A 72,089-nucleotide genomic window follows, 5' to 3' on the forward strand; every position below is an offset into this window, starting at 1 on the left:
TATCAAAAGCCATTAAAAGACTGGGAATGTGAACAGCACAGTTAGGAGGCCCCACTCACTTTTGAGAATAAGCCAGATCTATATAAAAACATGCAAAATGCACTATGCATCAGTATTAAACTTCTAATTTTGTTTTAAGATTTATTTTTTTTAATATTTGCATATAACCTGGAAGACTAAGGTTCCTGCTGAAAGAAAAAGCTAATGGCAAAGCCCTATACAAGGTAAAGACAACAGCCTTGTTGTAGGGCTTTCTTTTGATCACCCCATACAGTTATAGAAAATGGTATCTCTGCTACAGAATTCGATAGGATGGTTTAAAAACTTTATAGGAAGATTAAACTTTCGCTAAACTTTGTGGATTTCTACAGGAAAATCCTGATTACACCGCAGAACTGTTCTGTCAAATCACACAATGTCAGCACACAATGCCAGCACAATTCTTCTTCACTTTTCCTGGCTTCGTGACCCAGCACATGTACACCAGAAAGACAGTTAGGTTTGGCCTGTACTCTAGAGCTCAGAATACTTTAACTGTCAGTAAAACATCCTGCCTCTAACACTGTGTTTGACTATACAGTCAAACCAGTATCACTTTTACAAGTAGATCAGGCCTTATTTCTACAGAATCCCACTGGCTTTACGTCTATTAGAATTTGTTCCTTCACATCACTCCCTATTTACAATGATTTCCAAATATCATATATGTTTATATACAGTATCACTGTAATATCTTGAACACAATTATTACAATTTTTAAAAGGGGATCTAATTTACTTGTTTACCATAAAAATTTAAGTGTTGCCCACCAGGAAGTAACTCTTCACAAAAAAAGAAACTCCTACAAAGATAACCTTGGACAAAAAAGTAAGTGACAAGTGTTACATAAAGACACTGAGCTGTCTGAATCACAAAATGCCTACAAGGCCAATACATATTCCAACAGGAACACATAAATTATAATAATGGCAGCAGTCTCCTCCAGTCTAAAGCACCGTAAAAATGAATGTTGGTCAACACTATCTCGGATTGCTTTGACTAGCAGCCCCTGCTAAGAAATTTTCAACTGCTAAGACATGGTCTAGAATATCTACCTCTATTTTCACAGGATATCCACAAAAAGACATTCTGGAATCTGACCATCTGCCATCAAAAGCTATATCATTTCACAGGAATGTGATGTATACTGCATAGTGCATATGTAACAAAACTGGATCCTAATGATAATAAATTAACTAAGGTTGTTTGGTCACGTCCTCTGTACCAACACCGTTCTGAGTTAAGTGAGTTGCAGTTCAGATACCAAGCAAACCTTTGCAAATACCATGCACAAGAGCACGATGAGCTGGGAATGTGGAATGGTTCAAGTGGAACACCATTGCCAGCATTCCTCTGGATATGTTACAGTGCTGGAAACCACCAAAAGCATTCATGGTCGTGCACCCAAAGTCACAAATGAAAATCTCTGCATTTCTTCAGGTCGTCAACGCTGCAGTGAGTCACTACACACAAATGAACATGGTACACTGAGAATCACAAAGCCATTATGTTTCTTCATTATCAAACTTTTAGGATTTTTTGTTTTGTTTTGTTTTAAAGACTTAGGCTTGTTGAATGTCATGAATATTCCTTACTTTCTTTTTGTTTTTATGGTAATTACTGCAAGCACTTTCAAAAAATTGCTAATGATATAATATCAAGTTTCTGATCCATCCTATGAACATATATGTTATTGCAAGCTGATAATTTTAACAGTGTGGAATTTCTCAAATGTCAGCATCATCCTGTGGAACTACTAATGTGACAAGGCTTGTCTCTTACAAACTTGTAACCACTCATGCCTGTTGGCTGCTTATTAGTAGCTCAGAATGACCTTGCCAAAGCTTACTACAAAGTTCTCCCAGCATAAGGAGTTTATTGTGTTAGAAGGCAACAAGATAAACAGAAGGATGATGCCCTAACTTATTAAAATACACAAAGAAACATCTGGCCAGAACAGTGAACATCTGATGAAAAGTGTTGCGTGTACTCATCACTCATCGAAGTGAGTGAGTTCTGAAGACAATCAGAACTTTCTAGGAGATAGTAAGTACTTAAGAAAATCTGTTTCTAGATCTACGGTATCCTCAACCACATCTTTAAAATTACTCATTTGATCAATTTCCATATGGGATTGCTTTTCAATATCCTTTCTGTTTCCCCCTGAATAATAAATCTGTTTGCAGCAGATTGAAAACAGACAATTCAGCAGTCCATATGAATTGAAAATCAAAATTTAAAAGTATACTGATACTATGGCATTAAAAATAAAATGTTCCATTTATAACAAGGAAAGAAACAAAGGAAAAAAGTACAGATCAGGTTTACAGTAAGAAACACTGTGTTAAGAGACCAGCTTGGAGAAAATGTGAGAAGACTAAAAGTTCATTTTGCATTTCTTAGTCATACTGGACCTTCAGTTATTCCCTCTAGAGGCAATCCAGTAGCATTATCTGCTGTAGGTCTTTCTTCTTTCTTCAGCGAGTTCTGATCTTGCAGGCTGACATAAGATTTATGACAAGCTGTATTACCCAAAGGAGGGTAGTGCTGTCTGTAGCAAATATAAGCAAAAATGAGGCCAATGATACCTCCAACAAAAGCATCTAGGTAAGAAAAGCAACAAAATTGTGTTACCACAGAATGGACGGAGAAGAGGGAAAACTGTAAATACAAGACATTTGATTGACTTGTGTTTAACCCAGATTTACTTTCCACTTTTTTTCCTTTGCCCATAAAGGCAAAAAGAATATTCTTTCAGTTTCAGAAGTTATCTTTACTTTTTTTTTCCATACAAGAATCTCTAAATGGAGATCAAGAAACTTAAAAAAACATTCAGGATTCATAATGAAATATTCTGATATTCACCTCTTTCAACAATAAATCCTGAACACTACATTTTCTAGCCAAACTGAAGGGACTTCCTAAAGTCTCATAATATTAATGTCCTCAGTCTACTGTGTGGCTTTGTAATGTACATATACTCTACTCCACCTTTCACCTACGGTATGATGTCTTGGACATTATATTAACAGTCCTTCTTCACAAACCACAGCACAGTTAAGCCAGTTACAAAGCCATCACAAAGTAACAGAATTGTATGACTCTACTGGGCACGAAAAACGAGGCTTGAGCTCTGGTGTAGCAAGTAACAGGGTGAACACGACTCTCCCTTGAGAACATAGTTTTTCCAGCTAAGGGCACAGATTATCTGCAGGATATTGTACGCCAGCATGTTTCTAGCTTGGGAAGAGCTACCCAAGTTTCCAGCTTGAATTTCAGAAACAACAAAAAAATGAGCAACTGTAATTGGATACAGTCACAACCCCTTGGGTGTAGTTTCCATCCATCATATATAAAATACAGCATAATAATCTGCCTCAGAGCACATGTCAGTACATAAATAATCCTTACTCTTGGCAAGATGTAGCACACAATGCAAACACACATCCAGAACTAGAGAGCAAACCTGTACAGTGCTGTTCATTTGCGTTAAACAAAATCAAACCAGCCAGGTCTCATACAGAGTACAAGAACCCTAACAGCTTTGTGTTCTCTGATCCGAGTGCACCAAGCCCTGCAACACGGCAAGAACTCTGCAGGAGACCAAGAGACTCCTTCAAGAGCATGTCAAGGTTAATGGATTGTGATTAAGCTGCTATGGTAGAACAAGATGCTGCACAGACACAAAAACAGAAAAAAACAACAACAACAAAAAAAAAGCACGTAACAGGATGTCTTGCTCTGTTATAAGGACTTCTGTATGAGATGGAAAAGAGCTCAGTGGGACTTAGTAATGCTGCACTTAACTGAAACCAAAACGTAGAAATCAGGAGGGACAGTCAAGGAGCAAGGGAAATCTGCAATAGCGTGCATCATGACTCACATAATTTCAATGAAACAAACAAACAAACAAAAAAACAGAAATGGAAAGCTAATTATGTAGATACATGACAAGGTATCTTCAAGGCTCACCTTGCCAGTGGTGCTTGTAATCACACATACGTGACAGAGCAATCATCATGGCACAGTAGAGAGGCAGAATTGCTGCACAGAGCCGCCAGCTCTTCCCCCGGCCATTTTCCGTGAAGCAATGCAACTTTCCAGCTAGGTAGAAGGTGGTAAAGCCAAGGCCTGAAAATGCAACTGAAAGAAAAATGCAGAATTATAGTAATTTGCCAAGAACACACTGTATTACACTATCCTTTCAAATCTGACAGTAGGATCCTTCTACTGCAGAAAAGCTTTGGTCTCTACAGGGGGATATCGGGAGCTAAGATGAGAAGGTGATAAGCCCCACCTGCAAAAAGACAGGGAGATTCAGAACATGAACCATGATTCCACGTAATCATATCAACTATTCTAAAACAACATGGCCTATGCATTGAAGAAGAGATACTTTTACTTATTTATTTATTTAAAAAAATCCAGCATTGTACAAATTAAAAAAAAAATACCCAAACAAAACCACACGACGGTGTTTTGTGAACTGAATGGGAAAAGATTATGTGCAGATCCATGACGTACATCTGTTCTCCACAGCAGTGGCATTTCTCTGCAGCAATACAAGCAATCAGGCAAGTAAACACTGCAGTGTAAAGCCACTGCCATCTCATATGTACTGAGCTCTCATATAATCCAACACATCTGCAAATACTGTGCCACCTCTAGCAGTTCACCTTTCCAATAGCAATTGATTCTTTTCTCCTTTAGCAATTCACCTTTTTCCTCTGGGGGAGAAAGTGGCTGCGTAAAGAATCCCTGATTTTCTTTGTACATTAAGTTAGACATTTAGATGGATTTATAACTTGAGTCACAAAAGCCTTTTCATGTTTAACCTTCAATACGCCTTTCATGATTTGAGACCTATTCTTAAAAGTTCAGGTTCAAAGCTGAAAACGATTCATAAAAGGATGCAATTGTCTTACATTTAAATGATATTTTAGGTTCCATTAACCTGTTCCCACAGAACATGCTGAACTGGCAGCAATTACAGAAAACAGCAAGTTTCTGAGCTCAATGTCTCTTCTGTTTACCCTCCAGAGTGTGAGTGAGGTGTTGTGGGCTTTTTTTTGTTCATTGGGTTTTTTTTGGTCATTTGTTATTAGACACTTTAAGGTATTTTACAGCTGTAGGACAATCAGTGCTGCTGAACAGGTAGCTCTGTGAAATGAAATAGCAATCATACATCAAAATAGAGCATAAGCACATAAAGCACAGATAGCAAAATTAATACTTATCCAAGTATTTGAAATTCTTTTTCTACCTACTTTTATATGTTTTGCCTTTCTAACACCTACCCACCTCTGTAAGAAGTGATAAGTTGCATCCACGGTAGAAAATTCTGAGTTTCTGCCCTCAGTGCTGGGTCAGACTTGTCTTTTTTCTGATCTGCTAAGGCTTTTTAAATGCCCTTGTCCTCATGTTCCCAAATGCTAAGTGTGATAAAGTAATTACTCTGTTATGCTGATGAATCTATGGGACGGACTATTTTAGCTGACAGCAGAACTGTTTTATAAGTTTATACTACACAGCTGTTTAAATGCAATTACTGAAGATTTGCATTTCATCTTCAAATGAGCAAATAAATCATTTCTTTAGACTGGATATAGAGAACCAGACAGAATGCTAATTAATCAGCAAAACAATGCACCAAATGTTTTGTTTCCTAGCAGCTTTTACAACCACTGCTGATTCATTATTTGTCAGAAGATGGTGGGAGGCAAACCTTAAAAGAGAAGTGGATGGAGCAACTGAATAAATTTAAGACTTCTTGCAGACTGTGTTACTCTCTTACATTCCAACCCCTGGAAGTGATATACATTTGCTTTGCCCTTCACACCATCTATCTGACAGGAAGAAATCATTCCTTCTGACATTTCTATATCGTGGTACTCTTGAAAATGAACATATTTTCCTGAGGTTCTACAACACGTCCTCAGAGCAGCAGATTTTTTAAACAAACCAAAAGCAAAACAGAATCCACGTTTCATTCAGGTCTTTTATCAGAACAAAATCTTACAAGATTTATGAGCTTCTCATGGAATTAGAATAGAAAAACACTGGAGTACCCTTGGACATATATGTCTGATATAAAGAAAAGCCAAATTTCATCAACATTTGTAGGTAATGTGGAATGCAGAGAAATCTTTTATTTTTGCACCTAAATTCAGAAGTGCTCATTCCTTAAATTCTTCAACCTAAACCTCAGTTTCTAAACTGAGGTTTCAAATTCATGATTCAAGTAAGGCAGAGCTAGCCTGCAAAAGCACTAAAATGAGTATGATAACACAGCAATCCACTGAAATCAAAATGCAGTGACCTAACTTAGCCCCCAGTTAAAGGAAGACATAAAACAGAACTTTTTTTCTTTAAAGGTAAATCCTTAATTCGTTTTTGAAGTGGAGATGTAAGCCGAGCTCTTCCTTGATAGTTAATCACTGGTGAAAGATTAATCACCGTGGGATTCTCAGAAAACTAACTGGGCAGATCAGCACCTTAAGAATTTGTTCTACTGCAAGGTTCCTTTTTGATATGAGACAATTTCAATTTTTTTTTTTTTAATACAAACATGCCTACAAATCAGACTGAAATACTAATTCTGAAACTGAGCAGGAAAACTGTATGCATCATAAAAAAACATCTGCTGCAGATGGAACTGCTGAATGGAAACTGCTTTTTCTCCATAGTAATCCACATTGTAAGCACAGAGTTTGGTGCAACAAATGTTTTGAAGAGGAGAAGCAGCACACAGGAACACTCTCAGCCAATGTGGCTACACGCATGCTCACGATTTCTGGACTTGGAGTCTCTATGGATGTTATTTATTCATTTATTAAATTATAAATAACTACTTTGTAATCTTGGAAGACATATGTGCATGGCAATACATAACCAAACTGTAATACAGTTAGTATATGAGCCCTAACTAGGCATAACTATGCATTTTCCATAAAATGGGTGTTGAACATAATGGCTCTGACATAGTAAAAGTAATACAGCAGAGAAAGGTACTGGGTAAAACCAATTTATATGATTGGACAAAGCTCAAGAAGCATTCGACTTAAAATAAAAAAGTCAATATTTCAGTTCAGGAACTTTGCCTCCTTTCTTTAGGTCTGTTCTACCCCATCCACTCAAAAATGCAACCTCCAGAACTGCAACTGTATTGTCCTGAAGGCAGAGGACTATGAGACACAAGACTGTTCATTCAAATGATTTCAGATGGCAGTGGCAGGTTTACTGAAGCAGGCTTTAAAGTAAACCTCATGATACTTAAAAAAATGTTTCCAGAAAGAAATGCACGAATGAAAAGTCCACAGCATATATACTTGAACTGGACACAAAGCCTGATTTTGCCACACATGGATTTGTTCCTCCAAACTGAAAGTCAATAAGAAGAGTCTCACATACACACCTGCAAGGGAACTTAACCCTAATGTAAAATGGAAAAATAACAAAACAATACTCAAGCTCGTAGCTATGAAAATAAATTGCAAAGCAGCTTTGCACTACAATATTATGATTGATTTTCCTTACCCTGAAGCGTGCACATCCAGAAAGAGCTGCTTGACTCTATATTCACAGTGCTAATGCAACGTCAGCAGCAGAGAAGAACATGGAATTAACAGCTAAATACTTGGGGATGTGGGACTATTTATCATAACCATAATGATATATTCTGAAGCCATGGTCTCTCATTCCACTTTTATCTACTGGTTTTCAAAACATTTGGGAGGATTTCTCCTGTTTCCACACTGCAGAGTGCGTGGAACTAATTTAATGGTAATTACCATTTAAGAAAGGCAATTCTTTTTTCTGCTTCCTTAGGAAAGAAAAAGGGAAATGTATTAATGTTGAAGATATCCATGTCAGTGAACATCATTTAAAGGAAACGTAACTTAATTTGGCAGGTTTCAATCTAAGATCCAAACATTTCTGGGTCACCAGATGGGAAAAATATCTAGAAAAGCCAAATACTTTGTGTGTGTGTGTGTGTGTGTGTGTGTGCGTGAGAGAGATGCAGTTCAGCTGCAGAACCTGATATGCTGATTTCAGCACTGTTTGAGATTAATGAACTACATGGGCGTCCCTACCCATGGCAGTGAGGTTGGAACACGACGATCTTTAATGTCCCTTTCAACCTAAACCATTTTATGACTCTTAAACAACTCAACTGCTGTGTAGTCCATGCAGGCCACTTCTTTGCTTGACAGCTACATTTTGAAGATGTAATCAGTCGAAAAGCATTAAACAATTTACCCTTCAAGAAATCTAGGACTGTTAGTGATATTTGCACTCAAGAACTGGTCAATCAGCAGAAAGTACTTGAGAAGCTTTCTTTTTTCTTCTTAATCCTCACAGACTGGACTCAATAGCTCACTACATCACAGGGAAAATGCAAACACACACATCAGTTGTCCTACTGTATTACATACGTATTTTCAAAATTGTCTAATGTTATAACAAAAGATATCATTCTGCATAAGAAAGATTCCAAAGAGGCAAAACAATGTTCCTAAACTGCACCAACACTCCTACTATGTTTATTTCTTATGATCTGGAAGAAACCAATACTTTGCTTACATAAATAAAGCAAGGTGCTGCATAAAATATCAGCCAGCCCTCTTTGAAGACATTGGCAAAGAGGAAAATGAGAAAATCAGTCTGATTCAATTTAAAACAGCATTAACTTAAGATAAACTTAATGAAAATTCCAGATGGAAATATTTAATTAAGTGCTCAATGAGGAGAAAAGAACAAAGGCATATTTTTTAAACTACATAATGATGGTGCTTGAAGCATATCAGAAAGAGCTCCATCTCAGCATTATCATTATTGGAATACACAGAGCTTTGTTAGACTCAACCTTTCAGATTGCTTCTGCCACCCTCTTTTAGAAAAAAAGGTTCAGAGAAGAAATAAAAGGAATGACAGCATCTAGGAGCACAGCAGACCCCATTTTGATATCTTATTCTCTCAAGGGATGTAGGTGGGTTTAAGAAGCCATTTGTAAGGGCCAAACCAATTACCAAGTTAAAAGGCATAAAGGGACAATCTGTGAACAAGAATCTGATCTAAAGCCTCCCAAATAAATTATTTATGAGAAATGAATAGCTTTTGTAGGTGTTTTCTGGAAATTAAAGTACCTAATGAGGACCATCAGCATCTCAGGTTTCAGTGGATGGTTTGCTAAACACACAGTACATGTCTTCTTGACACGATGCAGTTTAAAAACTGGAAAAAAAAATCCCCAACTCATCTTAGTGTCAACAAATTATGAAACTGCAAAACAACCATCACAAATGGCCTGTCAGAGAAAATGATCCTTCTCTTTGTCTGTAATGCCTTATACTTGCAATGATTACTGCCTATTTTTCATATTCAAACATGTACTATTCTTCACTGGAATTGCACAGCAGCCTACTGCAATTCTAGCTGGGGCAACTGGTGAATGTTTTCGCTTCCACGCTATTCAAAGACTGCAATGTTTATCTTTCCTGAAGGAAAATGTATGATACCAAATGGCTGCATAAATTTTAATGCTGAAATTCAATTCAAAAAGGATTTTATAGGAGTACAATTCCCAGAGTACATTTTGAGCTTATTATCACAGGCAAAATATATATCTGTTTATCCAAGTGGGATAGTCAATCACCTTCCCTGTGGCTTAGCTTTATTAATTTCTTTCCACAACAACAAAGAAATACAGTTCAGCAGAAGCAACATGAAAAGCACATCACAAAATACAAAAGTTTACAAGGATTTGGAAAACCAAAAAGAAATACTGGAGACAGAGACATGTTAGAACAAAGACATGTATTATCTGAAGGGTAAGTAACCAGGGTATTTTCTGTTAGATTGCTTTGGCAGGACTGTTGCAAGGAATTACCATGAAACTCTGTGTGTTTTGTTCTTTTTTTCTGCTATTTTATTTATATGAACCTTTCAAGACATCTCACAGCACCTGAAATATCTAAAGCGGTCTCAAAGCTTGTGTCACATCTGCAACAAAAAAAAAAAAAGTTAAGTCCTTCTTAATTATTCAGTTAATTATGCTATTTACAGAAAGCGCTAAAGGTGAACTGACTCCTTTGCTAATTCTGATGACTGAAACCTTGAACAAATCCCCTTTCTCTAAGAACACAATAAAGACAAAGCTTAAAATGCCTCAGATTCCAGAATTACTTTGAAGATAAGAGGGATATCACTCAGGCACTAAGCATAGCAGCCTTAGCATTCATATATGCTACAACAGATCACGTTGTCTCAGCCTTGATCATACATCTCTGCAAGGTATGGTTTTCACTCTTTACTCATCACTGAGATCTCCATGTTTTTCAATCACACTTTGTGAAATTAATGAACTGATAATGGATTTAAATCTAGGACAGAATGGCAGTTGGGGTGTGGCACTGTTCTAGTGTGGTTCTCCTTCTTCCACTTGTTGACATAAATATATATGCATAATATATATAAATACAGCATCTAAACACAAGCTCTAGATCATCAACTATCGAATTCTAGTACAAATTATTGTCACTCTGGGATTTATGAGGCAATTATGTATAAATAAGTCCTGTCAAGGACAAGTTCTTCTTTACAGCTCAACATTCCCTCAAAAGGAGTATATCAAGTCTTATGTTGAATGGAATAACTTCTTACCTCCTACCTTGCCATACATCAGTCTTCAGTGCTGTCCTTGTAAATGGATCACATACTGCTCAACTACTTGCTCTCTCATTTATCATGCCATGTAGTTGCATCAATCTCTCTTGAATGCGTGGATCAGCAAGTGAAGTATAGTCAAAATACAATTTGAAGAGTGTTTTGGTGGACAGAAAAGTTTTATAGCAGAGGTTTGGAGTGTTTCCACCAAACACAACACAGTATGGTAGGGAGCATCACGGAGTTTGCTGAAAAGTTGTTGCTTGTTGTACTTTTAGTTCAAGAAAAATAAGTCTTTTCGAGATCTGTTTGAGATGTACATAATCTGAATCTCAAATAGACTAGCAGGAGTTGATTTATTAGTAGTGCTGGAGAACTAAGCTTTACAGAGTTTGTCTCATAAGCCCCTCGTGAATTCAAACAGACTTTGAGTGCTGAGAGGTAAATATGTCAAAGAGGTAAAAACCTGAAACACAAACATTCCCGAGTATACTTACAGTTTGAATTAAGAAGCCAATAGACCCCACAGGGGATCTTTTTTTTTCTTGCCTAAGACATTTATTCCTTACTTCTCTAGATACTTCTATAAAAGGATGAAATATTGCAAAGAGGCACTGCTATACAGTTGTTAATTAAAAGATTTATCTTGAAAATAGGGAGTAGCAGCAATTACTGCCAAAAACCTGTGGCTTGTAGCTCATCTGTTACTTAAAATGTTCACTCTCAACTGAAGGAAATATGATTATCCTCCATGAAATTGCTAGCTAAAGATAATTAACAGTTCAAATTTAAATACCCAACAATAATTACATGTACTGCAGTAATATTCGATATAAATTACCACAGTATAGCAAACAATTCAATTGAAATTCAATAATTTCTTCACTCAGAGTCGAGCAAACCATTTTATTTTTTTCAAACGAATGTCTTAAAATGAAAAAATTTTACTTTCTAAAACTGTCTAATTTCAGTTACTTATTGAGAAATGAGAAAATGGCTGTCTACTCTTTGCTTCAAAGACATAATATTTTCTAGCCTCTGCCTCCTCCTGTTTTTGGGTTGTTAGTTAGGAGCTTTTTTTGGTGACACAGAAAGACACACCACAGATACTACACAAACATACATTAACACTTCCAGTGAAACAGCTAATTTATAAGAAAAAGGAGAAATGAAATATTAAGCAATCTGCCAGTCAACGTCAAAAGTGCTTTTTGAACAACTATGATTTTCCACACCTAAGATGACAGGTTAACACCAAGAAGTCCCCTAATCTAAGAGATAGTTATAACATAAATTCGTTTGAACTACTTTTAGACTTCTTTCTTATTTACAGCATGTGATAGTTCCACTACTCAAGACAGGATCTTGCTGCGTTCATTCACACAAACTAATTCATTTCAAGGTATTAACAAAGGAAGACAGCCAGAGCAGGCAAGACAGAGAAGACAGGTTAATAAAATGCCAAATAAAATAACCAATAATATGACAGAGGACTTATTATCACTGAGCACCTTTCACCAATTTAAATTACACAGAGATTCTGTAGAATTTGCTTTGCTATCAAAAACATCTGAACCATTCTGATTTCCTTATTTAACTCTCTCAGTACAACCACCCATGGATTGTTCCCTCTCCCAGCATAAGAGAGAATTTAAAAAGACTTTCTTGCTACTATCCCATAGCAACTTCATTTATGTTACAACTCGCATGGTTTTCCAACATGATATAGAACCTCCAACACGATCATTTTCCAAAAGTTTCTGCTAGATCAAACAGAATGCAGAAAATTCTAAAATTACACTTAGTTTAGACTGAAACAAGCAAGAACTAAAAATCTCAAGAGAAAAATCACTAGAAAAATACAGGAAATCAGTTGACAGCTACGAAGCAGTATTCACTTTAAAAATGTTTTGCATGAATATTTTAAGCATAGGGTCTGTGAGATAAAGCAGTGGCTTCATTATTTGCTCAGTTCTCTGCACAAGGGAAGAAAAAAAATATTACCTATCTACTCGCTTATCTGTAATAGCTGGTTTCTTTCTATCTAGAACTGACAGTAATAGCAAAACCCCAAATGGGATTTCTGTACATGCTCTGCACTTCTACAGTTCTGGCATAAATTACATTCTTGATTTCATGCCATTTATCGCACAGCATTTATCTCAAGAGATTTTTAATATTTCCTTTTTTGCAACAGACCTAAATTTACATGTTCAGATATCTTTATTACTGAGTTTTCTATAACCTGATAAATCAGACACTTCTATATAAGGGTGCCTAACATTTTAGCCTTTAATTCAATTTTGAGGGTTTTATTGATATTTTTTGCTTTAGTCTTAGTGTGGTCTCCAACATCATGCAATGTAAACCACTGCACTGCAAGTGGGGACTGTCCTAACAGCTTCAACAGCATACCCCTGATCAGAGTGAAAACACTGCCACTGAAAGTCTTACCCACAGCCTCTAAAGATTTAGAAATTTACCCTATCAAAAATGAAGAGCTTCATACAGTCATTCCTGGACAAAATAAATCACAGAATCCAATGTACCAGATTCCTCAGTCTTCAGGTCAGAGTTGATACTTTTATTTCTGAATTCCTCTTGAGCTTTCTGACCAATTTTGCCCCAGAGAAGAGCTGTCATCATAGTTCACAGAAACAATTTGATATTCAGATCGTCAGTGTAACTCAAAGTCTTTTTTACTGTACAGGTCAGTCAGAACAATGGTCTTAGCTTTGCACACAGCAGAAGTCTACAATATCGTAACCTTTTCTTCAGGCTATGAAATCAAGCATATACCTCAACCTTACTGAAAGCTTAGGGTTAGTCAAAACAATGAAGAGAATTAGTCTGAAAGCTTTTCCCCTGCACTGACAGAAGAAAATTCAGCTGTAACGACCAAGAAAAAAATAGCTATAATAACCAAGAAGCAGCAACAGCTGCCATAAAACTTGTTTATCCAAGTCAGATTCACAGATTCTTACTTCCAGTTCATTTCTTTAATTTTGTTTCTCCGTCTCTTGAAGAGTCATTAATTCTATTTGTCATTAATGACCTAGGATACAAGGCAATATCTCTTTTTTTGCTCACTCTCCTTTGAAGCCTCAATCTAGTCTTAAATTCCCTGTATTATACAACTAGAAATTAGGAAGAACAAAACAAAACAAAACAAAAAAGCCTCCTAAAACCCTTTGGTTTCCTATGTGAATCATAAATTAGACAAGACCACAAATCAGCAAATCACAGTCTTGAGACCAAGAAAGGAACTGGTTTATCTGGTACAATTTAGTTTAAATTTCCTGATTTTTCATGTAGGCCTTGATAATGCTAAATAACACACTACTGTGAAGAATTATACAACCTTCACATCTTCTTCCAGAAGATTTGGTGCATGTTGCTAGATAGCAGAGAGTTCTTTCAGTCATTTTAACAAAAAAGGCTGCATGCTGCTGAGAAGCAAAGACTCCTCATACAGCTTGAAAGCAAGCCTACTTTTTTCAGAAAAAAATGATGGAAAGATAAGGACATACCCTTTCACCTTCAGATTTGGTATATCCTCAGGCAGATAAATGGTTTTGACAAAGAACAGCATGTCTACATGGCTATATCTTTTCACAAAGAAAACACTCATCTAAATAGCCACCCTGTTTAATGCAGTAATAATGAATTAGAGCTGCTGATAAATCAGCATCCAAGTAATTCCACGCATAGTCTTGATAGCTTGTGGAAATGCATCAGAGTTGGAAGGAAAGACATACATACTCCTAACAGGAGGTTGGGGGTGATCTTGCTTGCGAAGGAAAACGTGGAAATGTCTGAGAAAAGGCAGCTGGGATTTCTCTCTCTCCCTGGTCACTCCATAGAGCTGGAGAATCTCTGCAGAACAATTTTCCTTACTTATTTAAGCTTGTTACAACAGGCTGAGCAATAACTGCAGTCGTTCATAATGGAATCTGGCAACTTAAAGTAGAAAATTACTATTCAGAACTGGTCCAAGGATATAATCTCATTTATTAGGCCAGCAGAAAGTAAGAAGCTTTTTTTTTCCCCATAATATCGTTTGTACTTTCTTTCTTAGCGACACTGTTCTTTGTCCCACCAAACAAGCACAGATGACCTCATATTCAATGTGTGCATTCTATTTTTAACATAAATAGAATCTAAATATTGTTACATGCTCCACTTGCAAAGTTTTCTTAAAGGCAATAGCTATACTGAAGTGCACAGTGAGTATTAAGATTCTAAATCATAGAATCATAGGGGTTGGAAGGGAGCTCAAGAGATCGAGTCCAACCCCCCTGCCCAAGCAGGTAGGGTTTGGTTACTGTTCTCCCATCAACTTTGTTTGCTAATCATTTACTTGATGCAGTAATGACAAATATTAATAGAACAGAATTCTCCAGCTAATTCAGTTCTGGCATTAATTTTGATCAGTAAAGTTACCTTCTACAATGTAAAAGGACGTTCACATTAATCTGTGATGAGTTTATACCTGAAAAGGCTCACCCTGAAAATGGAAACTCAAACATCAATTCCCTGAAATATTACAATTTGAAATGTGAAACCCTTGCAACACTGCGCTGGTGCTTTCAACCTTCTACCATCCCAGATCACAGCATTCATAGCCATAGGCACACAAGACTCATCTGTGGCTGGATGCCACATGACACAAACAAAATGCATGATATACTTGTAGCACATTTGTGCTTGGTAGTGGTGGTCCATCTTTATTTAAACGATGAATTCAGGGTCAAAGACACCATTAAAATACCACGTGGCAGGTCCTTCTCCCTCTGATTCAGAAACTTGGTACCACCAACTTGAGATGATCTGGATTCATAATTTTAAATCAAAATCTTCACAGATGGCAGCTTAGGGGAGTTAATTTTAGACAGAAGTTGGGAAAAGATGTGGATTTCTATGAATTTGTGCTTCTAAAAAAAGCTTTCTGTGATAACTGTTTTTCAAATCTTTTACACTATCCCTCAACTTGCAAATCCTCACTCCCTGAGCTAACTACTGTCCACTTTCACCATACGCACAATGTTCAACTTCTCCACCTGAAGAAATCTAGTTGCAGTCCTAAAAAAAATAAAGAGCTTTAAAAGCAATTACCTGCCAGCATACAAATAGTCCAAATATATCCAGTAAACTCGATAAGAATGTGTTCTGATACCTGGAGAGTTTCATGGTGCAATAGCCAAAAGTACTTTTTGGACCTCTTATTAGTATGCTTGATGAGAAAAGGAAGTTACAGTGACAAAAAATAAACCCCATACTACAGCAGAAAATTACTGGAGTATGTAGTAAACCACAATATTCAGCATAATATTGAACTGGAGCTTAACAGAGGAAAGTCATACTGGCAGGATGAATTCAGAGCAATTAGAAATGAGACGCCAAGATCAGAAAAGAAATATCTAATTAGATGGCTCAAGATTAGATCAGAGGGAGATATTTATCCTAGAGGGAACCCACAAACCGCGTGCCAATCAAGCTAATTTTCAGCTACTGGAAAATGTTACAATATAAGATGTTTAAAATTAATATAACAAAAAGTTTTTATGTTTTTAAGTATGTTATGAAACATATGCATATGGCAATGAATTGACATAGTATAATGATACAAGAAGGTTTCACTATTTTTACTGTCTGTGAATCTATGCATATACCTAGAAGACAGAAGTATGTTCCCAGGTCTAATTCTGTAAGATCTAAGGGTACCTGACTCCCTGGTTGTACCTTCAAAAAAGGAACAGAGATGGCCTTTCCAAATGACTGCTGCCACCTGGGCACAAACTTTGAATGTTTTTTGTTTTGTTTTGCTTCTGTTTGTTGTATAGTAAGGTACCAACGGCTTAAATGAGTTCTATCATTAAAAGCAGGAAAAATAAAAATAAAAATAAAAAAATACACACAACCCACAATATTTGAAAGGACCAGTTTATATCTGTGAGATTATCAGAAGCATAAAGTGAGAAGAAAATTTGCCTCTTCAGTTCTCCCCCATCTTACTGACAGCCAACGGGGATGAGAGGGCAACATCACAGCTACTTCAGTTATCACAGACTTTTCATCTGCCTGTATGTTATGACCATAACTTCTTTTATCATAACCACAATGTATCAGTTACAGATCGACAACCTATTTCAAAAACTGCTGTAAAAACTTGTAAAATCTTCAGATTTGTGCTTGCATTTTTCTGCTTTTTCACTTAATATATGAACAGAAAGGGCTTCAAATCTCTTTCACCCACTCTCTTTCATCACTCTTCCACACATTTTCTTATTTGTTTTACACATGTTGCTTCGCAGAGGGAGATGAAAGACAAGGGAATTTAAGACTCCAAAACAAATAACATAAAAAAATCAGTGCTCTAATGAGGAGACTGAACTCTCCTTCAGGGCACAAGTGGAACATACGTAGTTCACAACATTTTTCTACTGAGTACACAAGGTGAGGTCAGTGCCAGCACTGCCACTGCTGTCATACATCCCTATAACTACATTTCTGTCACCGAATCTGTGATAGAAATTGTAGGGGTTGGAAGGGACCTCTAGAGATCACTGAGTCCAACCCCCCTGCCAAAGCAGCTCCCTAGACCAGGTTGCACAGGTAGGTGCCCAGGCCTATTTCTATCATACAACAGTCACAGCAACACAGACTTTCCTGTTAAAGGCCACATTTTGCATGGCTGACACTTTAGATTCTGATATAACAAAGCTTTGATTGACAGCCTGTCCAAGGAATGCTGTAAGAAAAATGAGTTTCAAGATTAAAATGGCTCTCAACTAAAGCTTCTAATCTTCCTATACAGGCTCTCTGAAAGCTTTCACTTGTGATTTACTTCCTTCACATGTTCCAGTTAAGTAGAAATACCAAACTAAAGCTAACTACTTTTAAATGTAATTCCTGAAGAGGTGCTGGAGTTCATGTCAGCTCTCATTCTCATTTAAATTTCTGGAGCCTTGAAAATAGGAAGAAAACAAACACCAACAACAAAAACAGTAACCAAAAGCATTTTTACTTTCACTGCACAAATTCCACACCAAACAGAGGATGATAGAAATCTAAAGAATGTAACTCCTTTGCTTTATCTTGTAGTGATCTCACGCTATAGGAAGGGTAAAAGTAGCAAAGGAAAAATAAGAACCTTAAACTGAATATATGGAAGGGAAGCTTGCAATTAACACCACATTAAGAAGGCAGGAAGGGTTAACTTTTTAAAATTGACATGAGTAATTTTTATTTTATTTTACTTTCTACAAAGGCAAAGGAAATGTAGTTTATATATTATTATATTTATTATAATATAATATTATATATTTTTATACTAATATAATATATATATTTATTTTGATATAATTATAATAAATAATAATATATTATATTAGAAACAAATTCTGAACAGAGGTTACAATATCCTGAACATCCTCATTGCTTCACACATCCAGGAAGGCTGTGTAATGTACTTCCCATAACAATGTTTTCCACACTTCAATCAAGCAAGAAAATAAATACTACCACAAGTATAAATTCTTCTTGATAAAATACTAATGAAAAAACTTCTATCTAAACAACTTTGCTTCACAGAAGGTGAAGGGGATGCTGTTCTATGAATATCAACTTGCAGTTATTTCCTTCTCCATTAGGAGAATAAAATACGTACAGATTCAATACACACAATCTTGCCAGATTTAAATATTACAACACCAGCCTTCAAATAGTTAAGTACCTCAAGCAACTTCAGGACTGCCTTAATCTCACATACACTTAACAACAGATAAAAGCTACTGCATATGTAGTGTCTCTTCATTCTCATCACATGATAATAAAAGGCTTTGCAGCAGGAAATAAAGTCAACTCAGCCACATGCTAATATTGTACTAGTCAGGGAAGGGGAAAGTCACTCAATTTTTATATAAATCCACTGGGCCATCATTCTGCTCCTACTGAATTTTCTTGAGCTGCAGCAACATAACTCAGAGGTGATAAAACCAATGGCAGTTATGAATAAAACCTCAGTGTGTTCTGTGAGCTGCCCCACTGGTATAGGGACAACACACTATGCTGGATGACAGGCAGTTCCAGTAGGAGAACTCTGACATGGATCAGAGCTAACCAGAGCATGGTACACACACACACACACACACACACACACACACACACACACACACACAGTGTCTGTTTCCTAACTGACCTAACCCAAAAGTACCTCCCCAACCTAAACTCTGCAGCCCTAATGAGTAAACTGATACACTGCATTAACATGAGCAATTATAACATTTGCTGCTTGTTGTGGGGTAACCTGTACATTCTAGGTACACCATTGTGCACTTCTACTTATTTAAAACCTTTGTTGTTACACAGTGAACCAAGAGAACTGCAATTAAGCGTCACAGTCTGCATATGAAAATAGAAAATAGAAGATAGCAATAGGTAACCATTTGTTCTAAGTGGCATAGGATATAATCTGTTACTGTCACTCTAATGTGAATCAAAGCTAATAAAATTTGATGCAGCTGAGTTGGTTCACCACTTAGGACTAAAAAGCTACAAAGTTTGCCACAAACATTTACTAGTTTCTTAACTGCTCTGGGTCTCAAACAAGAAAAAGATCAGCCTAGAATTTCATTAAGCAACTTGTTACGTAACTGTTCAGTCTAACAACTTGAAGTTATTAGTTTGAAAGAAGATCAGGAACATAAGTTCCAGAGGTTTTCCTCAGTGGTACTAAATTGGCAGTTCTCAGAAACAGAACAGTGCAAGAAACAAACCATATCAGCAGAAAAAGGAAGAAAAAGTCCAAACACAAACCCCCAACCTTGCAGTAGTCAATTTATTTTACACATCATAAGAAGTCGCATTAGACCTCCTGGCATAATACACTCTAGAAGTCAGTTCCCTAAGACAAAGGAAGGAACCTCTGTAGCATCTGATTTAATATAACTAATTTGATCAGATGTGAGTTTTAACAAGGTCACCTATATGTCTGCCAGCTTACAGCACTAGCTAAGAGCAGCTGATCTATATCATGGATATATCACATGGATAATGTGGATATTATCAAAAGTGTAAGAAAACAGGTAATGAAAGATTTATTCTTCTAGCAGCAAACTATCATAAGTTCTAAAGCTGTGAGGACTTCTTGAATCTGTCTTGTACCCAGCAGTTTAATATAACAGTGTTACTATATAAGAATAATACAACGTCCTGATATTATCCCAATATCCATCTTCTCATCCAGTGTTATATAACAATATTTCCTACATATGCACTGGATGCACAGGGCTCTGCATTAGGAAATGGGTATCCCATCGGAACAGCACTGTTTCCTTTAACCTTGAAGAACATTTCACCCTACTGATAGTCCTCAGGTGCTTCTCAAGATAAGTGGAGGGAAATCTGTGGCAGCAGTGACTGAAGACAGAAGTACCCCTCTAACAAAAACCAGGCTCACCATCTAACAAATAAAGAGTAATTCCAAAACACAGATAGTACAGTTTTTCACAAAAGAAGCACTGCATTTGAAAGAACTTACAGGAAGAGTGGATACTTGGAAAGCTTTTCCTGCCTTCAGACACCAGATCTGGATCACCTGTGCAGTGCATTTCAGAGTTCATTACTCCATCTGGAAAGCAGCGGTAAAAGAAATCGGGACGCGGTCTACAAAAAACACCATGGATATTAAAAATATAAACGCTGTAGTAACAAATAAACCTCAAAGTGATGATTACATTTACATGTGTATTTTGTATACAGCACGTTTCTTCCTGCTTTTAACACAGAAGCATTTCATGTTTTCTGGAATAATCAATTTAAGGCAAAATTTTTGCAGGCAGGGCGTCTTCTGCTGCAGCATACGAGTTGTAGTCTGTCTCTCCTCACAGCATGTTTCATTTCAAAGAGCACAGAGAATCTCAGTTCTGAAAATGAGTATGTAAGGCTACACCTCCCTAGAAAAATCAGTCCTGCATAATACTTCCGGTGACAGAGAAAAGTAGTGTGGCTACCCCGCAGAGTTGCACAGGTCTTGCTGACACACTTGGTTGAGAACAGGTCAATTTAGGTTATGGAAATGTCACCAAAACAACAAACAATTTCTACTGCTAGCCCCTGTACTGCCTCTGTATGTCCACTGAACCAACCAAGCTTCTTTTAACCCTGCTCTGAGCTGAGTAGTAGCATGTAGGTCTGGCTGGTGTCCTACTGACTGAGCTAATAAACCTTGCAGAGAAGCAAGGTGAATGACCACATTCACAGATAAGCTGACAGAGCAGCTAGCTGTCTTGGAGTGCAGGAAAAATGAGTTCATGTCTGCCTGAAGAAAATGGTGCAAACATTCTTGATTTCTGTTTCAGCAGACTAGTGGCACTGGCATCTAAATTCCCACATACTGTGACTCTTCTGCGTTACCAATATAATGCACTGGTACGTGTTCACAAACTGTCCTTTCAAACTCTGCATTTGTCTGGATCCACCAAATGGTCAAACAAATAACACAGCACAAGGGTACACATTCCTATCACAGTTGGATGTCATGTAATGAAGTTATACAACACCTGTACCAGGGCAAGGACAGTTTTCTAGGGGCTCCTGCTAATTCAATATGCTTTGGAGCATCAGTTATCTTTTTATTAAGATGTATTGTACCTGCCAACTCTGACTTAGTTTCTTTAACAGTTAAAGCCATCATTTATAATACGACAAGACTTACCTTCCCACTATCAATTTAATAGTATTTGTGCAGACTCCATTCAGAGCTAGAGCCAAGGAAACAGCTACAAAACAGAATGGAAAAAAAAACAACAACAGAACAATAGCAACATAAATACCAAGCTATATACCATAGCATTACATGTTTTGATTTATAGACTGAAACCATCAGTGGACTGAAAATGGAATGAGCTCTGAAGCCAACTGTATTTTTTTTCTGCATTACCCAGACTTAGGGTAGACCCCAAAGCATCTCACAACTTACTTTGTTCTGCTTTTACTCTTCAAAACCTGATTTTCCTATCATGTCATTCACACAGACATAAACCATAAATAAGCAACAATAATTAGAGAATCAAGTTCCATGTATCAGTTTTGTAATTGATTAAATGAAAATTGTATTCTCTTTTGGTCAAGAATTCCTGCATATATCTCTTCTAAAGTTACATATACATTAATACAAACACACAAGTGAATATGCATGACCCAATTGAAGAATCTACATTAAAGCTAAAGAACAACCTTTTGGCTAAAATTAGAACTGAATGATTTTTTACTTTTCTTTCAAAAGGATGCAGACATTTTCACTAAAAATCTCAACACTTTCTAATCACGTTCCTAATAAAACAGGAGTAATAAACAGGAACTCTCATGCTAGGTACGACTGGATGATACTCTTTATTTGTACTAATACACCAAGTCCCTAGACTTTTGAAATAACCTCATCTAAAGCCTGTAGATATCTCTGCCTTGATTTTGGTGGCACTTAGATCCACCCTCTTTCAGTATAAAACGAACCCAATGTTGCAGCCTGCAGTGTAGCTCCCTGTTACAGGACATGCATCACTGAATTTTATTCCTAATCAGAAAAAAAGTAGTAAATAAATCAGGCAAATCTTAGATGTCCAGAGCAGTTGCAGTAATAGAGCTTTTGACCATGATAGCTGCATGAGCTATTTTCCCATTGGATTGCAGCCCCAGATACTGCACTTCAGTGGCATCCATCCTACCTCCATAAAATCGTTGCCTAAGGATATTACAGATCATAAAGATGTGTGTTATAGGATCTTTTTTAGGTTAAAAAAAAAAAAGAAAAAAAGGAAAGAAAAAAAAAGAGGACCTCCATCAAAACAAAATAAGGGTTCTCAGACTTACAGATTTTAACAACAGCTGCCAGCAAAAACAAAGGAACAAGTAAATCCTAGAGATAGTGATATTGTTTAGAACAGTCTTCCACTTTCAGTACCTATGTTATTGGAGCCAACTCATGCCCATGCTCTTTTTCCTATCACTTGTTTCCTCTTGGTTATTTACAGTGATCACGTCATGAGCAACATGCAAAATTCCAAAACATCAAATACATATGAACAGCTTTGTCACAGCAGTACACCCTCCGTTTAAAAAATGGTAAATGCAGAGATATTTGCTTTCCAAGACATGTGCTAAAGTTTACCCTTTTCATTAAGCCATAGTTTGATTTTTTGTGACATGGCTGAATGAACCACTTCTTCCACTGTTGCACATTGCTTACAATGGCAATCTGCCCACCACAAGGTGCATAACTGCATCAAAGAGACAGGCACGTCCAGAGGAAGGATTAAGGGCACCCATAACAGGAAGCTAACTGCTGCTTAACCTTCATGCATTGGATCACCATTTTTTTAATATGAACACCTATGTAATAACAGAACATTTTCACATCCCTTTAACCATTCATTCCTAAAGAAATTCATCTTTTAGGCATTTCTTGTTTGTTTATTATGAACATGATCTCAGCACAAACAGCAAGGCTATCAATTAATGAATGAATCTTCCTATCAGCTTCACATCACCAGACACATTAACATACTGAATCAAATTAATGTACAGTATGCTTAAGCATAATTAAGCCACAAGGAGTTCTACATTTATGGCACTCATTGAACAGGGATACCTTGCAGAACAGAACATCAAGGTTGGGGTTTCCTTAAAGTTTGGGTAGCAGGGAGAAGAGGAGGGAACATGGACCTCAGAACAGATTCCTTACAGGCACTATAGAGGAAATCATCACAGAAGACAACAGCAGAAAAAAAACCAAAAGCCTCTTTTAAAAAGGTGAGAAAAATTGATGAAATTAATCCAAAGCTCCTTTCCATTTCACACCACAAAAAGTGAAACTCGGCACTGTTACCGTACACATTTTATTAATCAAGGTTACCTCGACTGAATAGACTTGACAGTAAAATATCACTGTAAGTCATTTCAGAATTTACTAGAAATGACTGTTGGAATGCACATCGAAACTAGGATCTTCTGACACTTGTGCTAAGAGTACCTGGAGAAAGAACAAGCTGTATGAACACAGCCTGGTCTAAAAAAGGCAGACATACAGTGCCATTTATATCTAGCCTAGCTAAGGCAAGGTTGATATCAGTTTGAACTTATGATCTAAAATCCAAGAAATTCAAGGACAAAACACAGAATTACGGAGTTAAGAATATTTAAAATACACTGCCATAAATGCATTTGCAGTTTCCAGTGTTGGAGGCTGCTGCCTACAACTGGAATTAGACCTCACCCGTAACACAGCCATAGCAGTTCACAGTCCAGGATTAAGTGCCCAAATAGCCCTGCTAACAGTTTGAGATAAAACTTCATCCTGTGATTAGAAAAGCTGAGCCGTGAACACTGATCTTGCGATAAGAAACAGTAAACTCCAGGGGAAGGTCAGAGAAAACAATGAGAGAAATAATTTTCCTAAACTGAGCAACTGAGCCTCACAGGACTCTACTCTCAAACCCTGAATTTAGAACAGCTGCACTGTAAGCAAGAGCTAAGTAACAAACTGCAATATAAAAATATATACCTGGATAACCTCTCTCAGCTGATCTAAACTTCAGTGATCAAGTTCTGGCCTTTGCTAGCTAGACTGTGGAACTAAGGCATAAAATTTGTACACTGAGAAGCATACATGAAATCAAAGACTGGAACGTGGCTTACAGCTATAGCTGCACTGAAACCTGTAATATTGTAATCGAATGCAATGGAGAAAGGTTTTCTTTGAGGTTCAAACTACAGCTGGAATTGATCACTGAGAACTATCACGCATTTTCCATCTTGAAATATGACATACGTTACCTAAGAAAGCCTCTTTAATCTCAGTCTTGTCTGTCCGCCGGATTATTTTCACCACAAAAATGACTGCCAGTGGTGTAAGGAATGAAATTGCCTGTAAGAGATAACAAATATTGTGTGAGCATCGATTACTTTTCAGTCCAAGTGACTAATAATTAGTTCCAGTTAGCTCCATTTAAGCTGGAAGGCTGAATGATCTTTATCGAACTCTTGACCTCAAGCAAAGAAGGATGATTCCTCTTTGCAGCTACAGGGCAATGAATACATTAAAACTGTAATAAAATTTTGAGCTATAATTGATTTGTAATTGCCTGGAGCTACATTTAAAGAGTCAGCTTCATAAATGAAAAAAAAACAACTCTCAGTTCTCTGAATTCCTCTAAATACACGCTGATCCATAGAGATCTTGTACATTTTTCCACACTAAGCATTGCTCCAGGAGGCAGTCCAACCAATCTGTGCTCCCAGCAAGATCCTGTCCAGTGTAACAGACTCCAGCACAAACTTCTTGTCAATTCACATTGCTGTTTATATTAGTTGGTTTTTTTCCTTCTTTCCCTCTTTAACCGTCATTCTTAAATGCATTCAGCTGGCTTTAGATGGAGCTTTAAGAGAGCAGGTCTTTATGATTCTTTCATTTACAGACAAGATTTTGGAAGTGGAACCACCTGCCTGATTTTATTTAAAATCAGAAAAACACACAAATGTGAACTTATTGGTTAAGCATAAGAATAATCTCACACTGTTGGTGTTGTACAACACTATTTCTTTTGCAAGCAACTTGAAATGGCATATCTGCACTCCATATTTGACTTTCTGAAGAGCATCTGCATAGGCATACAACAATGAGGACTAAAGTTGCTGACTGGTATTTAATGTGCCTGTTAACTCTGAAGCATCCTGCTTCGGGGGGAAGGGGGGGACAGGACCAAAGCCCCACTAAAATTATACTGTCTTTACTGAGACTGAACCACAAATTACCTCCCCACTGAAATAAAAAGAGACAGTGATTTGGAACATGAATTACGATCAAAGATCTTTGATTCCTTTCTCCTTTTTATGACACAGATTAATTCTTATCCTTATTTTATACTCTTCATGCTGATTCAAACTCAGCATGAAAATGCACTGCGTTTATTATTTTGGTAGTGAATCTTGGATGAGATTCTCCTCACCTACATCTGCAGTAGATTATCTAACTCCATGAACCTTGTAGATTTAAGAGGTCTAGCATCTGCTTTCCATTTTTTAATTTTTTTTTTTACGTTTAGAAAGAAAGCCACAGATTTTTGCAGACAAAACAATTTTCTCTTGAAACACACAGCCTGGAGACAGAAGGGAGCTTTAAGCTAGGTTTTGCTACTTCTTCAGAAACATTCATTTCTCTCTACACTCAGCAATAGTTCAATATCTGGTCTCAAAAGCAAAGAGTAAAATAGAAATTGTTAAAGTAGATCCTAGAACTGTTAGTTTTATTCTAAAAAGTAAGGACTGCCACTGGGAAAGAAAAGAAGAAAAATATCTCCATTTCTTTGTTGAAGAAAGTGCTGAAATATAGGCAGGCTGATGGGCCTGTAGATGTGACTTAATGGAGTTAGAAATCTTCGGAACAAGCAGGACCAGAAAAAAATGTCAGCGAAGAATAGAATTTAAGTAGCAACTTGTTTCAAGCCACTTCACAATCAATCTTTGGAAATCTAGTAAAACTACAGACTTCCGCATATTTTACAAGCATATGGATCTTTTGGAGAGATTAAGAACTAGTTCCTGTTTCTTACACAAAAGCATTAGCTGAAGGGTTTTCTTATTATTATTCTGCAACAAAACGTGCACAGAAAGTTTGGATTCTTTCTCCTTCATTTTGCAAAACGATTCTGTATGGCTCATATCCATATCAGGTTTAGTAGCAGTCTAATGAGCAACACTAACCTCAGATACATCTCTGTAATGTTTTATTTTCTAGCAGTGAAATATTCTAACACATTTCCTTGCTTTCCTGAAACACAGACAAAAAAGCCTATCTATCTCATATGTTATTCATCGTGGCAAGCCGAAGATACAATAGTTACATCCTACAGAGAAGTACTCCATTTACTCTGATAAAACCCACTTCCACATGGAGCTTGATTTGCACATGGAACAGCAGTGATATACAATACAGTTTTGTTTCAGGATCACATAGGATTTTTAGTGGCTTTTTGCTAGACTGTGCATTTGGTCAGAGCCCTCCTGAGAATGGTGTGACAGAAGAAATCCCACTTTCCAAGGGAATCTCACGCACCACACTTGGCAAACTGTGCACAGAAAGCTGTGACTGTATAGTACTAAATGTGACTGCTGTGACTGACAGTCACACTTAGTACTACTCCAGTTATATCTCCCATGATATGCAGAGCTGTGGTGTGAGCCATGCTGTATGAGGTTCCTTTGTTTTAGGACTACTGCAATGGAGCAAGAAGAGAGAAGTGCACTGATATAGCACAGTAGGTTGGAGATAGACAATGGAAACTATAATGCTCTGACATTTGTCACACTGGTCAAAGCATTAGCCTCAGACCTATTTTGCCATTCAGTCCCACTGTGCATTTTCTTCTGTTCTTTCCTTCCTCTTGCCAGCACTTCGCAAGCTATCTGTAAAGCCTGTGTCATCAAAGGACAGGAAGGAAGAGGAAGAACAATCGGCAGGCCATCCATTTTTTTTCTCATTTTGCTGGTGACACATTTTCCCAACAGGGTCCTGGAACAAACCAGAACTGATGCAAGGTCAGATGAAGGTGGATATGACAGTGGCTCCAAGCCTTGTGTCGCAGGGGAGTAATGGAAACAGAAAGCTGCCTCACTATACCAACACAACTTTTCACTACAGCATTCACTAGGAGGTAAAATTCTGCAGCAGAAGTTCTCATTCTCTGAGATCAGATTGTCTGGAAGTAGGGGGAACCATGAAGAAACAGATAGACCATAAACTCTTGCAATACCATAATATCATGAAATCTGGTGTAAACTTGTGATTGTATAAATGACACTGAGGGCCAGACAGTACTGATATATCAGCAGCAACAAGTCTGACCCTTTCCATATGCTGAGTTAAGCTGTCCCAAATGACTGTGTTTGGTCCTGTTGCCACCTTGTTTTTTAATGGAAGCCCTTTAGCATACAGCACCTGCCATGTTCTTGCTTAAGTTAAAGAATGGCAAACACATTTGTTATATAAATATAAGCACTACATTATCTTCTGGCTAAAGACACTCAGAGGCAGAGGCTCTCACATATTCACATGCATTCAAGAGCAGTTATCAATACTTTGCAATTTCCAGAGACAGGAATATCCAATGCTACAGAGACAGAACAAGGCTAAGGTCTTCAAGTCCTCATGACTTGCTTGCTATCAATGCAGATTGTCAGCTTCATCTAATTTGTATCTAGATTTGGAGTATTCACAACATTTATCTTAAATTCAAAGCTCTGAGCATACAAAATATCCAGAAGTTCATAAATAAGATGTAAGAGATTGCCTCCTGGTAAGCCACAGCAACCTATTTTAACACTGGAATATAACAGTAGTAGCAGCAATTATTTACATAACAGGAGCAGTGTTAGAATTGTACTTTTCTTCTTTCTTTTTAATTAATGAAAGAAGAATAAACCATACAGAAGCATTCTGTTTCACGTATTAAGAAGCTGTTCAGTGAGATACTGTTGTGATTGGAGCCAGAAAGAAAGAACACAGATTTCACAAAAGTTACTGACAGGTTCATGTAAGTTCCAGCTGCCATAAAGTATACCAAGAGCTGGCTCTTTATGAAGTTGGTAACAAGGAAATGTACTACACTTACAACCCAGAATTATTCTTCCCAGTGGATACTGCTAGAGTACAGAGAAAGGAATAATGATCACTCCAACCAGTTTCAAAAATAGTTTCATCACCAAAGAAAACTCCTGTACAGTGATTCACTATAAAATAATACCAATTCATCCCTTTAGGCTGAAAAAGTACTTAATATAGCTGATCCTTAGTGCAATATAAATAAGTAAGTTGGTGAACTTAAAACCAGGACTTCAGCCACTGTTGTAGAAGGCTGGAATATGTTGTTGCCTCATAAACAGGAAATATGTTTAAGCCATTCCATGTTTAATTAATACAATATATCTGAATCATATTTATTCTAAATTCAGGTATTTCATCTGAACAGTAAAACCCTGGCTTCACTGAAATCATTTAAACACAAGAAGAAGGATTTGACCACATCTGCCATGCCCCTTCCTGAAAAAAGTCTACTAGGACTGACAGAGCTTCTCTAGACAGGTATCTGTTTTAACAGCCAAAACTATAAGCCCCAACTGGTCTATCTTACTGATCTCATATACACGTAGAGTATTTGATATTGTATCATTATTGCAACTGAAGCTTACCAAACCCATGAATTTTGATAACAGACCAACAGCCAGAATGAGACAGTCAGTCTACGTGTCAGTATAAGCCATGCCATGGGGAACCAGAACAGGGGCAGCAAAGGAGCTCTACTGTGCATTTAATACACTCCTGATACCTCAGGACTGTTGGCAGAGGCTAAAACAAAGGTTTTGTCTACATGGAAAAAAAAATTATTTGGAGAGACAAGAATCTTAGTGCCTACTGTGCCTAAAGCAAATCGGATTTCAAAATTAAAGCATTTAACCTAATAAGAGCACTTAGCCTAATAACAAGGTTTAGTGAGGTCACACAACCAGCTTATTCTAAAAGCTATCACTAATCGTTTCTCTAGCACCTCTCTACTTAACACTACTTTAATCCTTAAGCTTAAAAACCAACATTCCTAAATTATGTCTGTCATGTATTACTGGTTTTTAGAAACTCTCCACAATTCACTACATGTTTGGACATTCCTGGTTTGGAAAATAATGGTCACGAGAAATAAAGGAACAAGCTGTTCTTATGAAAGGTTTCTAACTGCTTATCAAACGGTAGTGGATTTAGTTTATAGATATCAAATGGTCATCAAATTTAGTACTTACAAACATAAGACGAGTAGGTATGTTGTCTGATTGCACCAAAGGATTTTTATACAGCCAGATCTCTTCTGGCTGGATAACCCGCTGGAATGGATCCAAAAATTCTGTAAAACTGAAAATAACAAATGAAGATATTAAATATATATATATATATTGGAACTGATGATTAAAAAAACCCAGAAAACTCAGGATTATTTAAAACTTCCCCTCAGACTAATTATGGTATAGTGGTTATTAATTACCTTTATAATACACTCCTATCCTACAACAATGCTTTTTAAAACCTTCATTAATATAGGAAAATGCTTTTTAAAAGTCTACATTCTACAACTTCAAATAAATTCCATTATCCTGTTATACATTTGTGGGAAAAGTGTGCAAAATATTGTGGGATTAGAAAAATCACACATTGCAGATGTTTTACATTGAAGAAATTATGTACTAGTTATCCAATACAAAGTGTGTGTTTGAAACCACAACAGTGGCAGCACTGGCTGACTGGGAAACCTTCAGTGCAGTCCCACACAACAACCTTGCCTCTAAATTGTATGATGAAAAGAAATTGGCTGGATGCCATATTCAAAGAAGTATGGTCAACAGTTTGATGTCTAGGTAGAGACCGCTGATGCGTGCTTCACTGGTGACATACACAGCAGGATCGAGTATACTTTCAGCAAGTACTAAGTTTGTGGTGCTGTTAATACCTGAGTGGGAAGAGAGGTCATTCAGAATGCTTCCAGAGATGTCAATGCCCCATCCCTGGAGGCACTTGAGTCAGGTTGTAAGGGCTTTTAGCAATCTGATCTAGCGGAAAATGTCCCTGCCCATGGCAAAGACATTAGAACCAGACAACTTTTAAAGTCCCTTCCAACCCAATCTGTAATTCTACAATCTTATGACTACACCTTTCAGATTGTTACATCTTTTCTGAACTACTCTCCAAGGTCTGATGACTGTTTTGAAGCAAATCTCAAAGCACTGGAGCTGATGGACATGCTACAGAGGAAGCCTTGAAGCAGAAACATGTCCTTTGACGTATCTAGGCCTCAAGGCGTTTCTTCAAAACATTAAGAATAAACAATACACAAATATTTTCTTCCATACATTTCAAGGTGACCTCGGTATATCCAAGAACCAACGTACTTTTAGAAAATGTGCCACATTAGACCAGAGATTTAATTATTTTGACATGATGACATTTGACATTATGAGCAGATGCTAAGAAAGTTAAAGATGCGGGTTGTTTTTTTCTCCTCTTTGTTCTTTCTTCTTTTCTCATAATTATGTAAGATAATTAAAAATAAAATTGAAGAAACAAAAAAAAATCGATTTACTTTAAGAAATTTCATCATTCTCTCAGGAATCATGGTTAGATCCTGAAAATACACACGATCATAAGACTGAATTTCTTTAAAAGCAAAAGAATACCTGCGCTAAAAAGATGAAATTGTAAAAAAAAAAAACAAAAAAAAAACAATTCCAGTTGACTACTAATTTTCCAATTATAATATATTGTTTGTAATCTTGTAAAGAAAGCTTAACATCAATGAATCTACCAATGTCAGTAATACTCATAATAATTATTACCTTGTTTAGTAAGAGCAGTTTTTTATCCATTGCCTACTAAATTTCATTATGTATCCATTTTTTCCCCTCTTACTTGTGTTCTTAATTTCTTCCAAGGAAAGCATTCAAATGTTATGCAGAAACACAGTGCAAACAAACAAAAAATGCTGAAACTATGTAAAGAAATAGTTCAAAATCACCACTGAAAGTGAAAACTATAGATATAGAAGGCATTATATTATGTCTGTGTGAGCAATACAGAAATTTAAAGTAAACAGTCAAAGGAAAGTGTCTACATCAAAAGAAATCACTTCTTCCATCCTCAGAAGTAGCTCAGCTGCTAATTAAATTTTTATAACCAAAATTCATATGAGAACAATTCTCTTCTTTATTTGAGCATCACGGATGGGCGTTTGGGTACAAGATTTCACTAGCTTGAAGGCAATTCCCTTTGTAGTCTATTAAACAATCATGAGGACATACTAGCTTCTAAGCAGCCTGACACTTAGTGATTTATGCTCCTTCATTCTAACCAAAAGTTCAGTCTATTACTATTCATAAGCTAACACAAGCTTGTTTAAACAATTAGATGTTATTAGAAATGGATGTGGCCTTTGGATAAAGAAAGCTAGTTTCCAGACATTTTCTGTTATGGCTGACAATAGAAATTCAATGATATAATACTGGTAGCAGGTAGGCAACTTGCAAAGCTTCCTTGGCATAAGTAGATAAAAATACACTATTAGCTTCATGTCCTCACGTTTTCTGCACATTTACATATTTACTCAGCATTTTTAATGGTTTAATAAGCACAGTTTTAATCAGGTCAGCCTGACAGCACATACTGAAAGCATAAAGAACTTCCATTAACATCAAAAGCCTTTTACTGTCACTTTTAAAGGAAAGTAAGAGAAACCAGAGTAGTAAAAATGAAAAACCTTAGAGAAGAACACATGCCCAAGCACCTGAAGTTCCTTTGGGTATCCCAACTTACTGCCTAAAAGGCTACACTAAATAAAACTTTCCTTCTTCTCTAAGGACATAAGCACTTCCAGGTTACATTAGCCAAATTTTCATTTAACATTTAACCCTGTAAGATAACTCCTTCGCAAGCACCACCTACAAACCAGTCAAGGTAAAATTCATTGGTAGTAAATGAATCAAACACTGCATAAATACTCTAATACTTGTGCTTCCACCATGCTCTTCATTTCCCATACTACCATCCTGCAGCATTCTGCAGCAAGAAACCAAGAAGTAATGACATTTGGAAGTCACTAAGAACAGGGGCAGAGCAATAAGTGGCAAAGCAGGTAAGACAGAAACCTTTAAATGCTGGAATATGAACATTCCAAATCTACCAACAAGAATAAGAGAGCATAGGATAGATGAGCCCACAATTACGATCATACTGCTGGCATGAGAAAGCATCAGAAGAGCACAAACGTGATTGTGGCACTCGGTCTTTTATATCAGGTCACCAAGCTCTTTGACAAGCTGATCTGATCCTAAAATGTTTGGTTTTTTTAATCCCATTCCTCATTTGAGCAGAGGAGCAAAGCTGCAGGTGTCCATTAGCTCCCCCCTAAAAATCACTGCCAAGGATTTCTGAAAATAAATTTGAGTCTGACCATCATTCCCATTCTAAGCAAACTTATCAACTCCCCTGCCACCAAAACAAACTAGCTGTGTTTGTGCTGCTTGAGCCACATCACACACTTCCTTTCATGGATGCTTCTCTATTTGAATATTCCCCAAAACAGGTCTCAGATCCAGTAATAAAAGCTTTTGTCATGTACCTGTCAAGTTAAATAGTGCAATCAGTTATCCTGACATTAAAGCTGCACAGTTGCGAAAGGCACCAGCAGGACAGAAGCTGGGAGGGCTCTGTTCAGCTTCTCCTAATTACAGCAGGATATGCACAATACATAACTCAGTGAAACATTCTCACACAACTGATACACAGCCTCAAAGCTGTTAAAGAAGTGCCATGAAGTACAGTGCAGCATAGAGCACAACAGCTGTGAAGGAATTTCCTTTAGGTATTTCAAGCCAATGACCTAGGTACAACCGAAAGCAGCATCTGTTGGGTGCATCACTCTGAACACTCCCTTTGCACATTGTCTGCTCACATCTGAACCTCAGATTTTAACTGATCTGCTCTTACCTGACACATACTAGTAGCTGGAAAAGCATTTATATCTTGTCAGTTGACAAAAAAAAACAACCTGAGAATAACTTATGACAAAAAACAATCTACTCTTGCTTCTTCACAGTAATATTAAAGAGAAATTAAAACTTTTTAGTGGATAATTCCAGAGAAAGTATTAGAAGCTTGACAGGGTCTGTAGCTGGAATACAAAATCAAATACTGTTGCTTACATGTATGAGTGTAAGCACTTGGGAAAATAAATTAATGTTTTTATTGATTCTTCATAAACTTTGATGGAAACTTGTTATTTTATCCATCACACTGTAACTGCACTAAGCCAATTTAAGCAATTTACGCTTGCACTGAGTGGAGATGTAGAAGCAGCTCTAACAATGAAAGGGAAGTTTTATATCTACCTTCACTAAAAAGCTAAGTTATGTACTTCCCAATACAATGTAGCGTATACACCTGTCGCTTTTGATTAACGGTTCAAAACCCTAACATGAAGCTTTATTGGGTTTGAATGACCTGCAGGACACAGGGTAGATAATATGCACCACAAATGCCATACGAAGGCAATTCAGTGGCAGTTTTTGTTACTACAGAAATGGGAGAATCTGTTGCCTGTCTATACTTGCAGAAATCCTCTTCACTAAGACTGAGCAGAGTACTGCCAGAAAGTGAATATAACTAGTTTAACATAGAAACAGAATCCTTCGAGCTGGAAGGGACTTTCAAAGGTCATCTGGTCCAACTCCCCTACAATGAACAGGGATGCCTACAGCTCCATCAGGTACTCAGAGCCCTGGCCAGCCTGATCTTGAACATCTCCAAACATTGCATACCTTTTATACCTTATTTTAGCAGCTTAATTTGTAGATTAGAATAGATGCTATTAAGATTAGCAAAAGTCTCCTTCTGTGACACTTGTCTAGTCAATGGCTGATCTTTTCTTACACCTGAGAAACTGTCTTTATTACTTCTACTCCTAGCAAAACAATGATTTGCAGTCCTAATATTCATATGGATATCCCAAATGAAGAACAATGTCAGTCTAATAGCATTCCTAAAACAGCATGTCTCAGCTGAGGCATATGAAGCTTTGTTTCATTTAAAACACAACTAAAATTAGCAAGACTTCCACATAACTAATGGAAATCAGCAGAAGCATTAAATTAGAAAGCACAGAAGAACAGAACTGCAGCAATAAAGATGAAAATGGGCAGACATTAATCTAGTAAAATTATGTATAAAGAAATATAAGGAAAAAAATAAAATAATAATTTTAAAAGTATTCACATCTTGTTTTTATTTAACAACAATGGAAAGTAGAGGTTATTTTCTCAAGGGTAAGTTTGGTTTTGGATGAATCACTATCACCTGATGGAAAAGTTTTCTAAATATTTTAAATTAGCAATTGCAATATTACATTTAATCAGCACATATGGCCACACTAGCCCTCTAGATATGAGAAACCATTTTGAGTAAGAGATTTAAAATAAATCCTGATGCAGTTTAATATAACAGGTATATAAAATGATGGCTGTCATATTTTCCAGATGCACTGATGGAAGAGTTTCCAAATTTTTTTTTTTTTACCTTCTTCCAGCACCGAATGGTCATCCTGCTTTCTGTTCTCCTTGCAGCTAGCATGGCATCCCAGTCAAAGCAAACTTTACTATAGCTTGGCCAACAAAATCAACCACAAGGTGAGACAAGCTCTTCAACAATGTGCCTAAAAAGGTAACAAGTTTCTAAATATTTTTGAGCCACTGGACCCTTCCCTGATGAACTATTTGAGACTGTATTTACTCAGGCTTCACCAGCCGTGCCAGGGATCAGGCCCAAGTCTGCTGAAGCATATGACCTGAGCTACATGTACCCAAACCAAATATAAGGAAGAAACAGATTAAAACCAGACCCAACACTTCTGCTCAAGTTTTCCCTTCCAAGTTTAGCCCAATTTCAAGAAATAATATGAATTAAATGACAGGATTCTTGCTGTTTATGAGACAATATATAAATGATATGTAAATACTCTTAGAAAATACAAAATAGCGAGGCAGCAATTCTTTCACAACACTGAAAAGAGACTAGCTTAGAGTATAATAATCTAACATCAATCTCCTTAAGTCTATAAATTATATCACTACTGTTTTCTCTACCACGGCATTTGAACTATCTCTGGACATTTCCCTCCTGTGACATCATCTCAGGCACACTAAACCTACAAGAAAAGAGAAAAGGATAGTCTAGATTATCTCTAGAGGCCCCTTCCAACCCCTACGATTCTGATTCCATGCAAATAACATTAGCCATCAACAGAACAAAACGGCTGCTCTTCCACCCCTAAAGAATTCAAGAGCTTTCAGTTTCTACAATCTCCTTGTTTGTGTGCTACCTGCATGTTTACCTGCATGCCCTAAACAGGGCTGAGCTTCATTATTGCCAGAATGAAGAAATTAAATCCGGAAAACTTCCACGCACAGGGAAAAAAGTAAGGCATCTGCGAGTTAAAATACATAACCAGCTTAGATACAACCTTTCAGCCATCACTTCTTCCTTAAAGAAGTGGAATATGTGGAATTAAGCACAGTGAAAGGAACTGGGAATAGTTGGTCATGCTGCATTGCAGCTTTGAACAGAGGAGCAGGAGACAAGCCGTTATACTGAAACAGAAAAAAAGCACTGTAAAATGAGTCACGTTGTCATATTTAGGCTGTTTTTATGTTTTACATTTTCTTTCACATAACATGGAAATTGATCTTCGCCTCTTTATCTTCCTGTTCAGCAGAATATTAAATAAATAAATAAATAAGGTCTGAAAAAAAAAATTAGCATTTAGAAGCTTCTGATGCAAAAAAGCTGTTCAGTTCTTGTGATCCCTGCTCACACAGCAACAGTGATGCAGGTCATGCACAAGGCAAGCGAGTTACAGCTGCTCTTTACTGTCAAGATAGTGTACTTAAGTCAATGCAGTAGAGCTGCAGTGTTCCAACTTGCAGTGGGAACAATCAACACTGATACAGTCTTACAGTGGTATAGATGCCAATAAAATGAAAAGCATTGCACAACCTTTTCTTTGCTTATCTATCATTTTAGTTAATAAAAGCACAATTTATAGTATTAATTGTTCCCTCTGTACTATATTTTTAAGTATATCCTACTATAAAATCTATTTCACAAAAGTTGTGTGTGCTTATGTGTGTTTCTGGGGAGATGGGAAGAAATCCTTTAGTAGCTCAAACATTGACTCAGCCAGCAGAAGTTTCAGAGCCTGTAGTGTTACACTGTTGTAAATAATGGAAGAGTAGAATTCATATTACAGGTTAAAATCACCCAAGCAAGTATTCAAATAATGAATCAAAATACACTGCAGACAGTCAAAATATTGCTTTCCGTGCATTTTAATGATTGATTTTTATCATTTCACATGCATTTTAGCCTAACAGCTCTCTGCAGTTCCTTGGACAATTACCTGAATGTTATAGCAAATTGATAGCACTGAGTAGCCTGATAAAGTTTCTTCTGTTTTCATACCTGTGCACCACTCTCTCCTATTGACTCTAGGCTTATTTTTAGTCTAGAACACATTTATCATATGCAACCTTATCATTTGTGTCATAGCTAGCAAGCACTGCTGTTCCCCTTAAGCAGAGGAGGGAATTGGCTGGCACAGCCACCAATCCGCTCCCGATTATATTTGAAACATCATGGCATTCAGGTGAAGACCCTGGTGACTGGAAAAAAGGTAACAACACACTCATTTTTAAGAAGGGTAGAAAGGAAAAGCTAGGGAACTACCAACCTGTCAGGTTAGCCTCACCTCTGCACCAGGGAAGATCATGGAACAGGTCCTCCTGGAAGATATGCTAAGGCGCATGGAAGAGAGGGAGTTGATATGACACAACCAGCATGCCTCCACCAAGGGGGTGTCCAGAGGAGAGCCACAAAGATTATATAATGGATGGAAGAATTCCCTAAGAGGACAGGCTGAGAGAGCTGGGACTGTGCAGCATGGGGAAGGGAAGGCTCAAGGGAGAGCAGAGAGCGGCCTGTCAGTATCTAAAGGAGTTCTAAGAAAGAAGGGGACAGACTCTTTAGCAGCTTTGTTATGATAGGACAAGTGGAAATGGTTTCAAACCAAGAGAAAAAAAATATTTTTTTTCTTAAAAAAAAAAAAAACCCAAAGAAAACAGTAAGGGTAGTAAAGCACTAGAACTTGTTGCCCAGCAAGGTGGTGGATGCCCTGTTTCTGGAGACATTCAAGGTCAAAACTGACCTTGTTCTCAGCACCTGATGGAGCTGGAGGTGTCTCTGCTCACTGTGGTACATTGGACCAGATGGCCTTTAAAGATCCAACTCAAAACATATGATGACTCTATAACAGGTGGCTGTGGCATACATACTTCATACATGAATGTGCAGTGAAGCCAATCCACGTATTTCTCAAAAAGCATAAGCCACAAGTGATAGAGGTTGAAGAAAAGTGAGGATGAAGTCAGCATGAAATAAATAGTCCAATGCTAGAGCTGAGTGCCATCCTCTTTTGGACCAAAAGCACAGGAGATGCTTAGAAATTGAGAAAGGGAAAAAATACTATGAATAAATCTAGAAGGCTCAATCAAGAATTTCTTTACATGAAATGCAATCATTAATCCTTGATCAAGCACAACCATCTTATTTTAACCACAACAGGTTTTTGTTGTTGTTGTTGTTGTTGTTGTTTGCTTGGAAATCTATAAAACTCAGTTTAATCTTAATAAAAAAAAAGCTTTTAAAATGCAAATTATAAAATGAAACACTTCAGTATAATTTAAGAGACAGTTTCTGGGCCAAGATATTCACAAAATTTAATATGAATTTATGACTCATTTTGTTTCAGTTTTTCCTTTCAAGTTGCTTTATGCAATGACTTCATTATTGTCCAAGGGGAAAAAAAAATAAAAAAAAATAAAACATGCCTAACTATATTCAAAATCAAATCCAGCTATAGTAAAATCACATGCTCCAAAAACACTTGTGTGAGTAATTACATGTTCTAGAGGATAGCTTTAATAATGACCAAAAAAAGATGTAGTAACAGGGAACACGAACATCACTTTTATCATTTTGTGATAATTACTGAAGTCAAATAGCAAGAGCTACACTCCTATAAAGTACCTTGGACACTAGAGAAATAAAACTATTAATGGCTTCGGTGTTGGTTACTCAGGCTTTTAGACATGTTCTCCCATTAAGGAAAATTAGCAGCTAATGAAAATATAACACTTCATATCAAATGATGTTCTCCATGCTGTTTTCAATTTGTAAGGTTTCACTATATTTGGCAGAGTGCCACAAATCCTTCAAAGCTGAAACATATCTGAGCTGACAGTTATACCTCCATCATCAATTCTGAGGACAGCAGTATAACACTTTACTCAAAATACAGTAAAATGCGGAAGTGCATGACTGCATGGTGAAACATTTCATGTGATCTAAGATTTCATCTTCCTCACACTCATCAATGCAGAATCTATACAATACGGTATCTCACATTGCAATGCCTTCCAGCCACGTGGGATGATCAGCTTCTGCTCCATCTTTGGTGAAGTATTCTCCAAGTAACTTGTTACCTGTGCAACCTGGTCTAGAGAGCCTGCTTTGGCAGAGGGCTTTGGACGAGATGGATCTCTTGAGGTCTCTTCCAACCCCTCCACTTCTGTGATTCTGTGATTAGTAATGCCATTCCCTTCTCTGCCTATCAGCATGAGCCAAACATGAAACGTTGCTTTGATGTCTCAACTCCTCCCACATGCTGGGACAGATGCTCAGGCAGTACAAGTTACAGTCCACTAAGTCACTTCATGTCAGCCTACAAGGCCACCAAGTCTATCTCCTCTAGTAATGCAGCTTCAACTTCAGATAAAAAGAACCTCCTCATTTTAGAATAACTTGCTTTTAAAAATTTCCAGTGGTAGAGATTCCACATATGCCACAGGCAATCCATCCCAGCACTCAGATGTCCTTAAAATTGGGTCGTACTTCCCTACGCTCTGCCAAAGTTTCCCTTGCTTCATTCCTTCCTCTACAGTTCCCAAAGGACACAAAAAACAGTTTGTTCTCTTTATATGTCACTACAGCAGCCACTTAGAGGAGGAAATTACAGTTATTTCTAGACTCAACAGCTCAATTATTTCCACCTTTTCCCCACACACCTCCATTCAAGAACAAAAGTTTTCTATACCCTCCTATTATCTCATTCCCCCAATTCTTTCAAATTTACTTGCTTGAGTTATCTTAATCAGCCACTTCTTACAAAGTCACCAGTTGCAAATCCTGTTATGCTAACCTACACTTAAAAACAAACAAACACCCACAAAAAAGCCCTATCACCACCAAAAAATAAACCCAGCCAACATTACACTTATGCCATTTTAGCTATGGGTAATTTTAATTAAAAGTCAGTGGTATTTGAACTAGGAAGATACTCAGTAGTAGTAAAAGACAAAAACACTTTGTGATGCAGAAGAATAAACTAATACAGTACACAGGGACTGCAGCAATCTTTTTTACAAATGTGCAATGTTCCTGATTTGGTTTTCTTCAGAATAATGGAGATCAGACACAGTTTCTTGCATGGTAATACAGTGATTTCAAATATGCAAGGAGAAGGAAAAACATGAATTAAAATACCTTAAAAAGATGATAAACTATGGAAAGTTTATTTCAAGTGCCACACTTAATGACAATTTTGTTTATTCTCTAAGGACAATCCAATTGGATCATATGTAAAGCTATTATTCTGAAAAATAAACAAAAAAAACCACGACAAGAAATACACTAACTCTAGACTTTAATCCACTTTCAGCATAAATGATTCTGCCAACTACTTCTGAGCACTAAGTTTTCAAAGTCATCACTAGATTAGGAGACCAAAGATTTAGAGTCACCATGCCAGGAGCTAGGCAGAAGCATGGTCTCAGCAACAAGACTGCGGCACAACTCTATTTCTTATGGCAAAGGCTTTCATAGACAGTACTGCCTGACTGTGCTTAGATCAAACTATAGAATTCAATTTTTTAAAGACTTTCCCTTACAGAAACCATATTAGTCTTAGTAAAATTCTAGCTATAAAATGTCCTCAACTAAGGCTGAGAGAGAAGTGCCAAAGCCAACATGCACGTAGGATTCAAGGGGAAGAGACACAGTCACCATTTACTCCTCAAAAATCTGGAGCAGACGCTTTGGCATTTAAGAAAATATCATTTTTCAGCATGGGTTCATGCACAAGTTTAGCTACGGACAAATCTGTGAACCCTGTCCCACTCACAGAAAAATTAGAATTCTTGACATTAGATCCCATTTTGTTCCCTGGAACTCAGGTAAGGCAAACAGAATGAACTCACTGGCACAATCAATCTAAAAGTATTGAGATTGTTTCGTAGTTTTCTGTTTATCTTTTGAACAGACAGAAGTCTGCACACACACACAGAAAAAAGCAAAAAAAAAAAAACCCAAAACCCAATACCGTACAGGTGCAGCTTTTTCCTGAATAAATTTCGTTTTGTTTTTAAACAAAATACTACCTTAGCTTCAATAAATAAAATAAGAAAATAATGCAAACAGAAGCTTCAGCTCTGTGAGCACCGAACTGCAATTGTGTCTGTTCGCTTGGTGATATTTCATCTATATTAGGACAGGCACACAGCCATTGCGTTGTGTGCTTTGTATTACACTGGGCACAAAGGGTACTTAGGAACTTCTGTTTTACAGTAACCTCTCAAGGAGACACAGCTGAGAGAAGCTTAAAAAAAAAATAGTAATTCAGGTTACTTTGTGGTGTATCAGTGAGTTAGGGAAGCTCCATGGCATTCTAATTCTTCCATTGCTTCAAAGGTATCCTGGACTCTGCCGAGCACAGAACAAGCCTGTTGCAGCCCCACACACAGCCTCTGAAGCTCCACGTGCAACCTTTGATATATACCTTCAGATCGTAGGCATCATAAAGGATAAGGTCTTTTTTTTAAAGCCAGTCTATCCCTTGACTGTGCATTAACCCTGCTCAGTGGAGGAGAGCTCAGCCTGGGTTACCGATTCCCTCATTTTAGCATAATCTCAATTACGGTTTACAATAGAGTGCCTATTTTTAAACAGGCAGTAATCAAGAGCGTGGATACTCTCACTTCCTATTATCATTACTATTTGTGAAACTAACACTGAAAAAGCTCCTAGAAAATCCACTGTTCAGTGGGTCTGGCTACTGTCCACATGCATTTTAATAAAGAATTTATCATCTAAATGAATCAAGGGTCATAAAAAGTATTATTCTCCCTTCACAGATGAGATATTAGGGTACAGAGAAGTAAAGTCCATGACTTGATATCAAAAAACAGATTCTAAACCAAGTCAAAGTTTAAGGTCAAGAAAAAAGGACACAGACTAACAAGCCTCATGTGGCCAAATACCAACTTGTCTCTGCACCTACAGATCCTAGCCTTGAAGCATCCTTTGCAGTCCTGGTCCAACTGATTTGTGCAGTTTGTGTCAACATGAGGAAACATCTTGATGTCACAGCCTGGTGTTTTGCTTCTTGGTACCATTCTGCTTACATTACCTACAGCTCTTCAAGTGCTCAGCTGTCCCAGCTCAGTCTATCCTTCAAAACCCAGTGGATATTAAAGAGAAAAGATGAAGTGCAGGAAAGAGGAAGGCAGAACTGCAGCACTGTGGAACTGCCTCATCTAATTGATTTTCTGTCTGTGTTAACAAGACAATACACAGCATCATTTCTGAAGGCAACTTATCCAGACCCCCACCCATGACAAAGAAGCCTACCTGAAAGTGCCTCCCAGCCTAAAGCATTTCACGCATATTCATAACTCAATTAAGACTATAACATAGTACATTTTGAAGAGATCCAAAATACACTGAATCAGTTTGCATTTACTTAAGCCAGAGTCTGAACAAAGCACACACGCAAAAGATGTCACTTCTAGTTAACAATGTCCCCTCACATGTGTGTAAAGTATAAGCGTATCAGCCTGCAGATAAACACTTTGCCCCAAGGGAGACTATTAATGAAACTGTGCTGTAGGGAAGATATCCAATTACTCTGAATGATATTTATATTTTAATCACATCACACTCACTGAAAAGCTTGAGGTTTGATGAAGCAGTCCTTGGAAGACTGTCGTTTTCATCAAGACACCTCATGAAACACAAGCAATATGCTGTTGACACTAAAAGTCACTGCACTAAATATACCACAAGACACAAATTCTTTTCCCTTCCTATTAAGACAACACTATGGTCTCGAAATGGCTGAAGAAGTTTTCCTTGTAGAAGATAACCAAAAGTGAACAACTGCAACAGATGCAGCCTTGCTGGCAATTTCAGGCTCACTCAGAGATACCACTCATTGTATTTCTTGTTTTTAGAACAGATGAATATCATTTTAAGGACATCACTCCTGCATAAAACACAGGCTAGGTTACAAATATTTTCTTCAGTCGGCTTAATAACAACAAGACAGTCAAAACAATTTGCTTTCATCAGACATTCAATAAGCAACAATGCCACTATCTGCATGCAACAGAAAAATTGATCACTTTTAATGAGTTTTAGCATCAGTTAGGCATCACAAAGCATTCCAAGTCATCAGAATAAGTACAACACAGAGAAAACTGGGATCCAAGATCATATATCATTCTTCAGTCTGGTGTGTGATCTTTTTCCATAATCACAGTATTTGTTCCAGTTGCTATAGTAAATTAAATAAGGTAAATAGACCATTTCTATTTCTGATACCTTACATGAAAAGAAAAAAGTCTTTCAGAAATCCAGTTACATACTCACAGATACTTCTGAACAAATAATCTTAAATATAAAATGATAATTGATTGAAGCTTAATGGAAAAACATGTGAAACTACATAATGTAATAACTGGTCAAATTACACTGCGAGGATATTCTTTGTCCAGTATGTACCAGAGCATCATCTATGCTCATTAGGAACAGTTCAGTCAAAAGGTGAAAGGCTCAGTATCTTGGGAACTAAATATGAATCTGTTCATCTTGAAGAACCAGGAAAAGCTGTAAGGAAGAACAGAAATATAGCTGATCTCTCTGCATTTCGTAACTTATGGCTGGAGAGCTGCTCTGCTGAAGGGTACTCAGAGAGCATCTAGTTACTCTCCCAGCCAAGTGAGCATCAAATAGGTTTCTGACTGCAACCAGTTGCTTTTAAATTCTGCTTCTGAATTTTAGGCTGCTGTCAGTCCTCAAATAAATCTCTCCTAACTAATCTCTTCTTCAACAGTAGTAAATCCTGAAAGATAAAATGTCCTTCGGTACAGATCTCTTAATGCACAGAAGCTTGAGCTACTTAATTTCAATACCTAAGCTAGTCATTAATTGCTAAGTGAACACTTCACAACTGCTAAGATCACAATGCCTAGAATGAGACAGTTGTTATCATTAGCTTTATTGAAAACCTGCTGAACTCACCCAAAAACACAACCACCAAGATGTGCATAACTTGTTATGATTCTGTATGTTCTTATCATGGTAAAGAACATACATAAAAGTATTGGGCTTTTTTTGCCTTTAAGTGGAATGAGTACAGTTGGCAATTTTAGCAATTGGGGGAAGAAAAAAAAGTTGCCACTCTCAAGTATAGAAAATATGATTGTTGTTGCTGTGTACAGTTAAATTGGCAAAACATTCAATTTCAACAATCAACATAAGTTTTGACTCCTCTACTTTTAAAAAATTACATTTATCACCAAGTAAAGCTATAACGTGTAGCACATACCTTTTCCTTTTTATGGCACAAAATATGCCAGTGTATCATTCTGAGTTATATTAGTCAGTCAGTTGAATCTAGAGACATCTGGGAAGCACAGATGGTTTACATGACTGCCCCATATCTATGGAACCATTCTCCTCAAGCTCGGACTTGCAGGTCTGGTTTGCAGTGACCAAAGTGATCAACATCTTCTCAGGATGAACTAATTCCCTTTGGCCCAATTCGTGGTCAGCAATCATCAGTGCCACTGTTAGCATCTCAGACCTGGCCTCAACTAACAGCACCCATTTCTGAGGGAGGACAGAACCACGCAGGCTTTTCATTCCTAGAAATAGTTTTGGCAGTAGAGCTTACACTGCTGTTGCCTGGGTTCCAGTCCCAGGGCTTCCAACTTCATCTGTAATTGTTCATTCTTGAAGAGATATTTATTTCAATGAGCTCAGAACTTCATAAAAATACACACTCTTGTTGTCTACAAAGCCACAGAAAATAACAAACAGAAAGGGGTTTCCAAGGATTAGTGCCTCTTTGAAAAGATGAGGAAAATAACAAACAGTGGTAGCAATTTCAGCAGCAAAAATGAAGTACTTGAGGTTAGTATTATTTCACTATAAAAGCCACTGATTTTGTCTAGTTAAGAGTTTATATTCTTGCAATTATTACCAACAAATAAATCACAGTTATTCACAAAAACAAATGCCAACCCTGATGTGAATGTTTAGATACCAATTAATGCTCCAAATGACCTATCCTAATGATCCAATCCTCCTATACAACATGTAAATTAATCCAGAGAGTTCCGAAGGCAGGAGATGAGCCATGAGACATGTCAATTGCACCCATGGGGTGACTCCACCAAAAGCATTTCCTTCAGCCACCAGTTCAGTTAATTTTAAAACAACTGCATAAAGAACAGTAAAAATTACAAAGTCTTTTAGAGAGGAAACAAGAACTGAAGGAAAACATAGGAAATTATTACTACAGTGGGGCATGATTTAATAAGCTGTATTAATAAAGTGTCATGATGGATGGTGCAGGTACTGAATTACAGATGCAAAAGGTTTGATCTTGATGTAGCATTGGATCCTGAGGTCTGCTCTCACCCTGTAATCTCATGCATTCCAGATTACAGCCCTGTTGAAAGGAGCAGAACTACTTTTATGGTAATGGTGCAACTGAATCAAAAGATATCAAAGGTAACTCTTGGGTTTTTGAAAGAAAGTCTTTCCTAAAAGGAAGAGGATGACACTGATTAGACACACTGCAAATATACTGATGCAAATGAGCATCAGAGAGAAATGAGCACCGAGGAAAAATTCAACTACCAGAGAACTGGGCAAGTTATTCATTAAGCATGAGACTCAGAAAGGAGTCTGATCAAAGCACACCAGCATCGCAGCTGTTAAGTCAGATGCCCCACTATTGCTACATGCAACTGTGTCAAACCGACTCCTCTGCTAAGCAGGCAAACAGGCAGCAGCAGGACCTGATCCCGCTTCTGTGCCACTTTAGAGTAACTGCAAAGGTTTAGGATATTCATCTTTCAGCGTCAAGCCAACTTCAATGAAGAACAGAACTTCTCACTGCGCCAATGCATGGAGAACCGTCAGAAAAAAAAAAAATAATAATTAAAAAAATAAAGAAAAACTAACAAACACGTCGCTGCTTTCTGCTTTCAACAAGCAGATTGTCATGAATTCCCTTCCCACGTACCAGTATCGGGAGCCTGCCTGCCCCGGGGCAACCAGAGCACTCCGGCTGCCGAGACTCGGTTGCCACCGTAATCGTCGAAACGACGGTAGCAGTAGGTCTGAGGGGTTGTTGTTTTGGGGTGTTTATTGTTGGGTTTTGGCTTTTTTTTTTTCGGTTGGTTGGTTGATTTTTGCACACTTCTCCCACAAAGCATTAGGAACATCATTCTCCAAAAATCTCCTGCATTCCCCCCCCCCCCCTTCACCCGGGGCTCCCGAGGGCGGCTGACGGCTGTCACCCGGCGCTGAGGGGCTGCCGACCCCTCGCCCCCTCCCTCCCCTCCGCCTCCCGGCTGCGAGGAAGGAAAAGTTGAGGCCGTAGCGGAGGTGCCCGCCGATGCCGTTACCCCCTCCCTCTGCCCGGCCGCTACTCACACGAAGACCCCGAAGAGCAGCACCCGTATGCCGATCTCGATCGCCAGTTCCCGCATGGTGGGTCCCGGCGGACTCCGGCAGCCCCGCGCTGCCGCCGCCTCTCATTCCCCACCCGGGGCGTGGGGAGCACCTCGAGCCGCCTCACGCTGCCCTCCAGCAGCACTCTCCCGCGGTCCGAGGGAGCGTGGCCGCCCCTCGGAGCCCCTCGAGGTGCGGTCCGCGTCCCTCCATCCTCACGGCCGGGCTGCGGGCGGCGAGGAGCGGTGCTGCCGCCAGCTGACAGCGCCGACGCCGCGATAGAGCAGCGCGGGGGGAGGGTCTCGGTGACTCACGCGGTGTCTCCCCACGCTGGGGTAGGGGGGGGTTCCTGGGGATTTCCCCGCCCTGACCCCGCGGTGCCGCCGAGCTGAGTCCTCCCCCCCAGCCCCAGGTTCGCTGCCCCGTCTCAAGGAGAGCGCTCCGGTGAGCTGGAAGGGACGTGGGGAGCGCTCAGCTGGAAAGAAATGAACTCTTTGCCCGCTGCGAATTTCAGCCCTCCCCCCCCCCCCCCCCCCCCCCCCCCCCCCCCCCGGGTTACAGCACGTGAGGCGTTGCGGTGTGACTTCGGGTGGAACCACTCCCGCAATGATGGGCGCGGGTTGCAGCTGCTGCTCGCAGTAACTGCTGCTAGTTTGTGCAGCGGGCGCTTCCATCCCAGACCTCCCATGTCGGCACCGAGCTCGGCGTGTTTACATAATCTTTCTGTAAAGGATTTGCAGTGTTTGAACACTTCCCGCAGGGTGTATGTAACAGGCGTTCGGATCATCAGTGCTGTTTTAAATCCTACTGCCGGCTGTTAATGCAAATAACGCAGGAGGGCACTCTGTTTCACCTGGTCAGGTTATACGCAGTACCTGAGCTCACCTCCTTGGTCCCTGGAGCCAGTCCGGCCCGGTGAGCAGGCAGAACAGCAGCTATGTGGGGCGGCAGGTTGTTGGCATGGACCACAGGTGCAAAACCACTATGTTTTGCTGCTGTGACTCCTCCACCCCATCCCCATGGCAAGCTCTGAGCCACCTGGTCCTTGTGTTGCCTTAGCCTACATTTGCACGTGGTTCGTTTAACTTCCTTAGGAACGAGTCCTAAATGGCTTTATGGTACATAAGAGAAGTGCAGCCTTACCACGCTTGAACCTGTCTGCTATATGCATTATATAGCAGATGGAGGCGTTGAACTCCAAATCAACTACCACACAAAAAAAAAACTTACTGGCCACGATCATGGAACATTGTGTGGAATATAATCTAAGTACAGCCTGGAGAGTGGCAGAAGCTCAGAAAACACAGGTGTGTGACTGGCACTGGAGACAGCACTTAAAATGTTAGTGCTGCCTCCCATGGATGTCTCAATTCACCAAAAAATAAAAGCAATCTGTTTCAAGAAACAAATGTGAAATCTGCAAGTGGTTGCTAAAGGACACGTCCCCTTCCTTTGAGAACACTCAATTGCTTTGTATGCTATTATTGAATAACTGTACATTCTCCGGTTTCTGCCCCAAATGTCTGGTGAGTTCTAGCATATGTTGTTGCTAGTTATGCATAAGAAACATCATTGTTTATAGGGTCAGCTCTTATTTATGGGAATAAGCTCATGCTTGATGTTAATCATGCCAGCCATGTAACCTGGGAGCTGCAGAGACTGTCAGGCAAGTGTGGCAGATCCACACCAGCTATGGGAGGCACAGGTGACAGAGTGGGTCAGCTGTACTTTCCCCATTTGAGTACCTAGACACCACCTATATGGTGTTTAAATGGAAAACAGTCACATCTTTTTCCCTCTGCATTTTTTTCCTGCAGTTATATACAATTTTTTCACTAGCCTTTGGCTTTGCTACAGTACTTTCAATACTACAGAAGAGCAGATTTTCCTGATAGATTGGTATAACAGTTTGGAATCATTCAAGTCATATCAGCAGAGCTAATAAATAATAGTAGTTCTAAATTAGAAATGAAACAAAAATTGTTCTGCTGCAGCTATCCTCTTGCAGTGTTCTGATTCTCTAATATGCATTAGCTGATGGTGATTTATGAAGCTTTAATACTTCTGATTTATTTTCTGAAGTTAGATTAAGCTTACAGCTGGCTGCTGAATTCTGAGTTTGCTGAAAACAGGAGATAGAGGGATAACTGGCCGGGAATAGAGTTCAGGCTACATTGTGGCATTAAGCTACAGCCTGCAGCAGGAGCAGCGTGGAGTCACTGTGCTGCAGCAGCCAATTCTCAGAGCAAATCACAGTGGGAACATCTCAGTTTGCTATTTGTCCCATCCCTACCATAGGCATAGCAGGTGGGCTTAATGCAATTGTCTTAGTTGTTAGTGCAAAGAAGAGATAACTGATCCTTGCTACTACAGAAGTCTTTCAGGTGCCTGGCTGGAGTTGCCAGCAGTTTTCTCACCAGGGTTAGACTCCCCGTTTGTACTTGACTCCAGTTTTTGAGCAGAAAGGAGAAAGTAGCTTGCATCCTTTCCTCAGCTGTACACTTGCAGGAAAGGCTGAGCCACCTGCAGTCCACTGAGAGGTGTTCATCATAAGCAGCTGCACGGCTCATCCTGAGTTTCTGGAGGACACAGCTGTCAGTGCAGCATGATGTGCGACTGCTTCTTACCTGCCTTGGTGCAGCACCTTGCAGCCTGCACTAAATTCAGTTTCCAAGAAAGACTGACTTTGCACCGAAGTAGGTAAAATTTCCCAAACAGCTGTGGAAAATAATACACTTGCAGCAAGAGTCATGACAAAAAAAAAAAAAAAAAGTGCAAGTTACAGCTGAAACTGCAGATTTATCTTTTTTTTTCCTGACTGTTTCTTGAGAGCTTGTAACTCCTCTGGGATCTTAAGCACAAAAGAAAATCAAGCTTGAAATCATGCTGTCTGGCTTGTCCTTTCTAGTTTTTGATGGGTTGGTTTTGTTTGTTGTTTTTTTGGTGGGTTTTTTTTTTCAGTTGTAGATGCTTTCAAGTCCATAAAGTCTTGGCTGATGGCTTTGCTTTTGTATAAAGGAATCTGAAAAAGGTTACGTGAAACTAACTTTTTTAATCTCATGTGCCTACAGGCCCTGCTTTAGTCAGAGAAAAATCACAGGCCCGGCCTAAATGTGGTCAGGTGCCTCTGCCAAATCCATTTATAAATCTGTTTTTGGTTTTGTGTCAGAGACAAATATTACTTAGAAGGACTGTGAAAACAAGCATTCCCAGGCTGCTCAGGTGAAGATAAGCTTATCTATGAATAAGCAATTGTAGCATTTCAAAAGTTGAAGAAAGGCATTTGAATCTTAGAGAATGCAGTTAGTTGGAGAATTCGTAGGTTTGAGGAGGGAAAGGGACGGCAGCATTATTTATTTGCTTTATTTTTAAAAAGGGAAGAGGAAGAGTCACATTATTTAAGAATCCATGTTACTACTTTTAAGCTACCTCAATTTTTTGTATCACTGCCAGAATATAGAAGAATGAAAGTCATAGTGAAAATCATAGAATTATATCCACGAAAGTCATGTTTAAAGCCCCCATTTCCTCTGGATGGGGATGTTAAGATGTCATTATTAAACGACAAGTTGCACATCTGACATTATTACCCATGTGAGACTGATTAATGTAAATAGGTACAGCCAATCAAAAAGAGTCACCTTTCTTTTTTCCCCTGAACTTCCTCCAAAAGTTAGTTGTTCCATAGGCCTCTTTTCTCTATCAGTTGCTATTTTCTGTTGCTTAAACACAAACGATGAGGAATGAAAAGAATAAGAAATTTGGAGCTTGTATAAGCACATCATTTATTTCTGAGAAAATCTCTATGTATATGTATGAGTACCTCATGGGAAACTCTTAATCTGCATAAGTCATTTCTTAATTACAAGAGCTTATTCTGGAAACAACTGGCCTGTTTGTTCATTTTTCCTTTATTTACATTTGTTTCTGTGGTAAAAAGCACACGTACAGAGTGCCTTAGCTGGCGGCAAGGTTGTGTGCCCAGTTGGTACTGTGTTTATGGATCAGGCCTACACAAACACTTCAGAACCATGTAACTCAACAGGGGAAAGCAATCGTTCCTTTATGTACACTTACAGTTACTGCTAATGAGATTGTGGTTTAGATCTTAAAGATCACCCAGAACCTAGAATTTTAAGATATGACATAAATTTTTCTAGAATTCCTGAACCAGTTGTACTGTCTGTGGACCAAACACTCTCTTACTATTTATATTTTTACAGAGGTTTTTTTTACAGAGTAAATACCTTGCTGCTGAAGTCAGTAAATCACTGGTTATTATTACCTTATATATAAAATGAGTATCTGAAATCAGATAACTTTCTTTTATATTTCCTCATGATGGCCCCATCAGGGAAATAGGCAACAAGTGTACTTTCCTCTCAGAAAGTAAGAATTATGCCTCCAGCATGTAATAATATCTTACAAAGATATTAGATAGTACATACTATATAGCTTTAATTTAGTGCTACCTCTAAGTGATATGGATTCTTCACATTACTGAGAAGCCAGGGCATTGACTCTTTATGGTGGTTGGACTAGATGAACTCCAGAGGTCCCTTCCAACCCCTGTAATTCTGTGATACAAAGCCATGCAAGGTGTTTAGAGTGAGCCCTGAAGCTCGGCATGGCTTTTGTGCGAGATTTACGCATTTAATTTTCATAAACAAAACCTGTTTCTGGGCTTAGCAACAATCTTTGCTTCATACAGGACAAACGCCTTAAGGTTCAAAGGTTCAGAAATCAGTACGTGTCACTGTAGAGACAGGCTTTATTCTAGTTCTGAACAACAACCTCTCAAGGAGAGATCAGAACCCTCATTACTACTGCTGGTCTTTGGAGAGTCTGATGTAAGGTACACACACAGGTTGTAAATTTTGTATTCATATAGGTCCAGAATCATGGAGGAGTTAAAACAACAAGAAACAAGAATCTTTTGAAATTTTTATTTGTTAAGTACATGCTTGCACAGATGCATATGGCAGCTGGAAGTTCCCCAAATCAGTGGGCTTGTCTTCTCTTCCAAATATACTGCCAATTATTTCTTTCCTAAGTTGGTATTCTAATGGTCAAAATACACTTCAGAGAACAAAGCTCAGAGGAATCATAAATTTCAGGCAGCATGATGTAGTCATGCCCATTTTAATAGCACTGAATATCATATTTAAAGATTTATAAAAGCAAATCGGTAACGTTTCTGTTAGTTGGGAGCCTGAAATTGCTTCATGATTGTGCCTAATTAAACAGTTTTTCTAAACATTAAAGTATGCACGCATTTCAGTAGCTGCCATTTAACGAAATTGTGTCAAGCACGTCATCTGAGAATTTATCAGGCTTGAATGTATGAGCCTGGAGCCATCTCGTGGTCCAGAACTACACTGCAATGAATGAGCTGCTCCTGCCTGGTCAGGGGCATGAGGGAAATCTGCAACCCGTGCAACCTATCCCAGCAAGGCAACAAACCCTACACACCCCACTTCTGCTGCTTTCACTGGGCTTTGTCCCCTGAACCCTGGCTTAGTTGCCTCAAAATGAGTTCTTTGGAGCAGTGTTTGCCTGTGGCAGACAGACATGCAGTCTGCACACTAAGGCACTGATCAAGCAGCCCGTATGTGAAATTAGGTAAGAACAAATAATTACATTTATGTATATATGAAATGTGTATTTATTATTTATGAGACAGTCGACCTTTTAATTACTGAAACTTTAGTACTCAATATACTATATATATTGTTGAGGGGTTACAGTGGTAAAAGTATTAATATTCCCATAATAAACCTGTGGTAAATTGAAGTTTATAACATCTACAATAAACAGTATTTTTGTGCTGTATTTTATAGGAGACTGACTTAAAGCTAACATCTGCTGTCTTTAATCATAAGTAATACTTCATGCCAAGAATGGCCTTACTGACTTCAATCAAACAGTAATGTAATTTTTTTAGCTTGAAAATGTTGTAAAAACTTGTCAACAGATGCCACAGTCATGTTCAAATACCTCTTGATCCAAAAGTGAACACAACAAAACAGAACAATAAAATCCAAGAGGAAAATAGAAGAAGAATCATAGAATCTTTTCAGTTGGAAAGGAATACTTAAAGGTCATCCAGTTCAACTTCCCTGCAGTGAACAGGGACACTTACAGCTAGATCAAATTGCTCAGAGCCTGGTCCAGCCTGACCTTGAGTGGATCCAGGGACGGGGCATCCACCACATCTCTGGGCAACGTGTTCCAGTGCTTTAACAACCTTACTGTAAAAAACTTCTTCCTTATATCCAATCTAAATCTCCCCTCGTTCAGTTTGGAACCATTTCTTCTCTTCTTATCACAGCAGACCCTGCTGAATAGTCTGTCCCTTTCCTCCTTATAACCTCCCCTTAGATACTGAAAGGCTGCTCTCAGGTCTCTCCAGAGCTTTCTCTTTTCCAGGCTGCAAAGTGCATGCTCTCTAAGCCTAAGGAGGCGTTCCATCTCTTGGGTCATTTTTGTGCCCCTCCTCTGGATGCAGTCCAACAGGTCCATGTCTCTCCTGCACTGAGGACTGCACAGCTGGATATAGTACTTCAGATGAGGCTTCACCAGCACAGAGCAAAGGGGCAGGATCACCTCCCTTGCCCTGCTGGCCATACTGATTTGGTGCAGCCCAAGATATAGTTGGCTTTCTGGGCTGTGAGGGCATATTGCTGACTCATGTCCAGTTTATCATCCACCAGTATCCCCAAGTCCTTTTTGGCAGGTCTGTGGACCATCCTTACAGCCCCCAGCTTGTACTGATAGCACAGGTTGCTGTGACCCAGGTGCAAGACCTCGCACTTGGATTTAATGAACCTCATGAGATTCCTCTGGGCCCACTGCTCAGTTTGTCTGGGTCTCTCTGAATGACATCGCATCACTCAGGCCTGTCAGCTGCACCACAGATCTTGGTGTTATCCACAAACTTGCTGAGGGTGCACTCAATCCAACTGTCAGTGCCATTGATGAAGATGTTAAAGAGCACCAGTCCCTGTACTGTCCCTGAAGGTCACCACTCATCACTGATTACCATCCAGACATTGAGCCATTGGCAACCACTCTCTGGGTACGATCTTGTAACTGGAAGAACAAATAACACAAGTTGCACAAAACAAGTTAAAATGGCCACTTCTTGGATTGGAAAGAAGTTGCAAAACAAACCCTCCACACTTTGAATGTAGTCTTGTGGTTTAGTCCTCAGAAACAATAAAGGACCATGTGCTCATGTGTCCCTGGGATTTTTTTTAATTATTGGCCATTTCGCCTGGGTTTTCTGCAGTACAGAAGCCAGAATATCGAAGCTCCTTGGAGTAGAATTTTAAACTATCCCAGTTCTATTGGAAATAGCCCCAGGAACTGCAAAATGGGTTGAGAGAATATTAGTAGAGCTTCAAGCTTCAGGCTACGTTTCCCTTTAACTATGCTATTTGTTGCACAGCCTTAGGAATCAGAGGTGATATCAGCACATTCTGATGCACAGAGACCTGCCTTCCTAGCACAGAGAGAACACTGCATGCTCAGGACTTGTGCTTGCTGCAGTGATGCTAGAGGGCTCCAAAAACAACACATCAGGGTATTCCAGTGGGAATCGTGCCTTAGTGCCATTCTGGGGCCTTCCTCAGCCACTTGTCACGTCAGTGATATGTAGGAAGAGAAAACCAGGATTTTCTGCTAGATGGTAACGATACCAGTTTCTAAATTGTGGCTGTGAGCTAGTGCAAAAGCAATTTCTAAACCAGAGAGGAGGAAGAATCAGCAGGGACTTCATTCGTCTTTAAATTCTGTGATCATTTGACATCGGATACATTCGCTCACATTGCAACAAAAGGAGCAGTTTCCTTTTTCCTCACATCCATGTCTTACCTCATTGAGTGCTGAACTGTGCCATAAATAGCTGTAGAAGTAGTAGGGACCTTCTTATTTCCATACCTAATCCTAATGTTGAGGTCAAAGGAAGGCAGAAATACCCCAATTTTGTATCAATTTCCACAAGAACTGCTGAAGATAAACTGCAATTACACCTGAACACATTGTGATTGAGGGGGGAAAGCTTGTTCTAGATTTCCCTATCCTGAACCCTAAATTTCATCCCTTATAACGTTTGCTTAATCACAGTTCTTCTGCTCATTTAAATTTGGCCCATCTTACATGAGTTATATTTCTGTCACATGAAGGTGCAGGGTTTAACTTGTATCAAATCTGGGATACAGCAGAGGATGTATTTTACCAGAACACAAGAAGAGGAAGGAGAGGGCAGGTGTCAGAGAGTGTTACTGTTTAGATGCCTAAAAAATATATCAACAATTTCATGATATTCTGCAAAGTAGTCTGAGACCTCAGGGCTTGTTTTTACCTGAGAAGCACTTTGACAGCTTCAGTACTTTATTTCTTTTGCTTTCTCTTCTCTATTATCTACACTTTAAAAAACCAGCAGCTCTGCAGCTCAAGTAGGCTAAGGATCTGATTGTGTGCAAAACTAAGACTACTTATTAATTAAACACAGTGGTTGAATCCCAGCTCACAACACAAAACATACTTTGTTCCAAGCCAGTCTGATCAATGTTCCATAGCAGGGCAAGTAAGCACTGTCTGTGGAATAAACCTACAGTCCTGGACACCAACAACTGCATGATGTGGCAAATCTAAGTGCATTGGTCAAGGTGAGCTGGAGAGTGACTGTCACACATAAATTGCAAATGGTAACAGTGGTTGATAAAGATGATAGAAAATAATGTAAATCGGCTCCACTGAGCTTGGTGCCATCTCAGGTTGCAGGACGGTGGATGCTGGCCACTCACTAACTAGGTTCACAAACGTTTAGGTTTCATTTTCTTATTCAAGTGTGTTTCCTCTCAGAATCAGAAATCAGCAATTCTGCTGCTGCACATTTTTTCCTAGGAAAGCTGAAGGCAAATATGAAATATTTATTTGCCTTTTAAAACATACTATGAAATTTTGCATATTGATTTGTAAATTACGATAATTGAGCAAACTGGAGCTAAATTAGTTCATACATATTTTATTTACTACAGATTCTAATCAACTAGTTTTTAAGAATTAGCTTTCTTACTGTTTGAGCCTACTGTGGATTCAAGCGTGAATTACAGGTCATATCAATTCAAACTAAATGAAATTATGGGATTCTTTGTTGCAATTAGTTCTGTGTATGTATCACAATTAGTGTTGTACAACATGAGTGACAATGATCAGATACTTGTTACGGAGTTTTAGGAAAGGACCTAATACTGCTCTGAACATTTCGTCTCTGAAACCAAAAAGCACAGAGCATCTTTGTTAGCAATTCAGCCCACAGATATAACAGGCTTTCTGTTTAAGTTTCCAAGGCTTTTAGAGGAAGGCTTGACATGTTTTGTGCTCTAATTTGTTCTAAAGGGAATATTTAGTTCAAATGCACTGGAAGTGGGGTACCAGAATGCAGTAGGTACTTAGCATTGTTAGCTGAGAGGCTCTGTCACTGGGCTGCCACCGTAACATCGCTAAGATATACTTTTTCTGAAATGCTTTAAAAACAGCAGTGCACTTAACTCAGCACACTGGGAAATTCCTTTGTAAGCAGTAAAGCTTTTTCTTCTCTTCCATTAGATTGACTTCACCAATTACTGTAAAATAGACTTTTTCCCTTTTTTCCTTCCTAATTTTTTATTTAAAGGAATTATATATATATATATAAAAGAACAGAGAGAAAATTTCTACTTTTAGGGGAAGATACGAAACAAATTATGTCCTCAAGTGTCTATTTGTACTGGTTTTACATGAATAATTCATCCCTCTTTGGTCCCCAGTGTTGTTAATGATAATGTGAACTAATCAGTTATGCTACATTTGCGTTGTGTTGAATATAGCAAAAAAAAAAAAAAAAGTAACAATTAAAAAAAAAAAAAAAGAACACATAAAAACATCAAGTTTCTTTCTAATGACTAAAATTCTTAAAAGAATGTCCCTTTCTCAGCCTCCTCGATCTTCTCATTTTGTCTGATTAATCATTTCGGATTATCTTCTTCCATGTCCCTTCCAATTCTTCCCATTTTTAATACTTACCCATTATTTTTGTTTCTTTTTCTACTTGAAAGAGTCATGCCTTTTTCCTGCCTGACTTAATTCCTCCAGAGAATAAAAAAAACTTATATTGGACTGCAGTATGGGCCTTGATGGAGAAAGGGGATCCGTTAGCTGCTGGTGTTATAATGCTGGTGTTAACAGAGTATAAAAACAGATCTTTTTAATGCTGTAGAACTGGAATTGAGAGCTGTTTATATTTATAGTGTTAGAAAAAATCAAAGCATTCTTACATCACTATAATGCAGAAATAACCTTGACTTCTCATTATTTCGAGTGTCTACGATTTGTCCTTCTTATTAATTCTCTGCAACAATAAAGAGCCATTGAAAGGCAATACCTCTAATTCCTGCTAGAGACAGTGAAAAAAGGAATTTTTTACAACACCAAATAAGGAGCTTAGCAGTGTAGAGCAGGAGGTCACTTTTAAGCAATGGAATCAACACATGACTTGTTCAGTGCTATTTTCAGTCCACATATGAGGCTGAAAATTCACATAATTTCTCTCAGGACTAGGTGCTCTACATCCTGGATCCAAAAACATTGCCCTGATTTACTGTTTAATTGCTTTTAAACAAATCATGTGGATGTCATATGAAGTGAATATTTCATGGTATATTTGCTATGGTGCAAAGGTATAAATATTTATTTTTAATAAGAGGACGTTAGCTGCAGTTTGCCAAGCCTCTCATGAGCATGCCAGTGAATCTTCAGTGGTGTCTGGAGTACTGGCAGTGTTCCCACTAATTTACTGTTGTGTTTTTATGAAACAACAAATGTGTAATTTAATCGTTATGATAATTTGATTCATTTCTCTTTGAGAAGGACATTAGGATTATTAAGGTTCTTTGTTTAATAAATTTAATTTTCCAAGGCTAGACTGATACAGAAATACAAAGCATTATCTCAGTTTACCGTAAACTAGGAAGAGATAGTAATGGAAAGTTGTTGTAAATATCGTAGAATAATCATTTTATAGTTAAGAGGTGCATTTTTTCATCTACAAGTACTTGTAGCATGAACACAGGATATTAGCTCACAGTTTTTCTTTCAGTGGATGAGAGCACATCACTTTTCTGAAACTGTGAGCTCCATAGACTTGGCAGAAAGACAAACATATAGCTTTGCTCTACAGAGATGATTTCAAAGGAAAGCACTGAGGTGGAGCACTTAATCTTTGAATAGCAGAGATTGTGTTGCCTGCTGTATAAGTAGACACTGTGTAACAGTAATCCAAATTATCTCAGTTTCAGTTTGTATCCAAAACACCTTTAGAAGTCACACAGAGCGTGCTTTTTGAAAGACAGGAAGACTTCATCAGTCTCAAGCACTAAAGCTATCAATGGGGGATCTCAGTCCTCCCTTTATCCTCCAGCAGTAGCTCACAAGGCAGGCATACGTTTTTGTATCTGACACATGATGGAGAAGAGTCGACAGCTCAAGTTTCTGTGAGGAAGAAATCCAGGTTTCCTAATTGCAGCACAGAGTCATGGGTCCTTTTAAATCTTCCATGCCTTTCAAACCCTCCAAAGAGTGAGACGCTAAACTGCAGTCAAGAGAGTAGAAGAATGAAGCTAAAGCTTTTTTTGAGTCTTCTTCTTGCTAATAAATCTATTACAGGAATTTACTTTGTATCTAGAGACAAAAAATATGTCTCAGAAAAGGTATAAGCAGCCTGTCTGGGTGTTTAAAGTGTCTGACTCTCTCTCTGAAATGTAAAATGTCTTGAATAAAGACATCAAATAACTGAGGCATCAAAAATCAGGCATTTCTTCAAAATTTTATTGCTCTGCACAGATAATAATGGTACATGTAGATAAAAATGAGGGGAGAGAAAGAACAAAGACTTAAGTTCAGCTCCTGAGGTGCAATTATCTATTGCCATTATACTTTGTAGTTTTGAGTTGTCCAGCTCTCACTTATAAAAACTTTTCCAGAATAGTCTGAAGCTTCTGATGTTCAAGAGATCTGACAAACAAAAGCACAGTCCTGTGTACAGTGGGCACCTGTTTTATGCAGATATCATGCAGTATTTATCATAACATTTTAAAATTTTGAACACTCTCTTTATTCAATCTTGAGTTCATTCCAAAACATAACTCCTGGCTGAAAGTGAAGAAGAACACTTAAAGCACTTCCTTTCTCTTTGAAGAGTGTAGGAATTTCAAAGGCACACAAAGCCATTACAGTTTGAGATAAAAGTACTAGTTCCTAACCGTAACCTTTGGAGTTCTTAGCCTTTTAAGATGTGTTTTTAATCCTTAAAATAATTGTATAAATATTTCATAATGTACTTGATACTGTAGACTGCACCATACACAATGTTTATATGCATATTTATCATGAAAATAATAGCTTAAATTGTTGAATGAATTAAATCTTGTCAAGCCACTTGGGAAAGCTATCTATTATTTCATCTACTTTTATTTACTGCACAATTTTATGTATATTTCCTGCAATATACGTGTGGTAAAAGCTTGGATTTTTTATTGCCATTGTTAGGATAAAGGCAGGACATTTAGTGTTATCAGTATTTATGATTAAAAAACACAGTTACAGTTTCTTTGTTCTCTTCCATTATTCACAAAGATCTGGGTTCTCTGCCCAGTAACCCAAATGTCTTCAGGCAACTCCATTACTTTTAGTGGAAGCCAAGAAACTCCAGGGTAATGCTAAGTTCTGGTTGACTTTCTCCAGCTAGGAGTAAGAAATGTGCAGCATAAACAAAAATACATCCATATTTCCAGGGAATTAATATGTGCTAAGCCATCTCAGTGCTTGTGTCACAAGTTGACATTATTTTGAATAAAATATAGGAATATAGGGTACATTTAACTGATATGTAAATATTAAATACACCTCCTATATAAAAGGGAGATAAGTTGTCATTTCTAGATCTTAAAAATATCATTGCAGTAATCAGTGTTGTTTTTTTTTTTAATTTCTCTTTGATTCAAAAAGTAGCTGAAGCAATATGAGGTTGAAAAGTCTCAATCAAAGCTGGAAAATTCAGCCTTAGTTTAAATTTATTTCTTCATTGGATGTGTGTGATTTCTGGCAAATCTATTTTTATATCTCTGGCAAGGCCCACCAGTGTAAACATTTTGCTTTCCAGCAGAACAAAGAAATGACTTCTCTAAGTACTACCTGCTTCTTCCCCAGTTGGCCCATGTTGGCATCCATGCAGAGAACAGGGACAGTTTTGCTGCTTGTTCAGTAAATGACCTCACGTCTAACAAAAAGGACAAAACATTTAACCATTATGCTTTCCTTTCCTGCTTCACCCCCCCACCTTTGCTTCTGTAATAAGCTGACTTCAGCTGCCAAGATCAAAGCAGATGGGAGCCTGACCCTGCAGCAAATGCACTTTAAGTCATGGGGTAGTGATAGAAACTCTGAAGGCTATCATCAAAGCAATAGAATAAGGTCCCACAGAGAGATGGAGTTGCACAGCCCACATTTTATCTCAGCAAGACTGCACAGCTAAGTGTAGGGATCACTTTGAAAATGAAAAGGGGCTGGGAATTTGATTAGATGCTGATATGATTTTGTATTTCATTTCCTATAACATTTCTTGAGCAGAAAGAAAGGAGAAGCTCAGAAACTCTCCAACTATTCATTTCAGAATTGGGCAGGATTGGAGAATGTTAAGGATGAGGTGCTGTGCTTTCAGATGTGATAATATCAGTGGAGCCTCTGGAAAAGAAAAACAAGTTATGTGGTAAGTAAAAGGGATCCCAGCAGAGCAAAATCTTGCTGCAACATCTGTGTTTATCTTTTAGCTGTTCAACTGGAGGTTTTTTTCATGAGTAATCCCCATGGGAATGTCTGGAAAACAGGGCAGTATTCTAGTCCTTGATAGTATGGGTGGCATGTGCATATAGGTTGAGAGGTACCACAGCCTCCTAGGAGTGGACTGAAACAGCTGGTGCTGAGCACTTGTTGCCTCTTATGTGTGCTTAGAGGATTGCTCCAGAACGTATCTTGGCTAGTCCTGAGCTGATTTCCTATGAGGGACTAGAGAACATTTGCTGCTGAGTTTTAAGTTCAGTTTCGGATTAGATGGATCTTCCAGTTCAGTTTCATCCAAAGAAAACTCAGTCTCTATGCTCTGAGACGCACCATGATGATACTAAATGGTAATGCTCAGGAAATTCACTCAAAAAGCACACTTCTGTGTGTGATACAGTAATGAAGATGCATCTTCAGATACCAATTGCAATACTGACACCAATAAAAGCTTTTGTATAGATTCAGACCTTTCAGGCTCCCATACCTCAGAAACGACTCATCACTCCATCACTTCAGATCCTTTTACTTCAGCACAATCCTCTGATGACTCTCAACTCTTTCACAAAAGCACGCAATCACAGTCTAACAGAGCTGAGGCTAACAGTCACCAGGCTGACAGCTGTCATTCATTCACATTGTACTTCCCCTCCCAGAATCCCTTTTCCTGTATTTACTGATTAAATGAGAGTATGAATTCTAAAGTAGAAGTCTGAGACAGCTGGAATGACTATTTGAGGATTATAAAATGTTCTGTTATTATAGTGAAGAATATCTTTACTAGTGAAGAAGAGCCAGTGGAAATGCTCCAGTGCTATCCGTTGATTAATTCCTATTTTCCATCTAATCTTATGCAAATATCTTGGTTGCTATCTACCTTTTTAAAGGCATCAAAAACTGAGAAGATCAACAAAAGAGGAGAATGTTCATAAGGATTTATATAGAGCTTCTATTGACCATTACATATCTATCCTACTTAGAATTCAGTAACACAAGATGAGCAGGACATATATAATAGAAGACTCCCAGGCATACAAAACAAAATGCCTCTGGCTGAGATGAACTTGCACACGCTATGGGAATTTGCAGCACACACACTAGAAACAATCCATTGAGTTAAAGGGAAACTGACATGGAAGATCCTGCAGCAAGTAACTGTCCACCCAGCGCTGCAACTGCAAAGAGTCAGGTCTGGAGTCCAGAAGAAAAGTACATGTGCTATATGCAAGTGATTACAAAAACTAAAATTAATCTAAGGACTTTTAAAACAATAACCTCTACCATGAAAAACTATACAAATAAGCAAGGACAAACTTCACCATCCCGTTTCTTGCCCACTTTCATGAACAGTTATTGGCACTATCCTCAACTAAATTGATCACAAGCCTTCTGAAGGCTGTGAGATCACCAAGAGACTGAGATTTGTTTTTACCTAGCAAACAAAAAAAGTCCCACACGGCTTTGTTCTATGATACACAGAAACCTGTGATACAGGGTGCAAATTCCTGAGAGAAGGAAACAAATTGTTGCTCTGAAGAGTTTTAATGCCAATTCATGGAATCACAGAAACATTTATGTTGGAAAAGACTTTCAAGATCAGTTCTAACCATCAACCTGAACGAGTGAGTTCTGTCACTAAACCATGTCTCTTAGTGCCACATCTACACATCAGAGATGGGGACTCCACCATTTCCTTGAGCAGCTTAATCCAGTGTTTGAAGTAGAATTAGATTACGTAGAATTCAGAAATTAAAAATACTGTCTCGAAAGTATATATAAGGAAGGTGCAGGCAACAGCTGGGGTTGTTCAATTACAGGCATTTGAACCATGGATGACAAATATATCCTTATTACATCTTTTTATGAGATCCACCTCTGGTACCTTATGCTTAATGAACAGTGCAGTATTAAATGTCAGTCACTGCTATAAAATGCAGCACAGACAAGCCATGTTACTCTGCTCCTTTGTACCCAGCTTGGCTGCAAGTCTAGGAAATGCTTTTCCCTTGCCATATCAGAAGTACAGATTTTAGTAAGCACAGTTTTGATATGTATCACATGCTTCTTGGCTCAGGGCTGTTAGTGTTTTTAAAGTAAAACTTCTTGCATATATTCATAATTTACTTAATTTCTGAGGCCCCTCAGATCTGTGTCTATAAGTGGGTTCTTAATCACAGAACTGCTCATGTTGGAAATTACTTCAAGATCATCAAGTCCAACCAGAAAGATGTTGTTACTACTGTGATTTAAGATGTTACTATAAGAAAGAAGGCCTTTTAATTCTTCATGTATTTTTAAAAATTTGCATGAAAGAACACTTTCACTTTGTGTTCCTTGGACTCAGCAAGAGTGAAAGGTGAAATCTCTGTTTGGCATTTTCAACCTTGTGTTTCTAGCCTTTATCATACTTGAAAATGCACCTAAACAAAAACCGACATAAAATGCTTTAGCAGTTGCTGAAATATTTTTGTTGTTGTTTCCTTTGCACTAACTCAGCCACATTTTAAGGATCTTCAAGGAAAAGTCAGCTGACATATGACAGAGAATTATGTTCTCTCAGTGGTGCTTTACAAGATGAATTGCACAGGACATCTTGTGGAGCAGAACTCCCCCCTAGCATATTTTGCTACCTCATAGAACAATCTTTATACTTACCTACTTATTTCTGTGTTATGCAAGCCCATAGTAAAATCAGTGTTCCATCTTCATTCAGGCTTTTACACTTCTGTCTTGTGGCAGATTGGAGATTTTACAGCAAGTAATAAGCTATTAAATATAACAGAAAAATACACAGTATTCTGTTATTATCACTTTCTAAATACTATCACAAACAGCTTCTAGAAATAAAATTACTGCACCATCTTATGTGTAGACAATAAGTGAGAATAAGGAACAGTCCCAATACTGGTCCAGGAAGTTTACATCTATACTGGCAGGTCAGAGAAGAAAGGAGGAAGGCATGATAATACTGACTTCATATATAAAAAGGCAATCACTGATTTACATAGAGAAGATATTCTAAGCTATCTAGATGAATGAACTTGATACTAAGAGGGACATTGCATTTGGAAGAGCTGACTTACAATCTCTTGAGAGAGAATACAGTCAAACCTTGAGACTTCTACTGCAGTACACATTTCAGCAGATGCCAGCCCCTATCAGCTAGTATACAGAGGTCAGTTCACAACTTAAGGGTTAGCGTAATAATTAAAGGAGATAATCACTGTAAAAGGAGATAGGATTTTAAATGAGGGCTAAAACCTTTTGAAGGCTGCGCTTTTGACGTTGGCCATCCTCCCCTGGCAGGGGCACCAGTTCAGTTTTACATCTTCTGCCATCAGAGCTGGTTGCCATGCCACAGCACGTGTGTCTCTCCAGGAACTCCAGATAGCTTCAAATGAACATACACAACTATTTAGTAACTCCTTCTTTCAAAATCAGTACAAAATGAATTTGCAGATGCACAAGGCATGCTTTTGCAAACAACCTGGCATTTTCACTCATGTTGGCAAAGTTATTTTAGGAACTTTAATTTGGAAGAAAAACAAAAGGTAAAAACATAACTCTGCTTTTAGCCCTGCCTATCTCCTTGGAGAAAAGTCTCCTAAAATTTCAGCTTCCCCTCTGTAATGTTTGCCTAGCTTCCTGATACATTATTTCTTTCATTCTGAGTTTCAGTCATGCTGTTTTCAGAGGTTCTGTTCTCCTTGGCTGCCAAAGGCTAAAAATATGTCTGGTCACTTTTCTTCTACCAGTGCATCCAAGGTTATCCTATTCATATGCTGATGGTCCTTCATCAAAGGCCCTTCACTCCAACCTGGCATTGGCTACAAGTTATCTAATTCCTCTCATTCTGCTTTTCTGGAATATAATTTTTCTCTTAGTACTGACAGTATCAAAGTAAATGGGTGAAACAATTCAACATAGCAACTGACAGTACAAAATATGAATGGGTAAAATGAACCATATCCATCTTTCATGAGAGTAATGCTAAAATTCAGCACCATCTCACTGCCATCAAAAAAATGCCACCAGTTTAAAAATAATGAAATTTTAACTTAGCATCTTGTATTCTTTCATATTCACATGGCAAGCACTCTTGGTTAGAAACAAGTTATAGACTCTGTCCTTGAGTGGTGTGGTCAAGTATGGTTCTTTGGGGGCATAGTAAGAAACTGGAATGTTGTACAAAGGCCAGAGATAAGAAAATTATCTTGATACTGTAATATTAATTACTGAACCCCAATACTCAGTATTTTGCTTTCAAAAGAAGAGAACAAGCTCTGGTGAAATATGAGAGGGCCCTGGGCACATCCTCCCCTTCTCCAGAGCTTTGGGACAGCCCTGCTGTGACACATGAGCAGCACTCACAGCACTGCAGCCACCCACACTGTGTCCCAGCAGGCTGCGTGCACACAGCAAAACAGCTCAACTTGCAAAAGACAAAAAAAAAAAAAATATTGTGTAAAAATACCATTAAGGACATAGCTCTGAGGAAAAATAGCCATAGTAGACCCATTACTAACTACAGTCTCTTAGCTCTCATAAATTATTACAGAAAGCAGAATGAAAAGAGTCTATAGTATTATCAGAATTACATACTGAGCTGTCTAAGAGATCTAGATGGTTTCCTCCTAAAGCACTCACTCCTCAGCCCCTCATGTATTGGCTTCCCTGCTGGCAGCTCCTGTCTGCAATGCCACAAAAATCAGTAATCTTCCACATGTGAGCTTCTGTTCCATTCATCTCTCCTGTGCCAGGGAACACGATGGTGTCAGAAAACATTGGGATCCTACAAGAACAAACACAAGCCATGAATTATTGAAGATCAGTATTAACAGCTACAGAATGAATAATATATGTTGAAGCAAGTCTCATTATTTTTCAAACTTCTTTTGTAATGTGACTCATTGCTCTTTGCATTTGAAAATATGCCTGTATAATCTACATTACAATTGAGTAATACTATTTTCACAAATCCAAATGCTAACTCACTTTTTTTGATACTTCATCTTAGCTCCACAGAACCCAAAATAGCAGGAGTCATTTTAACTGGTGAGCCAGAGATGGGTTTTCAACATCCCTAAAGTTTTAGACAGAGAGATTTGAAAAACATTGCAATTGGATCATTTAAATTTGAAAGGTAAAAAGAAATGAAAGATTAGCCATGGAATTATGACAGTCTGTCTGAATTCGTTTATGGCGTGCAGTAAGTGCTACTGTAGTGATAGGCACCCAGAGACAGCCAGAAGATGAAAGGAAGTTAGAAAGGGTCATAGGATGTCAGGAGGTGATAAGGTTGAGTGATAGTACATTTGTTAATAGTGACATTAAAGCTTTTGGATTTGTCACACACAGTGCTAGAAGCATGACATGCTGCGAAACAGTTTCTCAATGTGTTCTTTTTGGCTCCTCTTGGAGAAATAATCCTCTCCAAAAACTACCATGGCTCCAGACTGTAACTTTAGGAAGAAGTCCCAATTAAGAAATTTTGGTAAGGGACTAAATGTGTAGGTAGCCTATTAGCAGATATAAAATACAATTTTTAGAACCAAATATGCCTAAACAGCAGAGCAGAACTTACAAATACACATCTGTATAAGAAGAATCTTCATATGACATTATGTCCTCTTTTTCCAAGAATGTGTGCTACATTTTGTCACGTAACTATGGTTGCCTAGAAGGTGGAAAACAGACCATGTGCAAATTATTCCATATATAACATCTCCTAGAACATGCAAGTAGTTTGGTTAAAGAAGGGTCTGAAATGCCAGAGGCTATTTCATAGGATCATTTCAGATGGAAGAGACCAATAGAGGCCATCTGGTTTAGCTCTTCTGCAAGGAAAAGAAATACCCACAGCTCCATCAAGAGTCCAGTCTAGCCTATCCTTGGGAGTCTCCAAGGATAGGGTACCCATCACCTCTCTGGAAAGTGTTCCAGTGCTTCACCACCCTTATCCTAAAAACCTTTTTCTTATTTGCAGTCTAAATGTCCCTTTCTTCTAGCCTGAAACCATTTCCCCTTGTCCTATCACACCTCTTGGGTGTGCAACTTCTCAGATGCTTCAAGTTAGCACATAACAGAGGCAGGTTCCATTAAAACAGGCTCTTCCTGGAATATAATAATCTAAAAACAGAAGAATAGTTTTGTTTCCATCAAAAATACAAATGATTTTGTTCGTTTGTTTTAAGGAATAGTTAAAAATAAATAAATAAACAGAGGATTTTCATATAATTTTTATTGAAAATTTTTAGTGAAAATTCTTAAAAGAACTGCAGTTGAAATTTTCACACTCCATGTTGTGACTCCTGAAGAGTGCAGACTTGCATGATACTCAATACATAGGATTAGACTAGGTGCCCAAAGACAATAGACTGTTTGAAAAGTCTACAAATTCTGTATTTCTTTCACATACTCAAATCCGAAGACCACATAGCGTGTCCACCACAGACCTGTGAACCATAAGTCAACATTTCTAAAGAAATCAGCATTCAAAAGCTGTCCCAAAACTGTCTCAGAGGACAATGACAAGCCAACTTAAGACTGCTCTGTTACCAAAAGGCACCGCCCCATCTTTCCTCTTGATCCTGGTTCCATGTAATTACCCTTAATTTATTGCTAATATTACGTAGCCCACAGGGTAAATTCAGTCATTTCATTGCTCAAATGAAAATGAACCATTTTATTTTTGGAGGTTACATTTTCAGTCCAATGATTCACTGCAGAACTGTATGAATATTAATGCATGCTTACAGAAGCAGAGGGGAACTCACAGCTGGAGGAGGTGAAGAAGTCAGATAATCCCTTGAGACGGTGAGTCCAGTTATGAAAATGCATCTTAATATTCTCAACAAGTCCTTTAGACTTAAGTGTAAAGCTTTGAAGCATTATGCAAAAGGAATAACAATTTCATATCCATGGAAAATTTCAAATAATTTCTAAAGACCAAGAGATTTTAACACAGATGCAATAATTACACCTTTCATTAAAGAGGAGACAAGACATTTGAGCCAGCCATAAAATATACAGTTGCAGGTTCCAGTTGAGAAAGCATTACAATTTTTATTTAGCTGCATTACTGTTAGAAAATATTATGAAAATTAGTTGCGTTTGGTTGAAACACTTGGTGACTTTGCTTGCACAATGACTGTGTAGATTCCCCTCAGGGGATCTAAATAAATAAATCTAAGGACCAATATAATTTTCTGAAGCAGAATGAAAAAAGTAAAAATGATATTCAAATATCTTTGCCTTCCACCCCTAACTTTCCTATGGATTAATAAATACTAGTTGCTCCAGCAAGCTTAATATTTCTGTCCTATGCAACAGCTTTCAAATATAAATTCTCTTATAAATCTTATAAAAGATATTTAAAACAACTTGTATTTGTAATTTATTTGTTGTAAGATCAAAATGCTTTCCCCTCTGTTTTTAATTACAAGTTAATCTCGCTGTCTTCTATCCCTTCTTAAGTATACCCATATTATAAAATGATGAAGTTACTAAATTATTTGCATTGCTGGGTTTTAATGTTGCATCAAAAAAAAAACACAAAAACAGCACCACGGTGTGCTAGGCTACTCCACTTTGCTGCTGCTTAAATGGAAGCACATGAATTTATTTACCCAACATAGCCCTCAGCACCTTATTTTGTTCCCATAAAAATGAAATTACTTTTTGAGTTACTAGATTTCAGTGCCCTTCAAATCTAGGCAGTTATCTCTGTAATAACAACTAATGTGGATTAAGTATTATGAATAAAAGCTAAAATGTGCATACCTCACTTTGACATTGAGACATAAAAACTGCTTTATAGTAGGAGTGAAATGAGAAGTGCACCCAGCAGTCAAAGTTCACTGGTTAAATTGTAGATGAGTATTCAGCATTCTGTGTGTGAAGCTGCCAAAATGTATAAGAGTAAAACCACATATAATTTAATTCAATTATTCAGATTAATATAATCTCAAAGCCAATGTTATTACATAAACAAATTAATACACATTGGGAATGTAGATTTAGTCTGTTGTGATCCTTGTCAAGTGATCAGACTGTAAAAAACATATATACAAAATGAGACCTAAAATAGGATAGGACAAATATTTATTACTGAAACCAAATCAAAACCAAGCTGCAAGAAATTTAGCTATAACTTCTCTACATTGCCACACCATAACATGTATAGTGTCAGCAAAAAAGATATTTCAAAAGGTAAATCTTTTTTCATATGGGAATTCATAAGTGTATTGACAATGGTCACAAAGTGTGCTGGCATTGTTTAGAGTTCAGTCAACACTGTGAAATAACTGACCTCTGAAAATTGCCTTGACATTTGCCTGTTCCCATTTTGAAAAATGCCTTTATATTTTCTAATGTTTGTTCTTTAGTTAAAATTAATGATCTAGCTCTGTAAAGATTTTCTTGTAACACACACTAATACAGAGATATAGATCTCCTTAAATCAAGATGAATTTTATTTAAAAGTTATACACTTCTGAGTTATACAAGGGGTGCCTCACTACAAATTGCTAATTTGATATACATCAGTTTGTTTGCTGCTTGGATTAATAGAACATCTGGAACTCAAGTTGGATTCCAATGGACAGAATGCAATATATCTGTGTGCAGAGGAAACCAAACTTCTACCCCTTAACTTCAGCATATTCAGATATACATATGCAAACAGTCATAGACCTGAGGCAGGTAGGAAAGAAGAGGCCAACACACAGATATGCACATCAGCTTCTTAGCATGGTGCTAACACAATAAATGCAAATTTTTGTCATTTTTCAGGAAGAGCTTTCCCCTCAGAAAACGTTGTGACTCTCAGTTTCGAAGTGCTGATCCCTCACTAGAATGATTTGTGAATGCTTATGCTGTGGCACTCCCTGACTCCCTGTCTCCAGCAGTCCCAGCTTTGCTAGGAATTTTGCACTGTACCAAAGAGCAGAGCTGGTTATACCTCTGGGATCACGTATTTCCTCAGACTTGCCTGGCAACTCCTTCAGCTCTGCAGTTCATTGTGACTAATACCTTTCCCCACTTTGAATTCCCTCAGGCTCAGTAGACTTGCTTGGAAAATTTTAACTTAGCACCTTTCAGAACATATCAATTAGAGAACAGCTCTCTCAAGTTGTTGTTTATGAGCCCATATCACCTTCCTATCTTAGTTTCCATTAATGTGGTAACACCTCTTGATGTAGCCTTTGCCAGTTCCTGTGCTTTCTCATTTCAAAGACAAACTTATTTGCCATGGTATTTTTTAGTGCTGGTTTCTGTTGTTTTGTAGATAGATTTATTTTGGCATAATCCTTTCTGGATTATGTGTGATTGTAATGAAATGAATACACTGTTGACTTCTACCTTCTATTGCAGTGTCTTCAAGATGACCCTTGTCCACCACAGCTCAGAAGGAATCTATATCTAAATATTGTTAACGTACTTTGACACCTTGCAGTAAACTTATCAGGTGATTTCTGTTTGTTTTTTTTTCTTTTGTGCTTCTCTATTACCAACTAACTTGTCAGTTCTGCCACGCAGTCTATCAGGAGCTACATGAAGTAAATGCATTTTGTGAATTCATATTTATAAGGACAGGTAGGGGGATGTGATTTTCATGCTAGAGGTTTCATGCTAAATACAAACTACTTATGTGTTAAATTTCCCATCAGTAAAAGAACTAATGCATTGAAGAATGACCTTTACTTATCCATCTATGCCATCAGTCTTAATTCAGATACCCTGCAATATCATTTAATGGGATAATTATGTCATTAACCTGGCACATAAATCTTGAGTGTAAAAATTAGGCATATGGACTGAGTGATATTTCGGCTCTCAGGTTCCATTCTATAACAGTTTGTTAGGCTAACAATAAAAAACAAAGAATTCACTTGTAAATTCAGGGGCATCATCCTTAGTCCTTGCTTGAATTAAAAAAATCTGTGAAAGAAATACCTCATATTGCTTGATTATCTTTGCACAAATCTGAATATGAGACATGAGAAGCCTCATAAGTTCTGCTCTCTCTTATGCTATAGAGAGCTTGGGATTGAGGTGTCATGGCAGAGCAAGCTCAACTCCCAACTCCCAGTGCACATTCTAGGATTCGATGACTTATCCCTGAAAGAATTACCCTGCACATTCCTGAAGGGAAAAAAAAATAATCTAGAAGCAAATGGACCTCCTTACAAGAGTTCATAGACATTGAAGTTCTGTATAATACATTTCTGTCCTGTAATGAGGAGCTCTTTGCTTGTAGAGAGCCTCCTGAAGGCATTGCTGCTTCTCCCATGTGATGTCCACCAATGGCATTGTGAATGAGCTCAACATTCAAGCAGTCAACAACTTGGATAAATGCTTTCAGCTCTCAAACTATGATTCACCAATGTCTTATTTAGGGTTGTGTCAGTAAAACAAAAGTTCCTTAGTAGAAGTCAAGGTGTCCTGTACTGTCATGTTCTACATGATAAGATGCAAAAACAGCTTTAAACTCTTATTTATTTTCTGCCCTTAAAACTGATCAGGAGCAAATGGGGTTGGTGGTAGTGGTAGTTTTTGGAGTTTCAAGTTAAAATACATTAAAATAACTTAAAAAAATTAATGGCTTAACCAGCAGGCTGCTATTCTTCCTGAGAGGTTAAAACAACAAGCAGGGATAGACAGAATGCCATGTGGTCACATTTACATAGAACAATGTCATAGCAGCTGCTGTCCTGAGAAGTCTCCCTTCCTGTCAAACTGTGGATAATCTCTCTACACTACCTGGTACTTCCATTTCTGTGTCTGTGCCTTTCCTTGCCCAAAAGGACAACCATTGTGTTGAGATTTAGAAGTCATTCCAGAGGTGGTATTTTTAATTATGGGCTAACTATTTTCATATGTTTATGTCACTGCAACTATCTCTTTCATCTGCCTTTCCTCAGTAGATTATAAGATGTTTAGTCTTAACTTATAAATTCTTAATGATGTAATTAAGAAGCCCTGGATAAATCTTAGCTACAGAATGACTCTAAGCTGGTGCCTAATGTAATTGCATTTTGTAGTAGAAATACTATACTTTCTCTGTTTATTTCACAAACAGAATAACATCCTTCCTTCTCTAGCTAAACAAGTAAAACTGATATTAGAGCAGTTTCACTGATTGTCATGTTCTTCTGATTATGAAAGACTGTATTCTGTGAAACATCAGAAGAACATGATAATCAATGCAAATAACTCCCTAGGCACTTAAACTAATTCACTGTTTTTCTGTAAGTAAACAAAAAACACACACATACCATTTGTCTCATTCACTGAAAGCTCCATTACGTTCTACAGAGAGTTTGAGCTCCATCTGCAAATGCAGCTGCCTGTGCTCTGCTCATCGAGACCTAACTCTTACTTGCAGGCAGCAGACTTCATCAAACAGAAGAAATTACTTAGGAATTAACTTCAGAGGAAAAGCTGGCTCAAGTATTGACCAAATTTACTGTTTCAGATAGTTTGTAAGTGTATCATTTTTTCCCCAGCTGACACATCCCACAGAGATATCAAATGCAATGGAGCAGGTAAAATTAATAATAGCTTTATAAGATGGGCAGGCTTATCACCATATGAAATCAGTAGAACAGGTGAGCTACAGAGTCTATAGAGGGTCATCAATCACCATGTACCAAGTAACCTTCACATACATTCCCAAGTGCCTTTGATTAAGGGTTTTTCATCCATAATTTGTTATAGAAATGGGGGTATTAATTTCCATAAGCTTGTTATTGAAGACAGAGAACATATACCAGAACAGGAATGGGGCAATAGACAGAGAAAATAGTAAGGTTTCAGAAAAAGATATATTTTTCCAAGGAGAGAAAAAAAAAGAGACTTAGTTGCATCAATGCCATTGTAAGAGAATTGTAAATGTCATGTAGGAAAAAGGTACATTGATTCTAAGACTAATAAATTAAGCAAAGAACATAACAGGAGGATGGCTTTAATTGATGTAGTCAGGGGACTTCCATCAGATCACAAAATA

The 72,089-nt window shown here is 38.0% G+C and overlaps 1 protein-coding gene across 1 annotated transcript; it reads right to left on the reverse strand.

Moving 5' to 3' along the window:
• Positions 1 to 2,205: 2,205 nt before the first annotated feature.
• Positions 2,206 to 46,407, reverse strand: PLPP4 (phospholipid phosphatase 4). The gene is made up of 7 exons (XM_065746417.1): positions 46,184 to 46,407; positions 29,551 to 29,659; positions 24,538 to 24,628; positions 21,422 to 21,485; positions 20,246 to 20,370; positions 4,012 to 4,182; positions 2,206 to 2,642 (listed from the first exon to the last, which is right to left on the reverse strand). Exons 1-7 carry the CDS (start codon positions 46,237 to 46,239, stop codon positions 2,443 to 2,445), a joined length of 816 nt encoding a protein of 271 aa, XP_065602489.1. The 5' UTR covers positions 46,240 to 46,407; the 3' UTR covers positions 2,206 to 2,442.
• Between the last annotated feature and the right edge of the window lie 25,682 nt (positions 46,408 to 72,089).

The sequence above is a fragment of the Cyrtonyx montezumae genome, unplaced genomic scaffold (assembly GCF_038088225.1).
Source record: "Cyrtonyx montezumae isolate F1298 unplaced genomic scaffold, pur_monq_1.0 scaffold_4, whole genome shotgun sequence".
In the NCBI taxonomy this organism is placed as follows: Eukaryota; Metazoa; Chordata; class Aves; order Galliformes; family Odontophoridae; genus Cyrtonyx; species Cyrtonyx montezumae.

Excerpts from the sequence above, each read along its gene's own strand:
- PLPP4 (XM_065746417.1), bottom strand. The coding sequence starts at position 46,239 with ATGCGGGAACTGGCGATCGAGATCGGCATACGGGTGCTGCTCTTCGGG. Across the intron at positions 24,629-29,550 it reads TACCTACTCGTCTTATGTTT|GCAATTTCATTCCTTACACC; the intron begins GTAAGTACTAAA and ends TATCTCTTACAG. Across the intron at positions 2,643-4,011 it reads TTACAAGCACCACTGGCAAG|ATGCTTTTGTTGGAGGTATC; the intron begins GTGAGCCTTGAA and ends TTTCTTACCTAG.